This window comes from Salvia splendens, chromosome 13, assembly GCF_004379255.2.
Source record: "Salvia splendens isolate huo1 chromosome 13, SspV2, whole genome shotgun sequence".
NCBI classification, from domain to species: domain Eukaryota; kingdom Viridiplantae; phylum Streptophyta; class Magnoliopsida; order Lamiales; family Lamiaceae; genus Salvia; species Salvia splendens.
Window position 1 is genome coordinate 24,296,123 of NC_056044.1, and position 60,948 is coordinate 24,357,070.

Here is a 60,948-nt window from a genome sequence, read left to right on the forward strand (position 1 = left end):
TCAAAATTCTACTCCAAATCAGCAACGGACTCAGGAGCAACCGGAAACGTCAAGACAAGAACGCCCTGAAGTTCGTAGAGGAGTTGTGAATATGAGTGAGCAAGATCAGCGAATGCTTCGTGAAGAGACTCTTCGCCGCCGAGGTGCTAGAACTTCCCGGACTCAGGGAAGAGGCGGTAGGTCGATCAGAGCATCTCGTCCACCTACTTATTCTTCAACTGCTCGGAACGCCCGAACTCAGCCTCATGAGGATTTTTCGGATAGGTGGCTCAACTTTAGCAATCGTAGACAGTAGAATAGTCCTTTGTAATGGTGTAACGCATTCTCGTAGGGCAGCGGAATTGTATGCCCAACAAGACTTAGTAAATGAAATTTTTTCATTTCGCTTCTATCACTGCGTATTTACAGTTCAACGATTTTTTATTTCATTTATTGTACTCGTCCTCGGTCTTATGAAGTAAACTCTTCTTTGACCGGACTTAGTTAGTGTCCTTATTTGGCGAGTTTTATCGCTTGGATTGGACTTTCCCTAGTTAACCGGAGTGGTTTTCGGCTTATTGCAGTTCGTTTCAGACGAATTGCTTGTTTCTTAAGCTGAATTGTGGAATCTTGTATCTTCCTTAGAAGCTTGGACTCACAATTGTCTTTAATACATGATCTAAAAAAAAGGGGATCAGCCTTTAAGGAACAATATGCCTTTAAGGAACAATATACCTCAGTAACATTTATAAGAGACAAAACGCACATAGAGAGACAAATAAAAAGGACGAAAAAGATTTTAAACTTTTAAAAAACGACAAGTATAAAGAACAATAAAAATATGAAAGCACATAACCCTAGGACCGAACTAGACACAAGACTGACCGGACCTTGTCTCTTACAAATAGAACTTCTTGAGGTTGGAAATATGCCATGTTCGGGGTACTTGTTCTCCTGACATGTGAGTTAATTTATAAGACCCTTTTCCCAGGACTTCTGACACCCGATACGGACCTTCCCATGTGGGTTCAAGTTTGCCCAGCTTTTCTGCTCGGCTTACTTCATTGTTTCTCAATACGAGATCTCCCACTTGAAACTGCAGCTTTTTCACCCTTTGGTTATAATACCGGGTTACTTGCTCCTTGTACTTGGCTTCTTTTATGAAGGCCAATTCTCTTCTTTCTTCGGCAAGATCTAGTTCGGCTCTCAGTCCGTCGTCATTCAGTTCTGTTGAGAAATTAAGGGTTCGGGGGCTGGGTATGCCGATCTCAACCGGAATTACGGCTTCAGTGCCGTACACTAGACTGTACGGAGTTTCACCGTTGGAGGTTTTTGGTATAGTTCGGTAAGACCATAGGACTTGAGGAAGATTTTCTACCCATTGTCCTTTGGCTTGTTCTAACCGAGTTTTTAATCCTTTCACCAAAGTACGGTTTGTTACTTCCGTTTGTCCGTTTGCTTGTGGGTGAGAGACTGAAGTGAACCGCTGTTGAATATTTAACTCTTGGCACCAATTCTTGAATGTTTTGTCAGTAAACTGAGTCCCATTATCTGAAATGAGGATATGGGGTATGCCAAATCGGCAAACTATGTTCTTCCAGACAAAATCTAATGCCTTTGAGCTTGTTATCGTAGCTAATGGTTCAGCCTCCACCCACTTTGTGAAGTAATCCACGGCAACGATCAAGAATTTCATTTGCCGGGGAGCTTGTGGTAGTGGTCCTACTATGTCTATGCCCCATTGCATAAAAGGCCAAGGGCTTTGCATAGCACATAGATCAGTCTGCGGCGTCCTTGGGATATTTGCATGGATTTGGCATTTCGTACATTTCTTAACTAGCTGTACTGCTTCTTGTACCAAAGTTGGCCAATAATATCCCCATCTCAGAACTTTTTTAGCTAATGCTCTAGCTCCGATGTGGCTACCGCAAGATCCTTCATGAACTTCTCTAAGGATGTAATCCGTCTCTTCTGGTCCTACACATCGCAATAACGGTTGAAGGTAGGACTTTCTATATAGGACTCCTTCATGAAGTTCATACCGACGTGCTCGGCATGTGATTTTCCTTGCTTCTCTCTTATCCTCGGGCAGTTTTGTCCTTGATCTAGATACTTTAATATTGGCGTCATCCAGTTTGGTGAACTGGTTACTGAGTGTACTTCAGCTTCATCAATGCTTCTGTGCGGTAATTCCTCCACCTTTGAGCTCGGATATGAGGCCAACTTACTTAAAGTATCTGCTCGGCTATTTCCCGCTCTGGGAATGCGGATTATCCGAAAATAAGAGAAATTTCGGCTAATACTTTGCGCTTTGTCCAAGTATTTTTTCATCCTTTCACCACGGGCTTCACTTGTACCCAGCATGTGATTCACTATGACTTGTGAATCACAATGAATTTTGAGAGATTTGACAAGTAGACGTTGCGCTAACTGAAGTCCGGCAAGAAGGGCTTCGTATTCGGCTTCGTTATTAGTGGTTGGGAATAAGAACCGAAGTGAATAAGTTACTTCGTGTCCGTCGGGAGCGATAAGTAGAATACCAGCTCCACTTCCTGTCTTATTCGAAGCTCCATCTACGAATCCAATCCAACAGTCCGGCGGCTCTACTTCGGGTTTCTGGGGCTGTGTTAGTTCATCATTGGTAGGATTTTTCTGTTCGGCAATAATAGGGATTGCCTGATCGAACTTTGCCTCTACAAGAAAATCTGCCAAGGCTTGTCCCTTGATGGCTTTCCGAGGTAGATATTCTATTGAATGTTCTCCCAACTCTATGGCCCACTTGGCAATTCTGCCTGATGCTTCTGGCTTAGTCAAAACTTGCCGAAGTGGAAGATCGGTTAAGACGCATACTTTGTGAGCATAGAAATATGGCCGCAGTCTCCTTGCTGCATTTACTAATGCCAGAGCAATTTTTTCCAGAGGTTGATACCTTGTTTCGGGACCTCTTAATGCTCGGCTTGTAAAGTAGATAGGACGCTGTTTTAGGCCTTCTTCTCGTACAAGCACCGCGCTAATGGTTTGATCTGATGCTGCTAAATATAAGAATATCACTTCGGCATCTGTTGGAGCAGAGAGAGTAGGAAGTTCGGTTAAATAACTTTTGAGTTCGTCCAAAGCCTTTTTCTGTTCGGCTCCCCACTCAAACTTTGGTGCCTTCTTCAAAACATTGAAGAACGGCATTTGCTTTTCGGCTGCTTGGGAAAGGAATCTATTCAGTGCGGCTAGACATCCAGTTAGCCTTTGCACATCATGTATGGACTTCGGCATTGCCATGTTCTGAACAACTTGAACCTTTAGGGGATTTGCCTTGAGTCCTTCCTTTGAAACCCAACAACCCAGAAATTTTCCCGAATCTACCAAAAAGGTACATTTTTGGGGATTGAGTTTGAGGTTGGCTTTTTTGAGCACGTCGAGAGTGGATTTGAGATTGTTTTCGTACTCCGAAGTGCTTCTGCTTTTAACAACTATGTCGTCAACATATACTTCAACCTCTTTTCCGATCAGGTGCCGAAATAGCTTATCTACCATCCTTTGATATGTGGCTCCGGCATTCTTTAAACCAAATGGCATCTTTTTATAAGCAAAAATACCGAAGTCAGTAATGAAAGCCGTTTTTGAAGCATCATTCTCATCCATTAAAACTTGGTGGTATCCTTTATACAAATCAAGAAAACAGAAAATTTCGAAGCCTATCAGAGCTTCTACTTTTTTATCTATGTTGGGAAGGGGGTAACAATCTTTAGGACAGTGCTTATTTAGATCCGTAAAATCTATGCACATCCGCCATCCTCCTTTTTTCTTGATCATCACAGGATTGGCCACCCAAGAAGGATATTTTACTTCAAATAATACATCCGCTTTCAGTAATTGGCGGACTTCGTCATGGATGACTTGATTTCTTTCTGCCGCAAAGAGTCTTTGCTTCTGTTTTATAGGCCGGACTGAAGGATCAATATTTAACCGATGTGTAATTACCTCGGGAGACACTCCAGTCATGTCCAACGGAGACCACGCAAAGACATCTTTGTACTCTTTGAGGAGCTGGATGGTCTTTTCCCGGAGTAGAGGTGTTCCCGCGAAACCGATCTTGACCGTTCTGGATGGATCATCTTCGTATAACTGAACTTTCATCGAGTTCGGCTCCGGTGTGACTTCGTTCATTTCGCCTGCCTCTGACTCCGGCTGCTGTGATTGCTATGCTTGATGGTGCCGATCTGATTGTTCGGCACTTTTAAGCGCAATCTGCAAACATTCTTTTGCTCTCTTTTGATCACCTCGGATGACTGCTATCCCTCCTTTAGTGGGGATCATGATTGTGAGGTGATAAGTAAAACAAATGGCCCGAACTGTGTTGAGCCAGTCTCTTCCCAGTATAATGTTATACGGGGATCGAGCTTTTACCACAAAAAACTCGATCACCGTACTGGAGCTAGTAGGCGCTCTTCCTACCGTAATCGGAAGGCTGATAATACCTTCAGGGCGGGTGTCCTCCTGGGCGAAACTTTTCAGAGGAAGTGGGGCCGGACTGAGCCGAGCTGGATCCACTTCCAGTTTATCAAAACATTCTTTAAAAAGAATGCTAACCGACGCTCCTGTATCCACAAACACTCTGTGGATCAGTTTGTTTGCCACTCCAGCTTGAATGACAATAGCATCTTGATGAGGAGAAATGGCCGGGACGGGATCTGCATCTGAAAATGTAATTACTTCCTCCTTCTTCAGCCTTTTATGTGTTGGCTCCTCTCGATTGAAGCCTCTGCGCTCTGATTTTAGAGACGATTTAGTCTTCCCGGCTGGGAGAGCGTCAATAGTCTGGATTACTCCATCATATTGCGGCTCGTCATCGTCTTCGGGATCCTGTTGCCTTTTAGGATCCTGAGGAGCGCAGTTCGCACTTCTCTGTTTCTTATTCTTTTTCGGCGGCTTGCTTTGGTATTTTTTTAACGTCCCTGCTTTCACAAGAACATCAATATCTGCTGCCAAATTTCGGCACTCCTCGGTATCGTGACCGTGGTCTTGATGGAAGGAGCAATATTTATCCTGACTTCGGCGCGTGGCTGATTTCGTCATCGGCTTTGGTTTTTCGAACATATCAGAATGCAGTTCGAAAATTTCCGCTCTCGACTTGTTCAATGGTACGAACTGAGCGGGTGGTTTCTCAGGATTGAGACGTGGTCCCAATCTGTCTTGTACCGGTGCCCTTTGAATTCTTTCAAAAGGAGTTCGGCGAGGATGTCCCTGATCGCTATGATCGGGCTTCCTCTTGTCTCCTCTGGAAGAGCTGTCTAAAGACCGTTTTCGACGGTCTGCCTCATCAGCACGAGAAAACTGGTCCGCAACGTCCCACATCTCTTGAGCTGTTTGCGGACTGCATTCAACGAGCTTTCTGTAGAGAGCTCCTGGCAGAATTCCATTTTGGAATGCCGAAATGACAAGTAGATCATTGAGATCATCTACTTGTAGGCATTCCTTGTGGAATCTTGTCATGAAGTCGCTAATCTTTTCATCGCGACCTTGACGTATAGAAAGCAGCTGAGCCGAAGTGATTCGGGTTTCAGCTTTCTGGAAGAACCTCCTATGAAAAGCATCCATTAGATCTCTGTAAGATCTAATGCTGCCTTGAGGGAGGCTATCAAACCACCTTCTTGATCGGGCTTCCTCTTGTCTCCTCTGGAAGAGCTGTCTAAAGACCGTTTTCGACGGTCTGCCTCATCAGCACGAGAAAACTGGTCCGCAACGTCCCACATCTCTTGAGCTGTTTGCGGACTGCATTCAACGAGCTTTCTGTAGAGAGCTCCCGGCAGAATTCCATTTTGGAATGCCGAAATGACAAGTAGATCATTGAGATCATCTACTTGTAGGCATTCCTTGTGGAATCTTGTCATGAAGTCGCTAATCTTTTCATCGCGACCTTGACGTATAGAAAGCAGCTGAGCCGAAGTGATTCGGGTTTCAGCTTTCTGGAAGAACCTCCTATGAAAAGCATCCATTAGATCTCTGTAAGATCTAATGCTGCCTTGAGGGAGGCTATCAAACCACCTTCTTGCGTTCCCGATGAGCAGCTCGGGAAACAGCTTACACATATGAACCTCATTGAGACCTTGGTTCGCCATATTATACTGATAGCGTCCCAGGAAATCATGAGGATCCACTAACCCGTCATAAGTCACTGACGGAGTTCGGTAATTCTGTGGCAACGGAGTTCTGGTGATATCATCCGAAAATGGAGTCTTCAGCGCTCCATACATAGCGAATCCGACATCTCTACGGTATGGTGGAGATGGAGTTCTCCTGTGATTTCGGTAACAAGGAGGAGAAGGAACATATCGGTGGTGAGGATTCTTTCTCCTGGAAGATACGACACTACTGCGGTAGTGACTTTCATGTCTGGAGGGGGAGGGAGAATCCGCCGTTTTCTTCTCCGGCTTCTGGCTCTTTTGCAGGAATGTTAAGAACTCATCCTGCTTCTCAGCCAAGAACAACTTGACAGCCTCATTCAAATCGAGCTGCTGGGGAGGCTCGGTGCGATGACTTTTTGAGTGGTTTGTTCTTTCACCGTGAGAACTGGAGGCAGATTTCTCCCGAGGCTGTTTTCCAGACCTACGGGCTGGACTAGCTTCCTCACGTTCATCACGGACGGAAGTATGGGTATTATGTGATCTGGTACGCATTTTTTGGTGGAAGAGGATCAAAAACTCGCTTTTATCACAGTTTTGGTTTTCTGTTTTCCCACAGACGGCGCCAGTGATGATTTAGCGAATTTTTGATGGGAATAAATGCAAGTAATAAATGAAGATCACAACACTGAAAATTACGTGGTTCGATTTACTGAGGTAAATCTACGTCCACGGGAAGAATAGAGGGCAAATTTGTATTGCTTGATCTAGCTTACAGATTACAATACTGATTTGCTATATGAGATTCAGGATCTAGAGAACTTAACCCTGGTCTATCTGATCTAAGTTCTATTTATACATTCGAACTAAGATCGTGGTTTGCAGCCCTGGTAGGGGGGTTGATAACTGCTTAATACCACTAAATAGATCGTGGGTGTAATGGAGGTCGTGGAGATCCTGTATGGGTCCACTATCTCCTTGTTCGGTCGAATACTGAGACCGAACTGCTGAACTTTGCCGATCAGCTTTTGCCGATCTGAGAGTTGAGCTCGATTGGTCGGCTTTTACCGAGCTATAGGCTGTGACCGAACTCTTTGGTTGTGCCGAACTGATACTCTTTCTTAGGCTGTGACCGAATTCTTTGGTTGTGCCGAACTGATACTCTTTCTTGGGTTTTGGGCTGATGGGCCGTCACTGCTATTGGGCTCGCAATTATTGTTTAGTTGTTTAGTTCGTATCCCATCAATGAACATTAGGTTTGGTTTTAAATTATAATCCAGGTCTAGTCAAGTAGCTAAGGTCCTCTTAGAGCATCCACAATGGCGGCGAGCGGACCGGCTAGCCGATTCCCGGCCCTGGCCGGTCCGCTCGCCGAACCATTGCAGTCGGCGAGCGGCAAATCGGCCAGAAAAACGGCGAGCGCACGCCGATTTTTGGGCGTTGGCCGATCGGCTGGCCGCCATTGCAGGCTCCCGATCGTCCAGCGGATTTTTAATTTTTTATTATTTAATTTTCGAAACACTATATATACGCGATTTGGGGGGCTCAGATCCGGGCGGCGACGGCGACGGCCACGACGAGTGAGGCGGAGGCGGGGGATCGTGCGTGGAAGAGGGGTTTTTTTTAAAAAATTAATGTAATTTTTTTAATTAATGTACTTTTTAAAAATTTAAATGTTATTATTGAATTTTCCCGTACTTGTGCCGTAAATTTAATTCCGTATTTTGTGTGATTGGTAATTATTTATTTTTTATAATTTTATTTATTGTGACTAGCCTATTGATTGTCCTGATGATGTGGCAGAAGGAGTTTTTAAGTGTTGATGATGTGGCATGAGGAGTTGTGACTAGCGCTTGTTTAGAACCATGAGAGATGTTCTTGGAAATTGGAAGGAATAAACGTATTGCGATAATATGCACGACCTATTTAGGTGATACGTAAGCATATATCTACATATTTAGAAAATTAACTTTTCTTTTCACAAGTATGGGATCAGCTTTCATATTCAATTTCCCCGCCAAATATGACTTTGTCATTTTGTAAATAAAAAGGTGTTATATATGACTAATATAATATTGTATGGTTTTAATCAATGTACATTTAGGGAAAATCTTTTTACTGCGGCAACAAAAGTTTATGTCTGCCCTGACGTAGATGATTTGAATAACTTTTTTCTTTTCCACATTTATAAAAGAGCATGAAAATGATGGCCCAAATGTAACCTTAGAGCAATAGCAATAGGCGGCCTAGCCAACCGTCGATCCGAATAGTTCTGCTCAGCGGTTGGCTCGGCGCCTATTGCGCGCCGAGCGACCACCGAGCCTTTTTTTAAATTATTTCAACTTTATATATACGGTTCGTTGCACTTCATTTTATTCACACTACTGTTCTACCGTAGAGTAAAATTTTATACTCTAATCACTCTCTCTAGATAAAATGAATCACGATAGCGATTCCCCCAACACCGGCAAATCACTCCCCCGTGCGGGACGCAATTCCCCAGCGGGAACTATGGGGGCATGTGCAGCTGCAGCACCGGAGGAAGAGGAAATGTCGGCGGCAACACCGGAGAAGGAAACGCGGGCGGATGGGGAAACGCGGCTGACATGGGCGGCGGAGGCGTAGGCATGGGTGGCGGGGGCAACAACCAATTTGCGGGGGGGGGGGGGGGGGGTTTCCCGGCTACTTCGGCGGGTTCCCTTCCTTTGGCAGCGGCAATGTCGGAGGGGGTAGACCTGTAACACCGTTAGGGACAACGTCTATTGGCCCAACTTGAAGGGGTTGGCCGATCGAGCGGATTATCCCACTTCGCGGAGCAATGAGTCTTTCTTCGACAACGATTCTTTCTCGCTGGAGGAGTTAGGTCAATCTCTGTAAAGGAGAGACTGGAGAGGCTCCTTAGCCGGCGGGGAGGGGATGGTTGTTGCCGGCGAGTCGTCGCAGGCAGAGGGGAAGGGTGCGGAGGACAGGAGGACGATATACAGTCCGGAGGAGTGCACTGCTATTGCAAAGGCATGGGACTCTGTCGTAGATGATCCGGTTCGGTCGAATAATCAGACAACTGATGGGATGTGGAATCGCATCCAACTCAGCTACTAACAATTTAAGCCGGATGGCGTGAAGTTCCAAAAACCTTACGAACTCCGGAAGCAATGGGAACGGATAAAGGCCGTCGTGTCCAGATTCAGTGGCATCTACGACAACAACGTCCGCACGATAGCCAGCGGGGTGACCATGGACGACGTAAGGGTGTCCACTATAAGGTGGACACGCCCAATAGCCCCGCCCCAGTTTTTTGTCCATAGCCCCAATTTTTTGTCCATAGCCCCAAAATTCTATTTCCGCCACTATAGTGGACAACTCCAATAGCCCCAAAATTTTATAATCAATTTTCATTTTTAAATATTTTTTAGTTTCAATCAAGGGTAATTTAAATAATCGCAGTGTAAATAACTAGAATACGAGGTAATTAGGCCGAATATTCGTTGTATTGCATACCGGTAAAATTATACAACGAATAATGAAAATAAAATACAACAACAAAACTCCGGCACCGTCTACTCGGTGTCGGAGTCGGCTTCCTCGTCTTCCTCTTCTTCTTCTCCTCCTCCTCTCTCGCTGCTGCCGGCCGCGGTATCCCCAGGCGCATTATCAACCAACCCCAGTCGACTCTCAAGCCGATTGATGAGCCTCTTGTAGACGTTCTTGACGTACGGGTCAGTTTCCCCTGCGTATGACCTGCATACGTCTTGCAGTTGTTGCATCAACGTTACGTCTATGCTATTGGCCAATACCTCGTGGGGTTGCACCGTGGGCTGTGGGATTGGGGCAGACTGGGGGATGCGCGATCCGGACGCGGCCGCCGTTTGGCGGGAAGCACTTCTACCTCCTCTGGCTCTGCGGATAGAGGCCTGTTGTCCCATGGGCCGTCGTCGCCTAATGTGAGTCGCGGCTGGCTCTTCGACTTGCTCGTCGGACTACTCGAACTCATGCGAGCTGCTCCCACTGCTGTATTCCCCGGCAAGGTTGTGCCTTGTGCGCTTCGAGCCACCGGCTGTTTCCACCTCGTTCGCCACGATCGACCTGAATTTCGGACAATCCGCGAGGACAAGATACTCCTCCCACAAGGTGAACTTCGGCTGGCCCGTCTTGCGGTATTGGCCCTCCGACAAGGTCTTCACATCTTCTGCGCTTCTGCCACTCTCGGCGTGGCGAAGGTTGTTCTTGTATATGGACGCGAACAGCTTGGTAGCTCGCAGTATCCTACCGAACTTTTTTCGGATCTGTTCTGGGTCGCGCTTTTCGGCGCCGTCGGGCTTCAATTCCTCGTATGCCATCATGACGCGCCTCCAAAAGCTCCCCGACTCCTGATCGGTACCAACCACGGGGTCCGAAGTGATAGCATCCCACGCCTTCGCCACGGCAATGCTCTCGTCTTTGCTGTATGGCTTGCCGCGGCTGGACCCCTCGGGCTGATCCCCGCTGCCGCTGTGGCCACTGCCCTCGCTACTCGCAATGCCGGGGGAGCTGCCCGAGTGTCCACTGACGTTGCCGGTGCCACGACTGCCGCCTCCGCCCCTAGGGCCTCTGCCCCTACTGCCACCAGAGCCCCGGCTGCCGCCACCTCCTCGGGTCGGAACGGGTGTTTCCACCCGCGCTACCGGCGTATCTGGGATGCCGGTACTGAGCAGACCCAACATAGTATCAAATGCGTCTTGATCTGCTTCGGTGATTGGAGATTGGCTGGCTTGAAAAGGGGAACCCGGCCGCGCCAGGTGAAGCGCGTCTAGGTTGGGTCGGTAATCTCCAAAAGCGGAACGACTCAGATTCCGTTGTAAAGCGGGTGGCGTTGGTGAGGATCTCCACGACTGAGATGGTGGAAGGGGTGGACTCGATGCCCACGGTGGTGGTGATTGATTCCAACTCCAAGACTATGACGGAACCGCATATCCGCCAAATCCCGACGGCTGAGAAGCATATCCGGCAAAACCCGACGGCTGAGATGGATTGCTGTCATATCCCGATTCCTCAGTGTCGGGTGATTCGTCGTCTCCTCGGTGCGTTTTGTAGAGAGTGTTTTTGTAGAAAGTGGGTGTATGGATGTTGTGAAAATGGGAGTGGGGGAGGATGGAGAGTGGTATTTATATAGATATGAAAAACGAAAAAAAAAAAAATTTCAAACCATGCGGCTAATCGCAACTGCCGCGTCCTCGCCCCACCCTGCCGCGTCCTCGCCCCACTCGCGGCGAAGCCTCGTCCGCCGCCCTCCCCCCCACCAGCCGCGTCCACCCTCGCGGCGGATACCCCCTCCACTATAATAGCCGCGCCTACCGCCCCGCTTCCGCCCCGCTCGCGGCTATAGCCGCGTCCACCTTATAGTGGACGCTCTAAAAGAGTTTTCGTACCAACAGTTCCCCGAGCTCGGGCGATTCGCACGTTTTAAGTATTGGGAGGCCTATGTGGTCCTGGAGGATTCCCCCAAATTCCTGCAGGGGATGGCTACTGGCTTCCTGAAGCGGATGAGGCTCGGTGTCTCTGGCAACTACCGTAGCAGCGGCGGTTCCATCGACCCCGATGAGGTACCCCCAGTTCCCCGCCGTCGTCATCCAGTGGGCCAGAAAATGGCGATGCGGATGTCGAGAGGATCGGCCAGCGGGTCCGCGTTTGTCCAATCGAGAGCTCAAAATTCGGAGCTGACCGATGGCCAGAAGATCCAAGCAACGAAACACCTGTACGACGCGATGTTGCAGTGGAACGCGACAGCCAACCCCAAATTCAAGAGAGAGTTGTATCTCTTGATGAATCTGATGAAACACAACATGGGGATGCCAGTCGATGACGATGAACAGAGGGTGCTGGGGATGCCGTCATGGATGGTGGAGAAGACTCCGACGAGTGAGTTGGGCCGTGTGTTGAAGCTTGAAGAAGGAAGTTTTTTTTTTTATTGTAGTAGATGTTTTTTTTTATTGAAGTATGTCCGAACTTTCTCCATTTTTTAATCTAATTTTTAATTTTATATTTGTTAATTTGATAAATGGGAGGGCTAGGCTGCGCTAATATGGTTGGGCAGCGGAAAGGCTATGGCATTGCTTAGGATGTAACTGGGATGTGATAATATGGCACAAGAAATTTTAGGTTGGGCAGTCGTTGCTATTGCTATTAATGACAATCGCGCACTAACCTTTACTCCCTCCGTCCCCAAAGAATATGCACTTTGGGTTCGGCACAAGTTTTAATGTAAAATTGGTAAAGTAAGAGAGAGGTAGAGAGAAAAAGTAATTAAAGTATTGTTAGTAGAGAATGAGTCTCACCTTATTAGAGAGAAAAGACTTTCTAAAATTAGAAAGTGCATATTCTTGTGGGACGGACGAAAAATGAAAGAGTGCATATTCTTATGGGACGGAGGGAGTATTTGCTTTACAAATTCACTCTCAGTTCGTTCAATTCAAATAGTTTTGGCTTAGTTAGATTATTTTTTATGTATGATATAAATTAAGTTGTTAATCTTTATAGTAGTAAATTCAGCCACTCAGAAATTGATGGGAATCAAACAAATGAATTATTGTTCTACTCTCGCCGACCATGAAATATTGCCCAAGTTTAATTTGGTACGATTTTAAGAAATGTGAAGAAAAATGAGTTGAAAAAGTTAGTGTAATAAGAGTTTCACATTTATATACTATTAGTTTTATAATATAATGTGAGTGTAAAGAGTTAGTGGAGAGTGTGGACCATTTACCAAAAAAAAAATTAAAATGGACAACTTTTCATGGACAGACAAAAATGACAAAACTGGACAACATTTCACTGGCAGAGAGAGTAACTTCTAAGTTATGCAAAAACTTGTGTATTCAACAAACCTCACCAACTCAAATTAACAAAAAATTGAATAAGATTTATTTTTCATCAAATCAAATAAAAGTAAAATGTACGTACAAATTCCTCATGCCTTCAAAAAATAATGGCAATAATGTAAAATATATATTTAAAAGTCTTCAAGTCCTCATTTTAAAAGCCAAGTCATAAAAAATCCCTCCAGCAGTAATCCTCAAACACGGGCGCTATACATGAAATTAAGAAAATTTAACTCTATTTTCTTTTCATTTATTGGTCGTATATATAGAAGAATCATTAATATCCCATTTCTCAGAAAGGTATGAAGAGTTTTCCATATCATAAATACTTTTTTTAGATTTCGTGTAGACACACTTTGACATGTTATAATATTTAAAATATATGATTATTAGGATTTTGCAAGGAAAATTAGCTATAAGATAAAAGTTCATGACTTTTCCGATCCATCCATGTTTTAAGTTCACGAATAATATCAGTATTCAGCTAACTTTCTGATTTTAGGCTAGCTTTAGCTATATGGAGTATAATCTTTTTTATTTTTTTTGATTGAATAATCTAAACCCACAAATAGCGGTGAGCAATACAAGTTTCAATCCAACAGAAAACGAACAACGAGATCACCAAACAAGAGCATATTAGTTTGGACATTTCGAATAAAAAATACTTCCTCCGTCCCCCAAATATTGTCTCACTTTAACCCTGCATGGGTTTTAAAAAATGTAATGAAAAGTGAGTTGAAAAAGTTAGTGGAATGTGAGTCCTACTTTTATATATTAGTTTTGTAATAAAATGTGAGTAGGAATGACGTAGTGGAATATGGGGACTGCCAAAAATGGTAAAAAGCAAAATAAGATAAATTTTGTGGGACGGACAGAAAAATAGAAAAATGAGACAAACCTTCAGGGACGAAGGGAGTAAAAAGTTGCAAATTAAACAATACCTTAAATTTGCGCCCATCATGTATATGGATTATGGAGGGACAGGGACTTATTTTCCTGTCCTGTGAATGTTCAATATCTATTTGCTTTTTTAATATAGTAGTAAATGTTAGTATAAATCAAGTTACACAAAATATAACATTAAGGACATATTTTTATGTCCTTGAAAAATAGAATTTTATAATAACACGAGTTTTAATTCACCATTGCTAAGATAAAAGATATGAATTGTTTTTCATATAATTTTCAATTAACTACTTTGTACAATATTATTTTGCTTATCAGTTTGTTTATTAGTCTTTTCAATGATATGTATATGTGTACACGTGAAAAAATCCTAAAACGACTAATGTGAATGTGTTCTTCAATATTAATCACCCAATCGGTAGTCAATAAGTTTTGTCTGATTATGAGTTAATATTTTATTATACTCATACACAGACATATATTATTGAGGTGTTTCATTATTTTAGAATTTCTTCCATGATCCTTGATTAACTGTCGGGCAGGCCAAGTCTAAAGGCCATGCAGGAAACTTTGAAACCATGTTAGAATTACATGTGTATATTATTATTATTATTATTATTATTATTATTAAGTAGTATATGATTGGAAAATACCTAAAGAATAAAAAAAATGTGCCATGACTACCATCAGATTATTTTGCATGGTAGTGGGATATATATAGTAGAAGTTGAGATGCAGTCCAACGGCCCCCGCATGGTCCAAACTAGTACTACTACTCCCTCCGTTCCATAATAATAAAGGCGTTTCTTTAGGCACGAAGATTAAGAAAAATTGTGTTAAACGAGTGGAAGGCATCGAGAGGGGCGCGAATTCAGACCAAGTTATATTGAAGATAACCGAACCGATTGGATCAGTTAGCAAATGTCGTTGCCACTTGATCGATGCAAACTCGCTCTCACTCGTTTCCTACCAACGTAATTTATAAACTCCCAATTTTGCACTACTTTAACAGTAAAGCGGCAAGTTCGGGGTTGATCCCACAGAGAAGTTGGTGTATCAAGTGTGTGAATAGTGAACAGGGGTTGGCTGCTGCCACGCTTTAACTTGGGAGTTTTTAACTACTGATTTTACTCTAGGCAGAATTAAACTTGCTAACTTGATCAAGGTAACTTTAACTACTGGGTCAAGTGCATCGTAACGAAACTGAAACTAAAGCAGTACATGCGAGGATGAAAACGAAAACAACTTTGATTAAACTAGAACAGTACAACGTGAAATTTAAACTAAGCTAGCACTTCGGAAAATAAGAAAGCAAATAAACCGAGAAGATCCTCGGCGGGAAACTTAAGAATACGCCGACAGATAACGAGTATTCTGCAGCGCTTCTTTAATCGCCCTCTCTAACTAAGCAACACTTTATCTAAGCTAAGCTAAGCTAAGCTATCTAGAAAACTGGACTAAGCTAGAGAACTGAACTAAGCTAAACTAAGACGGAAAGTAAAGGATCGGATTCTTTTCATGTGGTGGCACCTCATCTATTTATAGGACCGACACGGCCTCCAGCTGGATAACGATCTTGGCAGGGAATATTCGCTCATGCTGAGAGTGAGCGACTCATTGATTGCTACGTGCTCTTCTTCTAGAATGACGACGCTTTTCAGCAACAAAATCGTGACTCAGCTCCGTCCTTGCGTCTCATATTTTAGCACGTGTCCCCTTCTAGAACGTTGTCCTTGATAACAGAATGTTGCGCGCCATCCAGCTCATAGCCTAGCGTGTTCTTCTTCTAGAAGCCAGCGGTCCCCTTTTAACTGCTTGATCTCCCCCCTTTGATCAACTCCCTCGAAATCTTTCGCCTATTGTACTTGCTTGATCAGTTTGGCCTTGTTGCCTTGGTCAAGCGGCATTCCTGCACATTTAACACTTGCTTTGCGCGATAAACTGAACAACTAGAGTACATTTTACCCTTAAACTGATGCATGAAATGAGCCTTATCAATGAGTTAAGTAAAAGGAGAATAAAGTGGAAAATGAAAAAGGTAGAGAGATGAATAGAGAAAAAAGTAAGAGATAGTAAAGTAGGTGTGAAAAAATGTGTTGACTTTTTACTAAATGGAGTACCAACTACCAAATCAAATTAGTTGCGTATAGTTATGGGTTTAGACAGAAAGATATAAGGCCACTCGCAACGTGTCCCGCAATGGCTCGTATCTCGTCCCGTCGAGACGAGACGGCGGCGAGATGCGTTGCAGCATCCCGTCTCGTCCCGGTCTCACCGAGACGCCCACGGATCGCGGGCTGTCTCGCCACGCGCTCGCGCGACGTGGCGGTCTCCGGCGCCATGCGTGAAGCCCACTCACTGGCCCACGAGTGGGCTTCGTCACGCTGACGCAATAAATCATTTTTAAAAAAAAATTCGAATTTAATAAAAATAAATAAATAAATAAAAATCGAAAACGGTAATATTACCGTTTTTCGACCGTTTTCATTTTTTTATATTTTTACTCTATAAATACTCGTATTTCATCCTCATTTCACACACAAATACACATCTATTCTTCCCAAATCATCTCCATTTCCTCTCCAATTTTCATCTAACCTCTCCAATTGTCATCACAAAATGTCCGGTGAAGGCAACTATGGCGGTGGCGGCTCCGGCGGGTTTGACATCAACGCGTTTGGCGACTGGGGGCATGTACAATGTCTTGGGTGGTTCCGGCTCCGGTTCGTCGATGCCGGGCACCCAGGGCTCGTCGACGCCGGCGGGGTACCCCCACCCCATTTTGATGTTGATGCATACGCTCGTCCCTCCGCCCCGAGGAGTTCGCAGGGATTATCCCAAATTCGGGAGGATTATCCGGATGAACCCACTCCGGAAGGAGGACGAGGCAGTGGAAGCTCCAGGGCGGTGGAGGAAGAGGCGGCCGAGGAAGAGGAGGATGTAGGCTGGCATCCGTACAGCCACAAGGACACGATGGTTGTGTACAACGTCTGGATCAGCGTTTTGTACGATACCATCGTCGGGAATCAACAAACCCGGAAGTGCTTCTAGGAAAAGGTCACCGAGGCCTACAACGAGATTAAGCCGAAGGGGTCCCGCCGCCGCACATTGAAGATGCTCCGCGCTCACTTTGATCGAGTCGACAGGGAGGTCAAAAAATTCTGCGGCATCTACAAGAATGAAGCTGCTCATTACCAAAGCGGAGCCACGGGAGCTGACATTCTGAGATCGGCTTTGCGAGTTTATTTCGAAGACACCGGCAAAGAATTTAGACATATCGATGTTTGGGAGGCCGTCAAAGACGAGGAAAGGTGGGCTGGCGGTGTCCGGTCCAGCTCGGGCTCGACCTCGAAGCGCACGAAGCACACGGCGGGTGGCCAATACTCGTCTAGTGGGGGCGGTTCGGGCAGCGCCGCACAAGAGGTTGCCTCGCAGGAGGTTGAGGGCACGACAGACGATGCCGGGGGTCCTCCCGTGGGCGCCGTCGGCCGCAAGGGACCAAGGCGGCGAAGGCGGCTAGAGGGAAGAGGGGCCGAGACAAATCAAGCCAGGCGGGCTCGGGCTCGAACACCCTATTGTCCATGTACTTGACCGCCACGATGGCGGACACTTCCCGCATGACGCCTCCACAATATCAAGCCCATCTTGCCGGAATTGAGTATATGGCAAGACAAATTGGTATTCCGCCTCCAGGTAACTTGAGTGCACCGCCACCGCCTTCGGGGGATGATTCGCCGGCGGAGTAGTTTTTTGTAATTTCTATAAAATTGTATTTAAAATTATGTAATTTTTATTTTTTTAGGATTTTAATTATGTGTTTTTTTTGAATTTTAAGTTGTATTTTTATTTTATGTTGTAATTTTATTTTATTTAATGAAATGTGTTTTTATTAATTGAATTTGTTGGAAATAAAAATAAAAAATGAAATTGAATGAATAGCAAGTTAAGAGATGGTTAAAAGACGGATAAGAGATGGAGGGTTGCATGTTCTGTCTCTTAATTAAGAAATGGAGTGAAAAGTACAGTGGAGCTCATAAATAGTTAAGAGATGAGACGGTTAAGAGACAGCGTTGCGGATGACCTAAAATTTGACCCAATGAATAACAGTGAAAATTCAGAAGACACGCAATAATAGAATAATTAATTAGACCGTGCTAATAAGTACTATTATTTCCGATTATTAAATAAGTATTGAATGGCATCCTGACAATTTTCAACTTAGTAATTGAAATGTGATGTCAATTTGATGTTGATACTAATTGAAGTTCAACTACGTAATTAAAATGAAACATGTCTGCAATATTTCGATTGATTCATTGTGTTGACTTCTATTAACAGATACGTCAAATTTTAGATAGTTGCTTATTGCGCAATTATATAATATGTATATAGGGTCATGTTAATGTCCTTTTCTATCATTAGATTTAAGTTCCAATTCGATTTGGATCATTGGATCTACGAGATGAACGACCCGGATTTGATTAGTAATTAAGCACCCCGTAGTTCATTATTTCGACTATTTCGTGCATTATGAGGGTGAATTAGTAATTTTATAGTATCAAATCTGGAGAAAACGAGGAGGCGCGAATTTAGCGGGATACACCCACTGAATTCCATCTACCGCCTCATTCTTCACAAACCGCATTTACTCCCCTTATCTCTCCACTATCCTTCTCAAATTCCATCCGACTAGCAAATCCCTAGCCGCCGCGGACATTGTTATCGGTGATTAAACCGTTTTTCAGTCGAATTCCATGCTTGTCGTCGGTTCCGAACATTACTCCAACGCGTTCTAAGCAGAGGTAGGGTTTTTCCGAATGTTATTGAACTGCTTCACTTTTCGAGTTTGAATAACCCTTTCTCCAATAATCGATAGGAACACAACACCCACACCACAATTAACCCGATTACCACCAATCGACCGGATTTGGTACTACAATCTAACTCCCTGTTGTTTGGTTGAATTCCTGCGCAGATCTTAAAATGCCGAAAAGAGGACGGCCCACCAATTCGCAGCAATCCCAGCAAGATTGGTGAGCTTTTGTGTTTCGCGTTCAACTGTAATTGCTTTGTATGTTTGGATTGTAATCCCACATGGTTTACCGTAATTTGCACAGTATTTTAATAATTTTTGTGAATTAATTTGTCCACTGTATCCATTATGCGTGTTGTTTTTGAATTTTTGTGCATAAAATCAGTCAATGTTGGCTTGTTCCAGCATTACTTGATATTAAATGTGCATTATTTGTCAAAGTGATTACATTATTTTAATATGTGAATGCAGTTTGCGCATATGCGATTTCAATTGGCATATAACGAATGCACTTTGTTTATATTCATTTAATCACATGGTCTATGCATTATTTTGGTATGTCAATGCATTATGTTTCCTGTATGAGTACATTGTTAATGTTGTTGCTTTGGTTTTAGATTGTGATTAAGTAAATTGAAAATGTGTTTGTTCATTACAAGACATGATCTCTTCATTATTTTTAAAATGTGCCTACATTATTTTAATATGTGAATGCATTATGGTCATTTCTGATGTAAATTGGTAGATAACAAATATGATTGCATTATTTGGATGGTTAAGTGGTTACATGTATATATATATCATGTATGCTGCAGCATGCTTGTCTTATGATTGCATTATTCCACTATGTGATTGCATTATTTGCTGATGTGATTTCATTATTTGAAAATGTGATTGCATTATGTTGGATCCTGTTGTAAATCTGTTTGTTCATTACTTGGTATAACATCTTCATTATTTGATTCTGTGATTGCATTATTTGGATGGTTAAGTGGTTACATGTATATATATCCAGCAAGAGGGTGAGCCTATAGTAAAAGAGGAAAGGTATTTAGTGTTACATTCTGTGTATTGAAACTGTACATCAATGCATTATGTACATATATGATTACATTATGAATGTTGTTAGCATGGTTATAGATTGTGAAAGAGTACATTGAAAATTTGTTTGTTCTGTACTTGTTAAAATCTCTTCATTATTTGCCATTGTGACTACATTTTTTTAACATGTGAATGAATTATGGTCATCTCTGTTTTAAATTGTCAGATAACAAATGTAATATTTATGCATTTATTAGTTCATATAATCTCTGCATTATGTTCATATGTGAATGCATTATTTTCTATATCATTTAATTATGTGTAATTCTGTGTTATACAGTAAAAGAGGAAAGGTATTTAGTGTAATATGTTGTGTATTAAAACTGTACACCAATGCATTATGTACCTATATGATAACATTATGAATGTTTTTAGTGTGGTTATAGATTGTGAAAGAGTAAATTGAAAATATGCTTGTTCATTACTTGTTAAAATCGCTTCATCATTTGCCAATGTGACTACATTATTGTAACATGTTAATGCATTACGGTCATTTCTGTTTTAAATTGTCAGATAACAAATGTAATATTTATACATTCATTATTTCATATAATATCTACGTTATGTTCATATTTGAATGCATTATTTTCCTAAATCCTTGAATTATGTGTAATTCTGAGTTATACATAAAAACCTGAAAGGTATTTAGTGTTACATTCTTTGTATTATAAGTACATATCAATGCATTATTTACCTATGTGATTACATTATGAATGTTGTTAGCATGGTTATAGATTGTGAAAGAGTAAATTGAAAATCTGCTTGTTCATTACTTGTTAAAATCTCTTCATTATTTGCGATTGTGACTACATTATTTGAAAATGTGAATGCATTATGGTCATTGTTGTTGTAAATTGTCAGATAACAAATGTAATATTTATACATTCATTAGTTCATATAATCTCTGCATTATGTTCATATGTGAATGCATTATTTTCCTATATCCTTGAATTATGTTTCTTTTTCATGATGCATGTTGCTGCTGCTTGACAGGGACTAAGCAACTGAGAATGAACATAGAGAAGGCGGTTGATGTTTTAATTTACTCTCCAAGGGTTTAGCAATCTCGTGGGCTAGGGTGTACTATGGAGTAAGTAACACAACCGTCGGCAAAGTCCACGAGTTCCAGTCATACCTCTAGGGTTTAGATATCATCAACGTTAGGGAGTAGTTATAACTAATAGACATTATGTAAAAATATTTATGTGTAATGTATTTTATTCACCCAGTAATGGACGATATGTGTCCTGTAATGGATATGTTTCAGAGACATTTTTGTTCTGATTTTATGAGTAGTTATAACTTATTAACATAATGTGGAAACATTTCAGTGTAATGGATTTTATTTACTCAGTAATGGACGATTTGTGTCCTATAATGTATATGTGTATGAGACGCTTTTGTTCTGATTTGTATCAGTAGTTTTACAAAATAAAATTGAATTCTTGTGGTGGTGCTATAACCTAGCCCCATGTGTTGCTAAACCCAAGGGGAATGATTCATACTCTCTTCCATTTGTGAAGGTTCCGTTTGTGAGTGGGTACTACAACCTAGCCCCATGGATTGCAAAACCCAAAGGGCAAGAATTCAATTTCCTTTCAACATTATTCTCTTCAATCTGTGCATTATTCAATTATCCGTGCACATTATTAGATACTTTTGGTACATTATTTGTCGTACCAAATCTTAAACGCATTAAAAAATAAAATTGAATTCTTGTGGTGGTGCTATAACCTAGCCCCATGGGTTGCTAAACCCAAGGGGAATGATTCATACTCTCTTCCCTTTGTGATGGTTCCGTTTGTGAGTGGGTACTACAACCTAGCCCCATAGATTGCTAAACCCAAAGGGCCTGAATTCAATTTCCTTTCAACATTATTCGATTCAATCTGTGCATTATTCAATGATCCGTGCGCATTATTAGATACTTTTGGTACATTATTTGTCGTACCAAATCTTAAACGCATTAAAAAATAAAATTGAATTCTTGTGGTGGTGCTATAACCTAGCCCCATGGGTTGCTAAACCCAAGGGGAATGATTCATACACTCTTCCCTTTGTGATGGTTCCGTTTGTGAGTGGGTACTACTACCTAGCCCCATAGATTGCTAAACCCAAAGGGCAAGAATTCAATTTCCTTTCAACATTATTCTATTAAATCTATGCATTATTCAATGATCCGTGCGCATTATTAGATACTTTTGGTACATTATTTGTCGTACCAAATCTTAAACGCATTAAAAAATAAAATTGAATTCTTGTGGTGGTGCTATAACCTAGCCCCATGGGTTGCTAAACCCAAGGGGAATGATTCATACTCTCTTCCCTTTGTGATGGTTCCGTTTGTGAGTGGGTACTACAACCTAGCGCCATAGATTGCTAAACCCAAAGGGCAAGAATTCAATTTCCTTTCAACATTATTCTCTTCAATCTGTGCATTATTCAATGATCCGTGCGCATTATTAGATACTTTTGGTACATTATTTGCTGCAATACAATGAAGAAATTAACTAAATTACTTTCTTATTGTTAAAAAAAATGAAACCAATCGAGGAATACTTCCAGAATTCGTGTTTAGGCGAGAAACTACACCACCATACGTGTTCAACGTAGAAAAGCGAGTCAAGTATGTGAGAGAAGAAAGAGAAATTACGAAGGAATACGAAATAAAAACAAACTAAAATACCTTCTTCCCTAATTGAAAACACCAAAACTTATGAAGAAAATCTATAGTAACTTCTCCAAATTAATGCAGACGAATTGAATTTGAGTTTTCTGATTTGCAGCAATGTAAACGGTGAAAATGGATGAGAGAAGAATTAAATATGGAAAATAAATTAGAAAATATACTTACCAAACTTAATGGAGAGAATTATGGAATTGAAATAACCGCTGCAACAAAACTCTCCCAACAATGCCCTTTTCGAATTAATTTAATAATATAAATAATGGAAACAAGCTTAAATTTCGACCATCAGATCGTGAAAATAGATGGTCGAGATTGAGAAGGAAATAGAACAAAAGATGGGAAAAGGATATGATCACATCCCTATCCCTATGTATATATAGTAAAAAGTACGATATGAAAAGTGCATTCGAACTTAATTTACATATGTACATACAAGTTTACAATGATGAAACACAATTGGTCGAATCAGCTTAAATTGTGTATATTTATTATATAGGGATATTAGAGTACTTAAAATCATAAAACTTGGCCAAAACTTAATATTTTTCACTATAAATTTGGTCTCAAATACAATTAGTTTAGAAGTGAATTTCCCATTAGTATTTTCCTCAATTGATGGAAAATTCACTACAAGAGATAAATTAAATAAATTCATTACTTTTGGAACCAAATATAAAATTTGAAGGAAATACTAAATAAGACCAAAGTGTGTGATTTTAGGTACAATTAACTTTATTGAGCCTCCTATTTAAAATATTTTCTGCACGCTTAATATTATTTGGAAAATGATATAATCACTTAGGATTTGATATCCTATGATAAAACACATAAAATATTTTATTGCACACATTTCACATAATACAAAAATTAAATATGAAATGAATACTGTTTAAAACAAGAAATTTAGTGTAAATAAAAAAATTTTACAAAAAAAAGTTATTAGTCCATAATATCGAACTTTATTCTAATTTGATATTCTCTCAGTCTATTAAAAATGAAACGTTTTCTTTCTGTGATGTCAGATTAAAAATGACACATTGACTAAAATGAAAATAACATCACCTCAATTTTTTCCTCTTTCTTACTTTTTATTAGTTCTCCATTAACTTTGAAAACAACATTATATAAAATCTCGTGTCGAACAACAAATGTTTTGTATTTAATGGGATGAAAAGTATTTTCTATGAACTTAAATTTTGGTCACAAAAATCATGAACTTATCCCTTAGTGAATTTTCCTTGAGGAAAAAACTAATTACATGGAAAAAATCCACTACAAAGTTTATGTTTATGATTTTTGCAACCAAATTTTAAGTTCACGAACAAATACCATAATTCAGTCAAATTTTATAATTTAGAGACCAATATCCTTTGTATATATATAAAATTCTAAAAAATATACCACCCACTGACCCATGTATACACAATCCCAAGTCAAAGAATAATGGGAAATTTAAACTAGATTAAAACTATTGTGTTCCCTTTTCCTTTAATGTGCTCCAAAATTTCTACAGTTATGAATAATGAAATATAATTCTAGGATCCCTTCTCTGTATTGACCAAGTTGGGATCTAATTGTGTTCAGACTTCGGAGGATTTTTTTGAAACTAGGATATTATAAATGTATCGGTTCATATTAAAATAAAACCTTATGTATAATAAAATTTATGATTTATTTTACTTGTCTGTTGGAATCAAGCTTTTATATAATATAGTCAGTAGACAATCGTAATACTAAGTTGATTATATATCGTAACTAATGAAGAAGAATGAATTTTGAGGTGATCAGCTATTAAAGGTAATTAATAACGAAATTAGATGAAAAATGATACTACGAATTATTTTGAAAAGGTTAAAATGGTTTAAATGATTTATTTTGAATAGCAACAAAAAACAAATTGTTGAAAATATAACTGTAGAATGAGAGAACTTCAAAAAGGAAATGATTTACTCTTTGTCTACACGCACGCGTCTTATTGCGTCTATCCTTTTCTTTTAACAATTTTGAATTATATCTATGAAAGTTCATCTAAGTTTCGTATAATCCCATCCAAATTAATTAACCTTAAACAATACCATGGATAAACTCATCTCAGCAAACAAAATCTTATCACTAATGCCTTAATAGTAATATTATAATTTAATGATTTCGATATTAACGAACTTTTAAGTGCAGTTAAATATGAAATTTCATGCAAGTACGTAGAGGTGAGCAAAATAATTGAAAACCGAATATCCGATCCGAACTAAACCAAAATTTAAAATTAGATTTTTTTTTATAGTTTTTTGGTTCGGATAAAAAAACTGAAAAATGATTTTCTTTTTAATTTATAAAATAATATCTATTTTTGTGTATTTATATTTATAAATGTAATTTAGATTTTATAAAGATTGTACTAATTTTTTGAATATGTTAATCTGTTTTTATAGCTTGAATTTTAATTTTTCAGGTTTGGTTTTTTACATAATTCGGTTCTGTTCTCGTTTTCACAAAATTTTAGTTCGATTCAATTTAATAAAAGAACAGAACCAAAAACCAAATATTCACAGTATGTAACCAACTAATGTGCATTTTCAGATATAAATTACTACATGACAAAGTCACATCTTGACTTTGGTTTACAGAATTGAAACCAGCCATTCAACTGTAGCCCACATACGACGACGTATACATTTCATGTTTTCGTTGGTTTTTTCTTTCTATCGGTATTTTATTGTTGATGATATATGGATTATGGAGTAGTATTTTAATGTTTGACATCCAAATTTCTAATTCCTATTTTTATATTTAGAATTAATTAGAATAGTTGCAACTGTGAGACTCGATCTCTACGGCTAGGAAGGAGGATAGTTGTCATATCCTGAGTCTCCGGTGCCGGGGAATCACTATCTCCACCGTATATGTTGAGACAACAAAAATATAGAGAGTTGAAAAAAGGGTGTAGATGTGTGTGAGGTGAAAAGAATGAAAAATAGTGTATTTATAAAAAAAACCGGAAAAAAAAAATCGCCAACGGCCGCCGCGGCTCACGGGGGGTCGTGCAATAGGGCGCCGCGGCCCAGGACCCACCGCCCCGTCCTCGCCGAGCGCTCGGCACGCCCCTTCCCTCCCCCCACCGCCTCGGCTCCCCGCGTCCTCAGCAATAGAGAGCCGCGGCCCCACCGAGGACACGGCTGCCTCCCTATCGTGGACAATCTAATGTGCCTTGTTTAATTTTAGCTTTCTTGGTCTTCTAGCTTACTATAATTTAACATAGTTTGAGCATTTTGCTTATTATATAAAGAAATATTACTACAAAAATTATTACATAATTTAAAATCCCAAGTAAATAAATTGCTACCAAAACTATATGTTATTGTCATTGTGGCACGAGACAAGAACTAAAGTATGAACATGGAAATTTTATCTCTTAAACCAAATGAAAGGAAAACATTTCAACGGCACTTGTACATATTGAGATGTGCACATTGGTACTTGACAAATAAGCAGCATCTTTAAGCTAATTTATAATTTAGACGCAATTTGTGACACGTGATTTATTTAAGACTCCATGCACCTTATAATTTGTTATACATTTATCACCCTCAATGTTTTCCAATAATTGGAGAATGATGTGGCAGATTTTGTTTAGTTAGCCACATGTCTCATATATAGGTGAAGCATTTGTCCACATAATTAAATGAAACATGAAACATGACACATTATTATTCGGTGGTCGAAAATTATTAAAATGACGAATTTATTATAAATCATGACACCAATGATCTATCTATTTAAAATAATTCAAAGACCGTATTAATAAATTGCAAATTGGCTAAAGATGTTTTGTTATTTGACAAATGACAACTAACCCTTGACTTATATTCTTGTGACAAATTTTTGTTCCGTTCTAAAAAATTTCTCGGAGTATAATTTTCTATATAGTTCCACATTCGAATTAGTATCAATCGATGGAGTGCAACGTCACAATTAACGACTCTCCCATCTCTTTCTTTGCATCTCTATCAATTTTATCTTGTACGGAATATAAATTTTAGCACCGCACGCTTATTATGTCTATATACATAAATTATGTGATGCTAGTACATATAATATTGTTGAAACTCAAAATCAATTGCGGTGGATACCACACAGCATATTAATTAACTTAAGTAAAGTTTTATAATTATTAAATAAGTACTAATATTTATCATGGGTTTTTGTGATTTTTGTTTTAATCAAATCTTAATAAAATGGGATTTCAACGCGAAACTCTTACTTGGCATCCAATGCATACAAGTTAAATGGGATTTCTATATATATTTCTAAACTCTTGGATTATATGTTCCTTAAATCAGTACAAGTGAAAATTTTGAATTTAAACTCTCAATTAATTTCGACAGACTAATTTCAACCTGAAAATTTTGAATTTAAACTCTCAATTAATTTCGACAGACTAATTTCAACCTAAATAAGTAATGAATTGTTTGTTACAACTAGTTTATGTGTAAATGTACTAAACATATATTTTAGGATTTTTTGTTTTAAAAATGAATTTTTACATTAATTTACTTCATATAGGCATATATTATAAAGATTTATAATGAAACCCATTCAAATTAATTTGAGCAGCCATAGAATCAATATAAATATCGAGTGTGATGCGCATACGTAAAAAAGTTGAATTCCTCTCGTATCCTATTATTCAGTAGCATTTTTACATATATACTGTATACATTGATGGTATATAGAGACATCCGAATTCAATCTAGAAGTAGAAAGCATGTGTTGAGGATTTGCTTATTTCTTTATTTATATCATTTATTCTTTAATTCAAATTCAACATGTTGCGATTTTCTTTTAAAAAGTTATTTTATGAATTCGACGAATGTTTCAACCCTACATTTTCTCTACCTAGTAAGGCAGTTGGCATTATTTTGTTGATTAATTCGGGGGCTTTATCGCCACATATTATCTAAGGATTTTTTCAATGCTATCGAGCTGAATATCAATATTTAAGTAAAAAAATAAATTTACAAGCTAGTATCTTCTGCTAATACCATCATAATATTATAAGATAACTTTTGAGAAGTTTATAAGTATTTTTAAAAAATTTGTAAGATCAATCAAACACTCTCAAAATGGTGTTCGGGATGCGTATGTCGCCACCTAAGTTTTGTGATAAATTATATAATTAATTAATAGTCTTCCTTTTCGTTTAAATGAATAATCATCTTAATCTAATTTCGTAAATATTAACCTAATTATTTGGAATGCAGACACCACGAGGGCTTGGTTCAATAACATAGCTAGACGTATTTTGTTGAAGAGTAAGTTTAACTAATCATCAATTTATAAAGTAATAAATTAAAATACAAGTAATACTTTATTATGGAAATTTTATTGGAGAGTGGAAATTAAGACTCCATACTGGTAACGTTGTTGGCGATTTCACCTACAAGTTGCAATTAACAACTAGTAGTAATTCAATTTGTTTTCAATCAACTACCAATTTTAGTCTCTAAAATTCAATTTGTTTTCAATCAACTACCAATTTTAGTCTCTAATACCGTCTGTTGATTAAGGAGGATAATTTCGAGAGAAAGAGGCCGCGAGTCCTTGTCATATTAGGTGGATTACTTATAAGTTCTAATTTGTTTGATCAACTCATCTACTATATATTACTCCATAAATCAAGGGATTGAAATAATCTAACAAATCATAAGGATCCAGATCCAAGACAACCAAGTACACATTCATTGCATTATTTGTTGATTATATGGGCTGATTTGTTGGTGGACTATTATTGTTGGACCTGGGATTTATTTTGGCCCAGGTAATGGTGCGGGCTTGTGTTTGCCCTAGCCCAAACCCCGGATGATATACCCCCTTCTCTCCTCTGTGCCGTTTCACTTCATTCTGACTCTCTCATTTTCTCTCTCACTCTCTCTCGCGCGTCTGTTTGAGTTTCCCTTGGTTTTCTTCTCTGATGATGATTCTCTGGTGTTTCACTACGATTTATCACGGATATTTGAGTGACTAAACGTGTGTGTGGGTGAGGATAAGCAACTGATTCGGTTGCTTGAGTTCCAAAGAAGTTAGGGTTTCTTGTTGAGAGGTTTTATGTGTGAGTAGTTCCGAGAGTGGATAGATCTGGTATAGTGGAGTGGTTTGGGGTTGTAATACGTGGTGTGTGAAGAGTTTCACGGTTGGATTCAACGTTGCTCCCTTGGATCGTGGTTTTGGTGAATAGATCTGTACTATTAGCGGGTGGCTGAGCCATAGCTACAAGATCTATGCGATTCCTTTGATTTCTCTCTTTTACCTACATTATTTGTTGAGATCCGAGAGGATCTTCTATTGTGTTACTAACTAGGGTTTCTAGTGTGAAGGGTTCTCGGTGGTTCTTGGAGCTTCGGGTCCAGGAGTGTTGTGGTCCGAGATAGTTAACTATATCTGTTGTAACAGCTAGACCTTACTTGTATAAAATCAGTTGCGAAGGTGATAGTTTGACTGAGCTATCTTATACAAGACCAAAGAGGTCTCGGTAATTAGTGAATTCGGGTAGTCTGATCCCTACAGTGGTATCAGAGCCACGGGGGGGACTACACCGGCACGCCGAGTCGCTTAAAGGAGTTGGGCAAGTGGAACCCTCCCTCGAGTGGGGGTTTGCTCTGGTAAATTGGCTGAAACTTTCTGGATTTCTGTTTTCTGTATAGTGCCAAATATAGGATTGGGATTTTGTTGTTGGTAGACAGTCTTGGCAAGACTTAGGGTTTTACCTATGTTTTTTCTCTGTGATTTGCTTGCTTCCGTGGTTTCTTGGTGCTCTCTAATCTCTGATCTCCGATCTCCTTTCACCTGACCACCAAGCATATTATACTACCTAAGTGACCCCCTGCGCCCTCCAGAAGTGAGTGATTGCGAACTGGGATAGCCTTAGCCAGTGTTGCTCGTGACAGTCTGGGATTTGAGGTCTGACCTGTGTGTTTTGTATGTTTTTTGGGTGAAATCTGTGAAAAACTTGTTGGCTGTCTGTGTGGGTTTGTTTCTGTGTTGGCTGATTGCAAGAGTGTGTGTTTTTTCCCTTGCTCTCTGTGTTGTTTTTATTTTTTTTTTAAAATGGCCCAACCTGTTAGCCTGGTTCCTTTTAATGGCAAAAATGATTTTGTGATTTGGAAACAGAAACTGAAATGTGTTCTAATTCAACAAAGGTTTTCAAATCTGTTGATGGTTCTGTGCCTGATGATACTCCACAACATAAACTGTCACGACCGCCCTTTAGGGTTAATAAATACGGGCGATCGTGATTAAAAGAATTTAATAAACAGACGAAAAAGATTAGGGTTTCAACACAAGTTGGACCAACTATTAATATCCAATTAAATAACCAAGAGTTTAATATTATCCAACAAGAAATTCGGAATATCCATTATCCTAACAATTAAAGTTGTCGGCCCAAATAAAACATGAATAAACGAAAAGTCACAGCGGAAACGACCAAGAGAAAGAGTGACGTCATGTGTGAAGACACAACGACACCCAAGGTTCAAAAACAACCATAATATCTTAAATTCACTTGCTCAACACCACCACATCCTCGTCGCCGCTCAACCTGCACATAGGAAAAACACATGCTGGGCTGAGTATTATAAGAATATTCAGTGGCTCATGCCGAAAACATTTTTCAATAAAGAGTAATTTATCATGCCATTCACAAATAACCGTCGGGGTTTAGCTTTAGAAATGCCCGAGGCACTCAAAATCATTTACATTTCAAACATCGACTGATCAGTCATTTTCCCATAGACGTTTACCATATCTGCCAATACATGACTTGGAATGTGGCCACAAACCAAGCCACTAGACCGGTCAGCCCGTACGCTAGCATATTTTCGATTATTCGGCGGCCGCTTGTGCCCATAATTCCTCCGTTGTCTCCTCGTACTTTCCTCCAAAATATAGAAATTAATTCCCAATATTTATTTAAGCTCGTAATTAAATCCCCGCAATTATTTCTCTTCAAATTAATTATTTCCGACATAAGATAAAATTATTCCCTCTTCGAATTATACCGGAGATTAATTAAATATTCGTCACGATTAATTATCGGGCCAAAACTTAATTCTTTCCCCACCTTATGTCTTCAATTTAATTAATACTCCTACTAAAAGAAGGCCCAAACTTTAAATAGATCACCCAAATTAATTTATTAAGTCCAATTCCATTAAAAACAAAAGGCTCAAGATCATCATCCCATTTTAACTTAGAAAGCCCAATATCAAAATCTCACATCCTCACTCTCGGTTCTCTCTCTTCTCTCTCCCTCTTCTTCTTTATCTCCCGTCGACAAAATGGATAGATCCGTCGGCTTCTCTGGCTTCTCATCCACCGCCGCCGGCCGCTGCTCGCCGGGAGGGCTGCTGTCACTGCACAGAGCCGCACTGCCGTTGCCGTCGGCTGCTGTTCGCCGCTGCTCCGTCGGTCTGGAGGAGGTTCTCGGCGCGGCTGATTCGTCCACCGCCACTCACTGTTCGGTAGCCTCCGAAACGATACCGCGCAGCCCCGAAACCAACCTGAAACGTTCCGCAACTAACCCAAACTGCCTCGATTCCACATTAAAGGTACGATTTTGACTTATTTACGTCGGGTTCTTAATTCGGTCGCTTCGGTTATCCGATTAGAGATGGATTTCAAATTTCATGATATGTAGAAAAATTAAGCAATTGCAGAGGGGAGTTGATGCTGGGTACGTGATATATGGATGCAGAATGCGATAATTCATGTTTCAAATCTGGGTAGGAAATTACCTCTGTGAATTGAATTTGGGTTGTGAAGTTCACAAAGCTAAAAAGGCAGGTTCTTGAAGCTGAAAGGATTTCGATTTCTGTTGATAGCGATCTGGTGTTAGATTCCAAAGTAGGAGCAATTTAGATACAAATCGATAGGAAATAGTTTACCTTGAGTAGAAGTTGAACAATGGTTCTTGCTTTCTTGCTTACAGAGACGATAGGTGAGGAAAAAGAAGTAACTGGTTAAGGATTTAATATAGGGGAAAGGGGGTTGAGATACGGGAGAGATTTGTGGGAGAGAGGGGAACGGTTTCAACGTGGGATTAGGGAGATAAATTTTGAATTCTTCCTCCTTTTTTATTAAACGTGATTTGGCTGAAATTAGATTTGTTTTTGGTGTTTTATTTGCAGATTACGGAAGAGGAATATCTTTTCACGGAGGAGGAAAATCTACGCAGAATCTTTAATTAAAATTGGAATCAAAGATATTTTATTTTAGTTAGTTTAGTTTAATTCACAGCCCATTGTATTTTATTTTAAATTGTGCAGTACACAATTTATTTATCACGGATTGGACTTTCATACTATTTATTTAATTTATCGGATCCAAGACGGAATTGAGTCCAATACATATTCCTCAAGGAAAGAGAAATATTTAAATTCGCATTGTATTTTATTTCATAATTTCTAGCTCTCATAACCATTAATCAATTATTCAAAAACCCTTAATTTCACCCTACATTCAATTATTCAAGTAGCCACGTCACATATTCAACAAAGTTGACCCAGTCACAATTCCAACAATTCTACTCGATAATTAATTTGTGGACCTCGCAATATCAATAGCATCAAATACATGTACTTTAGGGTTAAAAAATTAGGGTTCTAAAAGTGGGGCGTTACATAAATTGGATGAAATGAATGAGTTGGCTAAAGCTACTATTATTCTCAATTTGTCTGACTCTGTGATTAGGAAGGTCAATCACATTGAATCTGCTTCTGAAATGTGGAAACACCTTGATACCTTATATACCGAAACTTCTATGTCTTCAAGGATGTATCTGCTTGAAAAACTTTTCAAATTTAAGCTTGATTTGTCAAAAGATATTGATGACAATGTGGATAGATTTCAAAAGCTTGTTCAAGATATAAAGAGATCAGGTGATAAAACTATTGATGAATATACAAGTATTGCTTTGATGAATGCCATACCTGATTCTTATAGTGATGTGAAAGCTGTCATTAAATATGATAGAGACACTGCTCCTCTGGATTTGATTATTAGTTCCCTAAAATCTAAAGAAATGGAACTGAGGGAAATGGCCTCTGACAAAAATGCTTTAAATAGGGCTTTAAATGTTAGAGGAAGATCTAAATCAAGAGGGGGGAATGAATCAAATGGTGGGTTTAGTTCCAAGAAGAAATTCAGATCTAGGTCTGGTAGTAAAGACCCCAGATTTGTTAAGAAATGCTATAATTGTGGAGAAGCTGGGCATTTTAAAAGAGATTCCAATAAGCCTAAAAAGAATAAGCCTCCTAATAACAATGGAAACTCTCAGATTGAAAATGTTGCTAATATTGCAAAGTTTGATGCTGAAAATGAATCTGTGTTCATGCTGCATGATATGGTGTACATAAATGCTTCCCTTATGTGTCCTTTTACATCATATGATTGGTTGTGTGATTCTGGCTGTACATATCATGTTAGCCCCTTCAAGGAAGTGTTCACTGAGATAAACATGTAACCAATACTTATGTGTCAATGGCTGATTACAAGAATGTGAAATTCTTGGTATTGGCACAGTTTGTTTGAAATTTGAGAATGGCTAGGTGTTGAATTTGAAGGATGTGAGATATGTTCCAGAATTATGCTATAATTTGATGTCATGCACTGCTTTAGAAAACTCTGGCATGGGTGGAAAATGGGGGGAAGGGTGCATAAAATCTGTAAAGGTTCCATGTGTTTGTTCAAGGCCAAAAGAAAATGTGGTTTGTATGTCTGTACTGATGTGCCTCTTACTTGTGAAAAAGCATGTGCCAATGTTGTGAAATCTGATAAATTGATGTTATGGCATAATAGGCTAGGTCACATGAGTGAAAATGGGCTGAATATTCTGAAAAAGCATGATATCTTGTCTGAATATGATGTTCATGGTGATTTGCCTTTCTGTGACACATGTGTGCTAGGTAAACAACATAGAGTTACTTTTCCTACTCTAGTGCCTGCAAATATTAGTAGAAATATTTTGGAATACATGCATATGGATGTGTGGGGCCCTACCTCTGTGTCTTCCCACTCTAGGTCTGTGTATTTCTTGTCTATAATTGATGATTTTTCAAGGAAAGTCTGGTGTTTTCTTATGAAACATAAGTATGATGTTTTTGGAAAACTTGTTACTTGGAAAAACTTTATTGAAACTCAGACTGGGAAAAGGATCAAGGCTATTAGAACTGATAATGGTTTGGAGTTTTGTAATAAACAAATGGATGATATGTGTGCTGGTTTTGGTATTAAGAGACATAAAACTGTGCCTTATACCCCACAACAAAATGGGGTTGCTGAAAGAATGAATATGACTTTACTTGATAAAGTGAGATGCATGTTAGCTAAATCTGGTTTGTCCAAAAAGTTTTGGGGTGAAGCTTTGATGACTGCTACTTATCTTGTGAATAGATCTCCTTCTGTGCATTTGTTTGGACAGTGTTTTGAGTATGTGTTTACTGGAAAATCCCTTAACCTTTCTCATCTGAGGGTGTTTGGTTGTTCTGCTTTTGTGCACACTAAAACTGATAAACTTGAACCTAGATCTAGAAAATGTGTGTTTTTGGGATATCCTGAAGGTGTGAAAGGGTATAAAGTATGGTTGAGAGATGAGTCTGGGTTTAGAGTCATCATTAGCAGGGATGTTGTGTTTAATGAAACTGAGTTCCCCTGCTTGAAATTGACTGAAAACCCTGCTCCACATAGTGTGGACAATGACCCTCTCACTGAGGTGGAGTCCACAGACAAGCCCTGATGTGGAGCATCCACAGGATGTTCCAAGTGAGGTGGAGCAGCCATTTTGGAACTCTACACCAATCTATGCACCTAATGAAGCACCTAATGAGGAAAATCTGCAAGATAATGTTGTTATTAATGTGCCCTTGCCTGACAATGTGGATAATGCTGATGATATGCATGCTAGTCCTGTTAGAGTGAATGCTCCCTTGCCTCCCCAGAATGTGTTAAATAGTCTCTTAGGGGTTCAAAATGCTATTGATGCTCCCAACTTGAATGATTATGTGTTATCTAGAGATAGGACTAGAAGACAGAATATTCAAAAACCTGCTAGATATGATGGCTATGTAGGGTTGATTGCTTTGATCAATTTGACTTTTAATGTGCATGAATCTGATGGGGATGAGCCTCAATCTTATAAGCAGGCTACTAAATCTAAGTTCTGGAAATGAATGGCATAAAGCCATGATGGAGGAAATGGATTCACTAAAAATCAATTTTACTTGGATACTTGTACTCCTGCCTCTTGGTGCTTCTGTGGTAGATTGCAGGTGACTTTATAAGCTAAAATCTGAGGTGGATGGGTTGAGATACAAGGCCAGATTAGTGGCCAAGAGTTTTACTCAACAAGAGGGGGTAGATTACACTGAAATATTTGCTCCTATTGTTAAATTTACTACTGTGAGATTAATGCTTACATTGTGTGCTCATTTTGATTGGAAATTGAAACAAATGGATGTCAAAACTGCTTTCTTGCATGGTGATATGGATAAACCAATTTATATGAAACAACCTGAAGGCTTTGTTGATCCTAAGTTTCCTAATCATGTGTGTTTGCTTAAAAAGGCTTTGTATGGTCTGAAACGGTCCCCTAGACAGTGGAACATTAAGTTCAATACTTGTATGCATAAGATGAGCTTTGTTAGAAGTACTTTTGATGCTTGCTTGTATGTGAAGAACCTTGACATTGTGTCTGTCTTCCTTTTGTTATATGTGGATGATATGTTGATCATGGGTCCCTGTTTGAAAACCATAACTGTTGTGCAAACTGCCTTGAGTGAGAATTTTGACATGAAAGACTAAGGTTAGGGGATGCCCAGAAAATATTAGGGATTAATATTTTCAGAAATAGAAAAGAGTGTAAGCTTGTCCGGCGTCGGAAACGAGGGTGGCTCCGGCGGATATGACTCGAACGCGTTTGGCGATTTGGGGGGCATGTACAATGTCTTCGGTGGTTTCGGTTCTGGTTTGTCGACGCCGACGGTGTACCAACCACCCTATTTTGATGTGAATGCATACTCTCGTCCCTCCGCCCCAAGGTATTCGCAGGGATTATCCCAAATTAGGGAGGATTATCCGAATGAACCCAATCCGGAAGGAGGACGAGGCGGTGGAAGCTCCAGGTGTCGCGCATTTGACGCCGTGGAGGAAGAGGAGGAGGCGGCCGAGGAGGAGGAGGATATAGGTTGTCATCCATACAGCCGGGCAGACATGGTGACTCTGTTCAACGCTTGGGTCAGCGTCTCGTACGATCCCATCGTCGGGAATCAACAAACCAGCAAGTGTTTTTGGGAAAAGGTCACTGCCGCCTACAACAAGAACAAGCCAGCTCGGTCCCGCCGCCATACCCTGAAGATGCTCCGCAGTCATTTTGACCGCGTCGACAGAGATGTCAAAAAATTTTACGGCATCTACAAGAATGAAGCAACTCAATACCAAAGCGGAGCCAGTGGAGCCGACATTATGAGAGTGGCTTTGCGAGTCTTCTTTGACAAAAAATGGCAAAGAATTCAAACATGTCGATGTTTGGGAGGCCGTAAAAGACGTTGAAAGGTGGGCCGACGGTGTCCAGTCCAGCCAGGGCTCGAGCTCGAAGTGCACGAAGCACACGGCGGGTGGCCAATACTCGTCTAGTGAGAGCGGGTCAGGCAGAGCCTCACAAGAGGTTGAGGGCACGGCCACCGATGCAGGGGGCTCCTCCCGTGGGCGCCGTCGGCCGCAAGGGACCAAGACGGCGAAAGTGGCTAGAGGGAGAAGGGGCCGAGGCGAATCAAGCCAGGCGGGCTCGGGCTCGGGCTCGAACACCCTATTGTCCATGTACTTGACCGCCACGACGGCGGACACTTCCCACATGACGCCTCCACAATATCAAGCCCATCTCACCAGAATTGAGTATATAGCAAGACAAATTGGTATTCCGCCTCCAGATAGCTTGAGTGCACCGCCACCGCCTTCGGGGGATGATTCGCCGGCGGAGTAGTTTTTATAATTTCTATAAAATTATATTTTAAATTATGTCTTTTTTTTTATTTATTTTGCCACGAATTTAATTATGTATTTTTTTTTCAGGATTTTAAGTTGTGATTTTATTTTATTTAATGAAGTGTGTTTTATTAATTGAATTTGTTGGAAATAAAAATAAAAAATGAAATTGAATGAATAGTTAAGGGATGAGATGGTTAAGAGACGGATAAGAGATGGAGGGTTGCAGGTGTTGTCTCTTAGTTAAGAGAAGGAGTGAAAAGTACAGTGGGGCCCATGAATAGTTAAGAGATGAGACGGTTAAAAGACGGATAAGAGACAACGTTGTGGATGGCCTAAGCAAGTAAACTTGGTTATTTGGTGTTGTGGGGACTGCCTTGTAGGCAATGATGATTTTAAACCTTAGCTAATAGTGCAATTGGTTTCCCAAAATAATGTCCAAGGTGGAGTATGTTGATTATATGGGCTGATTTGTTGGTGGACTATTATTGTTGGACCTGGGATTTATTTTGGCCCAGGTAATGGTGCGGGCTTGTGTTTGCCCTAGCCCAAACCCTGGATGATATACCCCCTTCTCTCCTCTGTGTCGTTTCACTTCATTCTGACTCTCTAATTTTCTCTCTCTCTCTCACGTCTGTTTGAGTTTTCCTTGGTTTTCTTCTCTGATGATGATTCTCTGGTGTTTCACTACGATTTATCACAGATATTTGAGTGACTAAACGTGTGTGTGGGTGAGGATAAACAACTGGTTCGGTTGCTTGAGTTCCAGAGAAGTTAGGGTTTCTTGTTGAGAGGTTTTTTGTGTGAGTAGTTCCGAGAATGGATAGATCCGGTATAGTGGAATGGTTTGGGGTTGCAATACGTGGTGTGTGAAGAGTTTCACGGTTGGATTCAACGTTGCTCCCTTGGATCGTGGTTTTGGTGAATAGATCTGTACTATTAGCGGGTGGCTGAGCCATAGCTACAAGATCTATGCGATTCCTTTGATTTCTCTCTTTTACCTACATTATTAATGATGATGTAGGTTTGATTGCAGCTTGCGTGGGATAATGACATACGGATTATTGAAGTCTCAGAGTGATAATCTCATATAGAGGGAATGAAAGTTGCATTAGTCTGAATAAAAATAATATTTGGGGTATATGTGAGAAGAATTTATTGACGTGTACCGCGAATGTGATATGTATATTGGTGCTACGAACCTTTAGAATATATAAACTATATTACATATTTAAGGATTGCGAACACAGATGACCGCATAGCGCAGTGGATTAGCGCGTCTGACTTCGGATCAGAAGGTCGTGGGTTCGACTCCCACTGTGGTCGTTTTTTTATTTCCCTTTTATTATAGTAATGGGCCGATTTGTGATTTTACAATTTTAGTTTTGGGCCACGGTGTGGACTCCCTCTATATTTTAACCCCAAATTTTATTTTTATTTCAATAGTGATTGGTTTTATTTTTTATTTTTTTGTTTTTTTTCAGACTTGATTTTAGAGGTTCAAATATTAAAAATTGGTTAGTTAGATCGCATTATTATTGCTTATCTCTAAAAGGAAGATACATAATAATCAAAGTGTTGCTTGTTCCAACTTGTAATGTGATCACATATTCACATTATAGTAACTTATTAACCCTTATTTTATTCTATGCGACAATACTGCTGTACCTGTACATATCATATCTCCCGTGTGGATGTTGATATAATCAACCAATACCCTTGAATACGACCTTTGTTTTACAAACTCCACTTATATACCTACACATAGAATCAATGTTTTAAAAACCGGACCGGACCGGCCGGTTCGACCGGTTCAACCGCGAACCGGTAGGCAGTCCGGTCCGGTTCACCCCTAAAAACCACTAGCACATTGAACCGCCGCGAACCGGTGGAACCGGCCGGTCGGACCGGTCCAACCGCGAACCGGAAACCGGTTTTTCAATTTTTCAAATTTTTTTTTTTAAATTTTGTTCAATTTTTCAAAAAATTTTTTTTTTAAAATTTGTTGTTGCTAAGACTTGAACACATGACCTCATCTCTAAATATCAACTTCTTTACCACTCCACCACATGATCATTTTGAAATATTATGAACATTAATTATCCTTATACATTAAATCTGAAATTCTTTTTCCACCAAAACTAATAATTCATATTAGTTTTGTATTCTTTTAAGATAATTCATTTTAATTTTATATTCTTTTAAGATAATTCATTTTAATTCTATATTCTTTTAAGAAATTGTTAATTATAATATATTTCTTATATTTTAATTATATTTTTACAATCACTATATTTTACAATATAGGAGTTTATAATTATACATAGACTTTAATACTAGTTTTTAATATTGTGTATTATAGTTTATTATTGTATTCAAATTTAACGTCATTAAATATTCTAATATACTAATATAAGACTTGTTTTCTATAATAATACAATTAAAAGTATAATACTATAATATTTATTGATAAAACATGTAATTAAATTTTATTATTTATAACTAAATAAATAAATATATATGTATAAACAGTATTACGGTTCAACCAATGGTTCGACCAGTGAACCGGTTGAACCAGTGAACCAGTAACGACACCGGTTCGCTGGCCGGTCCGGTTTTTAAAATATTGCATAGAATAGATTAAAGAGGTGCGCTTCTCATTAATAAATGTTCTACATATTTATTTATCATCAATTTTACATCTCGTCACATCACGCCTGCTCTTTCTATCCCATTAAATATATCACGTTTTCTTTTTTTATTTATTCCATTAAAAATGAAACATTTCTTAAAATAGAAACAATACTCTTCCTACTTTTTTAACTCTTTTACTTTACTCTCTCTTCATTAAACAACACTATATAAAATTTCGTGTCGAAACCCAAATGTTTCATATTTATTGGGACGAAGGGAGTATTTATTTGTAAATATCTTCCCCTATTATTACGATAGAATGCTATCGCCTAACGGTTGCTCAAGAATATTATTTCATCAATTGTATGAGATCGCCTTTTTTATGAATTTCATTGCAATGATGTATAAGATGCTGTAACATATAAGGTGACTAAATATACAATTTTACTACTATATGCACATCATGTATAATTTACTAATCCTTTTTACCATGAAATTACACTCACACCAACTAGCAATAATTAATCCTGACCATAAAATCACACCCACACCAAATAACTAGCAATAATATTATATGGATCTCCATATGGATCATATCCAATCATACCTCTATTTCTAATTCAGTGAAAGTTTATTCACCTTAGTTAATGAAGATTACGTACATAATAATAATTTTCTGAAAACATATTAATTACTCCAATATACCCAACTTGTTAAGTTATGAGTAAACTTCTTAATAAACATGATGATAATACATATTGAGAATTTGAAATAAATTAAAATTCAGATCCGGATCAAATGAGATCAAAGATCCGGACCCATATCCATAAAAGGGTAGGCCCAAATAGGAAAGAAGTGAGCCCACTGGTTTTAACCGTAAAATCAAATGTTTCTCTCTCTCTCTCTGTCTCTGTCTCTGTCTCTAAACAGTCGCATACAAATCTGAATCAGTATAACACTACTCCATCTTCAAATCTCCAAAATTCAACACACCTGAAATGAGATGCCCCCATCCCACCCGCCACATTTTCTTCACTTCAACTATCTCAATCTAACGCTATAAACACCCCCCCCCCCAATTTGATCCAATTCCTCACAATTTCGCCAGCAATGAAGCAATTGCACAAGCAATCCACCAGCTTCCGCAAAGACGAAGAGATGCCCTTCTCCCAAACCCCTCCCTACTCCCCCAAATCCCTCAAGCACCCGCGATCTCTACCCAGATCGCTCAATTACATACTCAAGGAGCAGCGCCTCCTCTTCATCCTCGTCGGAATTCTGATCGGCTCCACCTTCTTCATCTTCCAGCCCTCCTTCTCGGCCCTCTCCCCGCCCGATCCGCGCGGAAGAATTGCAGCTGGAGAACGCGATTCCGTGGTCGGATACCGCGATCGCGCCGATTTCTCCAATAATTATGCGAATCATGCCGCTGGTGGTAATTATAATAAGTTCGCGAATGGGGTGGGCAGAGTGCCGGTGGGGATTGGGAGTAAGAGGAAGAGGATTGTCGTCACCGGTGGCGCCGGTTTCGTCGGGAGTCATTTGGTGGATAAGCTAGTCGCCAGAGGTGATGATGTGATCGTCATTGATAATTTCTTTACGGGCAGGAAGGAGAATGTGGTTCATTTGTTTGGGAATCCGAGGTTTGAGCTCATTAGGCATGATGTTGTCGAGCCGATTTTGCTGGAGGTGGATCAGATCTACCATTTGGCGTGCCCTGCATCGCCGGTGCATTATAAGTATAACCCTGTCAAGACCATCATATCCTCTCACTGTGTTTTCGGATACTAAATTATAGATCTTTGAGTTTAATGGCTGCTTAGACCATTGATTACTGTGAAAATTATGTGCGGTTGTGCGTTTTCATGCATTTGTTTGTTCGATTTGTTTTGAATTGATGAGTTGAGCTTTCTATTTTTTTAAATAGCATGGTTTTAGTTTGATTGAATAGATTGTGTTCGGAATTGGTTGAGATCCTTGACATGTGATTACAAGACAAATGTCATGGGTACCCTTAATATGTTGGGTCTTGCAAAGAGGATAGGTGCGAGGTTTCTGCTCACTAGCACAAGTGAGGTTTATGGTGATCCTCTTGAGCATCCACAGAAGGAGACATATTGGGGACATGTGAACCCAATTGGTTAGTGACGATTCTTGTTTCTCGTCAATCATTGCTTTTTTGGTTGCATTGATCTGATTTGATGATTAATCAGGTGTGAGGAGTTGCTATGATGAAGGGAAACGGACCGCTGAAACCTTAGCTATGGACTATCACAGAGGTGCTGGTGTTGAGGTAATATGCATGATGATATGTTCAATTTGTTTGACACTAATATGTTGCTTTTTATGATGTCTGTTGTTACCATATTCCTCATTAGTCATTAGTCATCATTAATTTTGTTAGGTACATAGGATTGGGATTATTGTTTCCAAATCACATGGCTACTAGGACATATCTATAGATAAAAGCAGTTATTATGAGAGTTTAGAGATTGAGAATGAGCTCAATCCGGAAGGGAATTCTTTTTCTTTAATACTTTCGTCTTTTTACAAGTGTTCTATATGGAGAGACATTTCTTGGATGTGTCTTGGCAACAACCATGATTCTTCTAAGTATTCCATGTAAAGGTTTGAATTTTCCAGATTTGGCATTGTGCAATTCTGTCTAATATTTTTTATGTTGTTACAGGTGCGCATTGCACGTATTTTTAATACATATGGGCCTCGGATGTGTCTGGATGATGGCCGTGTTGTCAGCAACTTTGTTTCACAGGTTTGTCTAGATAAACACTGTTCTGAGTGGTTGTCAGAAAGAGTGTACATATAAATATTGTTAGTTGGAATTAATTTTTATCCGACTTACCATTAGAAGCTCTTTTTGGCGGAAAAACGTATGAATATAAAACACTGTAGTCCAAACATAATACATTAGAAGTTACTTTTGGCGGAAAACATATAAGAATGATAGATAGTGTGGAGAGCAAAATATGTCTTTATCCTTTCAATGTTGATGGCAGATTCTTATGGCCATAGCTGTCTTATTCAGGCTATACGGAAACAACCAATGACAGTCTATGGGGATGGGAAGCAAACAAGAAGCTTCCAATTTGTATCAGACTTGGTATGTAATTTCTCTACTTGGCACCACCCTAACTGATTGGTCTTGCAGGATATATAGCTAGTCAAAAAAATTTCAAGTTATGTAGCGCATTAGATTAGATTGGTTCAGTCATATCCGGAAATTCTAGTGGTTGCTAGTTGATAGAAAATCTTAAATCATATTTAAAGGTAGATACGTTCTTTTATGAGTTTAAAGCTAGAGATCGTAAGGTACTGATTTGTTTATTCTCCTGTCCATTATTAACACATACAGTTCTTTTCTATTCTATGAAAAAACCTCTAGCAATCCAGTCGGACAAATATACAGCAATATATTGAATTTTGTTTTAAAGAGCCTGAACTATCATCAAGATGGTTTCATAATGTGGCAAGGAAGATTATGGAGATGAATGTAAACCATGTATATGCTCAGTGTGCTGTAAAACTCAGATCCATGTATATATGATGTATGCATCCATTTTTGAATGGCAGGTTGATGGATTGGTGGCTTTGATGGAAGGTGAGCATGTAGGTCCATTCAATTTGGGTAATCCAGGAGAGTTTACCATGTTAGAGCTAGCTGAGGTTTGTCTTTATTCTCTATAGATACATTTCTTTATATTTTATGCAAGTTTAGACTTCTGCAAAGTTGAGTTATTTGTGAAATCTTTACAGGTTGTGAAAGAAACCATCGATCCTAGTGCATCCATTGAATTCAGACCAAACACTGCTGATGATCCGCACAAGAGGAAGCCAGATATAAGCAAGGCAAAGGATCTTCTTAACTGGGAGCCCAAAGTATCATTACGAGATGGATTGCCTCGAATGGTTGATGATTTTAGAAACCGCATCTTGAATGAGGATGAAGGAAAGGGAAACAAGTGAGAATGGTATGGTGTACAGAACTGAACCACACTGTGTTGATATTTACATCGATTTTCCACTGAGCAACTCCATATTTAGCAATATATCACGTTTTCCATTACTTATTTCTCAATTTTGAAAGTTCTTGTAATATCTACTGGAATTTTGAGTACCCCCGTTGCTTACCTCTCATTTATGTGGTGTAAATGACTTCTATACACTGATTATATAGGATATATTCTTTTGCAATAGTCTGTCTCTCTCTCTCTCTCTCTCTCTCTCTCTCTCTCTCTCTCTCTGCATAGCAAAGAACAATTTAGGATCTGTGAGAGTGAACTGAGCAACTGTTTTTCCAGTGGCCAATGCGAATACATGACTTCTGTATGAAAAAACTTTATGCAACTCTTTATGACATATCAATGGACCTGTAATGAAGATTCTCATGAACATAAAGAGGATGTCTGGTATTATGTTTGAACTATTAGTCAAACTACTTGTATGATGGTTTGATTTTATAATATCACTTATAATACTATAATTGGGGAAAATCTATACCCTCTTTTAAAAGTTGTGGCTAAGCATTGCTTTAGATTGAGAGAATAGGTTCATCAGAGATGTCGAAGGCGTAAATTTCATGAACTTTGCAAGTATAGATTATGCACCCGAAACAAATAGTGAAGAAACATTGGTTCTAGATTAGAATAATAATCTCTCTTTCCCACTTGCATTTTAAAAATTAGAAACTACAATCTCTCTAATTTATATCTCTCTCATTTTATCCACTCTTTGATGACATAATAAATAACACTACATAAAATCTTGCGTTGAAAAAAGAAATAATTTATTTTGATTGAGACAGTGTGAGTATTTTGTATGTTTAACGCATAACTATGAACAAATTTGTGAAATTTGAATTAAGGTGGAAACATCAAACATGGAAAGTAAAAAATATAGAGAGAGATAAGAAGAGGGGGCAGTGTGTCGTTGAGCCGTTGCTTTTGTCCGTTTATCCAATTGATGCTGCTGTATTTTTCACCTTCACTAATTGCATTTGTCAGTCTCTTCTGTTCAGTTTTGAATTCAGTGAAAAATAAAAACAAAAAGGGTCCATTGATTTGATGAATAGCATAAGATGTACATTATCTACTTTGTTTGTTTTAATTACTTGCATCTATCTTTTTTTCATCAAAATTTCAACGTCGGTTAGAATAATGTACTATACAAATACACACATATGTATTGAATTCAAATTACATTCCAAATTCCAATCAATAAATATTATTCAGAAAAATAATACTAGGGCTAAATAGAAGATTCCTCTCTCTCAATCTCACTACTCTCTAGAGAGAAAAAAAGAAAGATGAAGGGAGTAGACATCACAAGCTGCAACATCAATATGCCTAAGCATGGAGCCCAACTCCACCGCCTCTCCTTCCACCACCACCCTCCTAGGCGGCGGCAGAATCCTCGACCGTCACAAGTCACAACCCAATCAATCATCAAAGATGCCAAAAGAGCTCCCAGAAAGACCAAGAATCTCAAAACCCCTCCAAATGAAAACGAAAACGACACCCCCTCCCTCTCAAAGCTCGATTCCGCCGCCGCCGCCGCCGTGAAGAGGAGCCCGGAGACTTCCTCTCTCCTCCTGGCTCCACCAAGTATTTGTTGGGAGAGAAAGTGAGCTACAATCCATCAAATCTCTCCATTGAGGAAACCTCAAATAAGGACTCTACTCTTTCTCATTCTCCACAACAGGTTTATTTTAATATTTTATTTTGTTTCATTTAAAAATCATTTAGAAATAATATCAATATGCATTGTTTGTCCGCAGGTTGTTGTGGATGTGCTGAGAGTGTCTTTGCACTGCAGAGGATGTGTCAAAAAACTCAGGAAATCTCTCTAAGATGGAAGGTATTTTTTTTACCATTGTGGATGCTCTCAATATGTCGCTATGCATAGCAAAAGTAGTACTAAACAATTTCAATAAATGGAGTGTGTAGGTAGTTTGTTATGCATAGCGACATATTGAGGGCATCCATAATGGGGCGCCCGAAGGCGCGCCCGATGCGTGCCATCGTCCTCGGGCGCGCCATCGGGCTCCAATATGGGTGCCCGGACGATGGCAGACCCTACGCCCACGCCCTAAGCTTCAAACGCGGACGATAGGCCATCGTCCGCGCCATCGGGCACCATTGTGGGCTCCGCGGACGATGGCACGCGTTTTTAATTTTTTTTTTCCGAATTTTATCTATTTAAACCTCGTTTCTCATTCACTTGTTCATGAACATCTCGCCTCTCTCATTTCTCTCATCTCTCACATTTCTACCTCTCTCAAATACCAAAATGAACCACGACGACGACACTAGTTCCTCGGAGGAAGGTAGTCCGACCTCGGATGCCTTAGATGCAGCCATTGAAGAGGCCGCGGAATGCTTAGTCGAATTGCAGCGCGAGGCGGCGGCGGCGGCCAAGCAGATCCGTAGGCATATTCGACGTCGGACGGTTGTCCGACCCGACCACGCGGCAGCTCACCAACGTCTGGTTGTAGACTATTTTGCCGAGCAACCACGGTGGGGCCCGACTGTTTTCCGCCGCCAGTTTAGAATGTCGCGTTATCTTTTTCTCAGCATTGTCCAGACGTTGGAGTCACGTGATGAATACATGACGTATCGGGAAGATGGCGTCGGCAGACCCGGACTTACACCGTTGCAAAAGTGCACGGCTGCACTCCGTCAGTTGGCCTACGACACCACGGCGGACATTTTCGACGAGTACCTCCACGTCGCGGAGACAACAGGCCTGGAGTGCCTGAAGAGATTATGTAGGGGAGTTGTGGAGGCCTACGACGACACATATTTGCGCAAGCCGACTGCAATTGATTGCTAGGGCCTGATGAAGATGCACGAGAAGGCGCACGACTTTCCTGGGATGCTAGGGAGCATCGACTATATGCACTGGGAGTGGAAGAATTGTCCGACGGCGTGGAGATGCCAATTCACTAGTGGATACAAGGGCAACCACCCGACGATGATCCTCGAAGCCGTCGCTGACCATCGGCTCTGGATCTGGCATGCTTACTTTGGCGTAGCCGGGTCGAACAACGACCCTCAACTCATCCACCCTCTTCACCGAGCAATGCAATGGCAATGGCCCGGCCATCGAGTTCACTGCCAACAGGCGTCAATACCACATGGGGTATTACTTGGCCGATGGCATATATCCACGGTGGCCTATTTTTCTGAAGACGATCAACTGCCCAATGGGTGAGAAGAGGGTATTTGGGCAAAAGCAGGAGGCGGCGCGGAAGAATGTCGAGCGGGCATTTGGTGTGCTCCAAACACGGTGGGCAATAGTGAAAGGGTCGGCTCGTCTCTGGTTCAAGGAAGTCATCGCCGATGTCATGTATGCGTGCATAATCATGCACAACATGATAGTCGAGAATGAAGGTGGGAGCATCACCGACTGGAACGATGATGAATGTGCATCTAGCTCCTCCAGCACGGCAACCGCGCCCCTACTAGAGGATTACCGATGGGCTTCAATGAGGTTCTATCTAGACATGCCTCAATGCGCAACCAACAAGACCATGCTCAGCTAATGAACGACATGATTGAAGAAGTGTGGGTCCGTAACCGCCGTCGTTGAGTTTGCGTATTTTTTTAATTCGTATTGTAATGTATTAATTTTTATAAATGAAATGAAGTTTTTTCCCAATTTTTGTAGTTATTTAAATATTTAAATAAAAGAAAATGCTTAGGGCACGCCTTAGGGCGTCCCTTAGGGCGCCCCACTGCAGGTGGAAGGATAGAAGGATAAAAAGGATGACGTGACTGTCCATAGGGCGCGCCTAAGGGCGCCCCATTGCTAATGCTCTGAAATAAAGGTTGATGGGTTAAGTGTAATAAATTTCTCAACAAACATTTATTTTGTATTCCCCACATTATGCAAGTTGTTAAAAATAACAGAGACAGATAGCTGCACCGATAATTGCACGATCGATAGACAAATTTTGACAAGACTATAGTTGTTATAAGTAGTGAATTCTTTTTTACTGAAAATACACACATTTGGCTAGTCCAAGCAGCTCTATATAGATTACCCAAAATACTTAGGCTTTTAAATTATTTTCACCATTAGTTATCAATTTTATAAAGAGGATACATCATTCTTAAAACTTTATATTGCATTAGTATGAAATAAGGCTCGTTCCCTTATCATAATTTTTATTTTCAAAACAAATTTACCGAAATAGTAACATTAATCATGTGAAAATTTTCAGGAGTAAAATCTTTTGACATAGATTTTCTGGCGAAGAAGGTGACGGTGACCGGAAATGTGATGGCGTCGGATGTTCTTGCGAGCATATCTAAGGTCAAGAATGCGCAATTACGGCCTCCTTAGATTGCGTCTTCCAATCCAACGTCGGAATTAATCAAGAGCGATGATAGCAACATAGATGCTCCATAAATATAATTTCAAGCAGTTTTATATACATGTAGTAGCTTCAAACTGGTCTTTTATCTTCGTATTTCACTGCCCGAAACCACATGTCAAACAAAATATATACGGCGAGATAAATGTACATCAGACCATCCGCAATGTTGTCTCTTATCAAGTCTCTTAACCGTCTCATCTCTTAACTATTCATGGGTCTCACTGTACTTTTCACTTCATCTCTTAACTAAGAGACAGAGCCTACAGCCCTCTATCTCTTATCCGTCTCTTAACCATCTCATCTCTTAACTATTCATTCAATTTCATTTTTTATTTTTATTTCCAACAAATTCAATTAATAAAAACATACTTCATTAAATAAAATAAAAATTACAACTTAAAATCCTAAAAAAAACATAATTAAATTCGTGGCAAAATAAATAAAAAAAGACATAATTTAAAATATAATTTTATAGAAATTATAAAAACTACTCCGCCGGCGAATCATCCCCCAGAGGCGGTGGAGGCGGAATACCAAGTTGTCCCGCCAGATACACAATGCCGGCATGATGGGCTTGAAATTGGGCAGACCTCATGTAGGAAGTGTCTGCCATCGTGGCGGTGAAGTACATGGACATTAAGGAGGAGGGCGGCCCTTGGGAGCCCGCCTGGCTTGATTCGCCCCGGCCCCTCCTCCCTCTAGCCGCCTTGGTCCCTTGCAGCCGACGGCGCCCACGGGAGGACCCCCTGCATCGGTCGTCGTGCCCTCAACCTCTTGCGAGGCAACCTCTTGAGCGGCGCTGCCTGAACCGCCCCCACTAGACGAGTATTGGCCACCTGCCGTGTGCTTCGTGCGCTTCGAGGTCGAGCCCGTGCTGGACTGGACACCGCCGGCCCACCTTGTCTCGTCTTTGACGATCTCCCAAACATCGACATGTTTGAATTCTTTGTCGGTGTCGTCGAAATAGACTCGCAAAGCCGATCTCAGAATGTCGGCTCTCGTGGCTCCGCTTTAGTAATGGGCCGCTTCAGTCTTGAAGATGCCGCAGAATTTTTTGACCTCTCTATCGACTCGGTCAAAGTGAGCGCGGAGCATCTTCAATGTGCGGTGGCGGGACCCCTTCGGCTTAATCTCGTTGTAGGCCTCGGTGACCTTTTCCCAGAAGCACTTCCGGTTTGTTGATTCCCGACGATGGGATCGTACGAGACGCTGATCCAGGCGTTGTACACAACCATCGTGTCCTTGTGGCTGTACGGATGCCGGCCTACATCCTCCTCCTCCTCGGCCGCCTCCACCTCTTCCTCCACGGCGTCGAATGCCCTGGAGCTTCCACCGCCTCGTCCTCCTTCCGGAGTGGGTTCATCCGGATAATCCTCCCTAATTTGGGATAATCCCTGCGAATACCTCGGGGCAGAGGGACGAGCGTATGCATCCACATCAAAATGGGGTGGTTGGTACCCCGCCGGCGTCGACGAACCGGAACCCGAACCACCCAATACATTGTACATGTCCCTTCAGTCGCCAAACGCGTTGATGTCAAACCCACCGGAGCCGCCACCGCCAGAGTTTCCGTCGCCGGACATTTTGTGCTGAAAATTGGAGAGGTTAGATGAACATTGGAGATGATTTGGGAAGAATAGATGTGTGTTTGTGTGTGTAATGAGGATGAAATAGGGGTATTTATAGAGTAAAAAAAAAAAAAAAAAAAAAAACGGTCAAAAAAGGTAATATTACCATTTTTTAATTTAAATTTTTATTTATTTTTATTAAATTCGAATTTAAAAAAATGATTTATTGCGTTAGCGTGACGAAGCCCATTCACTGGCCGGCGAGTGGGCGTCATGCGTGGCGAGACGGCTCGCCATCCGTCTCGGTGGGACGGGCGTCTCGGCGGGATGGTGACGAGACGGGACGCTGCAACGCGTCCCGTGTTCGTCTCGTCTCGGAGGGACGAGATAAGAGACACCCGCGGGATACGTTGCGGGTGCTCTCACTGTTTAGCTTGGAGAATTTGAATTGTGGAGAAGTTACAATACCTTTTCATTTATTGAATTTTTACTATTTTTAATTAGAATTTGAAATGTACTATATCTTAGTTTATGGTACATTGTTTCTTTGTAATCGCGGAGGATTAATTTTTGGAGACACAACCTCTGACGGAGGAAATGGACTAAGCCTCAACTAAAATAGTGACCGGAGCACTAAATATTTATCTCACAATCAGATCATTAAATATATTAGTGGTCCGGTCACTAAAATATTTATCCCAAATTCCCTCGTCGTAACAACACTTGGGTTAAGAAAGAGTTCTGTTCGTCCGTTCGCGAATATGAGTCTCATTTCTTTCTGCCACGGGTTTTAAGAAATGTTAAGAAAAGTAGGTGGAAGAAAGTTAGTGAAATATGAGTCTCACTTGTGTATATTAGTTTTAAATGATATGTGAGTGGAATGAATTAGTGGAATGTGATCAGGCATCTTTACCATTTATAGTAATTATGAACCGAGACACCTATTCGCGGACGAATCAAAATTAAAAAATAGGACTTCTATTCGCGGACGGAGAGAGTACCTCTTTATTAAGCACTCAAATACTTAATGAATTCATTATGTGGTCGTTCGATTGGCCCAATAAACCCCAAGACTTTGTCTAACTCAAGTTTTATCAGTTGTTCGGTTTCCAAGATGTAAATCAGATTCAGTCAAGCCCGAGTTGTAGCTCACCTCCCCAGTACTATTTTCACTTTAATAATTATATACTAGTATGATTTATCTAGATAATTGATATGTTTTATTTCTTTAATTAGTCAATTAATTAATATTGATTCTTAATTTATAAATTTTTTTATTACTATTTCACTTGATTTGATTTGATTGTATAATTAATCATTATATACTTATTAAATTATTCAGTTATTTAATTATTAATTGAAATTAATTCATAATTTATTATATCAAATTAATCTAAATTAATATTCCTAATTTTGTTATTAATTTTACTAACTAAACTAGGGGTGAGCAAAAAAACCGAAAACCGAATATCCGAACCGAACCAAACCGAAATTTTGAAATTCGGTTCGGTTTTTTCAGTTTTTCGGTTCGGTTCGGTTTTAAAAATAAAAAAATTTCGGTTTTTCGGTTCGGTTCGGTTTGGGCGAAGAAAAAAACCAAAAAACCGAATTATATATATATTCTATTAATTTAATATATTATATTATATATAATATATATATTCTTTTAATATATTCTACTATATAATATATATTATATGTATTATTAATTTTATATTATATATAAATATTCTATTAGTATATATAAAATAAAATACACATATATAAATACATATTTATATTATATTTATTTTTTTCAGGTTTTTCGGTTTTGTTCCGGTTTTTTGGTTTTTTAAGTTCGGTTTTCGGTTTTTCGGTTTTGGTTTTTTGGTTTTTCGGTTTTTCGGGTTCAGTTCGGTTTGGATTTTGAACTAAATTCGGTTTTTCGGTTTTAGTTCGGTTTTGGCAAAAAACTGAACCGAAACCCGAATGCACACCCCTAAACTAAACATCTAACTAAATTTATCTTTGATACTCCCTCGTGATTAAATGTCTCATATTTGACCGGCACGAGTTTTAAGAAATTGTTTGACTTTATGTAGTAAAGTGGATAAAAAAGTTAGTGGAATGCGAGGTCTGCTTTTATATATTGATTTTATAATAAAATGTGAGTGGAATGAGTTAGTGTATGATCCACTTACCAGATATAGTAAAAGTGAAATGAGACATTTATTAGCGGATGGACGAAAAAAGGGAAAATGAGACATTTAATGGCGGACGTACGGAGGGAGTATAATCTTAGCAACCAAACAACAATATACATTCAATACTAATTTAGTCTAAAGATAAAGCCCATCTTTCTTTATCCCATATTGAATCTCAATATTATTTTATCCATCAAACCGAACGACATGCTTATGCATCATCATGCTAGCTAGGCCATGACTCAAGCTCACAGATACATACGTCTTTTTTTTTTCTTATACGGTGTCAAAAAAATAATAATATATGTTCAATGCAAGCAAAACGAGTTCATAATCTATGTTTATGGCTTATATGAGCAAACTCGTACAACCAGTTTATTATTGGAGACAAGGAAACCAGCAATGAAACTATTGGCAAACCCAAAATTCAAACAACATTTTAGGTAGAGCTATAGGTCAGTTTTAACACACATCTTGACCAATTTAAGTAGAGCTATATTTCGACCTATTCTAGACCAAGAAGCAGAGAGAATATTGGTAGGTGTTGCATACTTCATTAAAAGATTTAATATCAATAAAAGAAGCTATATTCATAGATGATCATATGGAACAAGATCGTATTTATATTATAAATATGAAATGAAAAAATAAATCGTCCAAGCCCATGCCAAAGATGGTGACTAGGTTAGATAATATCATGAAATAGTTTATTTTCTTAGTATTATTATATTTTCATTTTTCTAGTTCTTAAAGAAAAGGCTTTAGTTACTTTAAACAAATTGATTACTATTATTTAGTTTTACTAGGTTTTTAATGTTTGTCTAGTTTTATTACGTATTATCGAGGTCAAGTCGAAGATGAAAAATTGGGCGATGAAAGATAAGAAAATAGAGCGGCCCAAAATCAATACCATTAAATTATGAATTTGGGTCTAATTAGTGGTATTGAACGGCCCAATTCGTAATCTATAATAAAAACGTCATCTTCCACCTCCAAACCTAGCGCCGCCGTATCTCTGCCCAGGTTATCCCTCTCTCGCTCTTCCCTACAATATCATGCGCTTCATGTTTTATAATCTTACATTATTAGATTGGTTTAATTTTCAGGTTAGTTTTTGCAAGGTAGCAGATCGGAATGGCTCCAGCTAAAGGTTTGCGTATCTTCTTTTAATTTTGGAATTTCTTCTTGGTTTTGTTTTTCAAGTTTGGCATTCAGCTATTGTATTCTACTGATTCAAGCGCATATTTGAATGGAAACCATAATTCGTTGTTTATCTTTCTTCTCACTATAGATTATACAGCTTCCGATGCTACCATAACCTAAATTAGTTTCAATTTTTTTTAAAAAAAATGTAAATTTTAAAATGAGAAATCAAAATAATGCTGTTGTTTGCTAAGGTATTGAATAATTTGATACCGGCAATATTAGTTGTTGTTGAATGCTGTTTGATATGTATCCATAAGATTTTTGCACTATCTACAACATGTCATATTTGTGAAAAGCTCTTGATTATGGTCACTGACTTATTTGAAACATAGCTTTAATAGTTTTATTCTTTTCAATTCTAACCTAAGCAACTTCTGATTTACTATATTTTGTGATTGATATGTTGTAATTTTTTCACACCTAATCATATTTGTTATCATAATTCTAGGAAAAAAGTTATGTGAAAAGTTTTCATCATCTTTGTTTTCCACTTTTTGCAGCTGATGCTTCTAAGAAATCTGATGCTAAGGCCCAGGCCTTGAAGGCTGCTAAGGCAGTAAAATCATCCGGCACCTTCAAGAAGAAGGCCAAGAAGATCCGCACAAAAGTTACTTTCTATCGACCAAAAACATTGACAAAGGAGAGAAATCCAAAATATCCGAAAATTAGTGCAGCCCCTCGCAATAAACTCGATCATTACCAGATACTTAAATATCCGTTAACCACGGAAAGCGCGATGAAGAAGATCGAAGACAACAATACTTTGGTCTTCATTGTCGACATCCGTGCCGACAAGAAGAAGATCAAGGCTGCTGTCAAGAAGATGTACGATATTCAGACTAAGAAGGTTAACACCCTTATCAGGTATACCATTTCCCCTCTATTTTGGTTACTAGCTGTAAATGTTTACATCTTATTGGCAACAAGCTTTGTTCTATATGATGCATGTAGCCTTATCTGATGTGCAACTGTGGGCGGACATTTAGATCGAATAATTGAATGTCCATCTTTACATGACTTTTTAAAAATATTTGATGTTTTGAAGTAATTATTGCTGCAATTAGTTTGTGAATCAAGTTTCTGCCAGTGTTAATGATTTCATCAGTCTAATACAAAAAGATTACTGATATGAATGATGGAGATAAAATATGACATGGTTGAACTTCATTTTGCATTTCATCATTCCACACTTTATACCAGTTGAATCTTAAAGCTTACTCTTTTCAGGCCCGATGGTACCAAGAAGGCATACGTGAGGCTGACCCCAGACTATGATGCTTTGGATGTTGCTAACAAAATTGGAATCATCTAAGTTGGCCTCCGCATTGTAGTTCTTTGTTTTGTTTGTTATTTGACTTGACACACCCTGTTTGTAAACTCGGATGAGCAAACCGCAATATATGTTTTAGCTACAGCTGTAGGATTGTTAAACCTTCTCTAAAGTTCAGATTTTGTTTTCATTGACTGCTTGCATGGAAAATGCGTTTATGTTGAGTTTTGCAGTCTATCCTCATGAATATGTTCGCAATGGCCATGCATTGTTGAAGTTGCACTGTTTTAAAGTCTCAAAGCGGTGCATAGCTGTGCTTCTAATTGTTATGCTTGTTAAGAAAAAAAAATCAAATTAGTTACTGCTCAAAACTGTAAACTATTAAGGAACCTTAAGTATCGAACAATATGTTATGGCCACAAAGATGGAATTGAAACTAAGATGCAGTGTGTTAGAGCTCTCTGTATCATTGGAAACTTTAAATTTGTCTTGAAATGGATACTTAGAAGAAAAGTTGGTATTATGTTTAAATTTTAGTACTACTGGATAAGACATGTAGCTTTTTTTTCTATCAGTTCAATGATCATGCACTTTTAATACAATTATTAGGTAAGAAAGGATCCACCTTAAAAAGGGGATGAGGTATGCACCTAAACTAAATCTAGGCCGAAAGTAGATCAAGATTATTTGCATTTATTAATCCTAAAAATGGTGAAATTCATGAATATATTTATGTTAAGATTAGAGAGTTATTGGTAGGAATCCTTCATTGTCGAAGAGAAGACTTTGAAAATGTTGAATGATAAAGTTTAAGAAGAAAGCTTTACTTACTTCTGACTATACAGCTGCATTCCATAATCCATTTGTCTGATATAATTTGTTTGGTAAATTTGATTCATTAAATTTGTCATCATTTTAAAATTTTAATGAATGCTAGTCCTAAACCAAGCAAAACCTTTTACATTTATTATGATAAAAATATAAGAATAAATGTCAAAACTGGTCATGAACATATGATCATTTTACACAAGAGTTAGACACAAGTTTCTTTCACACTTTTAAGTACTTATGTTTCTATGTTGTTTATTAAAATCGTTTTCTTTTTTCATGGAAATAGTAACACCACTATTTTGTAAATTGATTATTATTATTATTATCAGTGATTGGACCGGCAATATTGCTATTAGGGATGTCAATCGGGCCGACCCGTCGGATTTCGGGCCAACCCTACTCGGGTTGCGGGTTAATCGGGTGGGGGCTAATCGGGTTGTGATTCCTTTCGGGTTATAAAAGTTCAACCCTAGCCCTAAAAGCTCGGGTTTCGGGCTAGCCCAGCGGGTTGATCGGGTTGCTACCGATAATATTAACATGCGATCAATCCAATAAATAATGATTAAAATTACTAATATTCATACAATGCAAAACATTTAATTATGATATACTTGAGATATATGCTTAAACTCAATCATAAACATGATCAAATACTAATATTTGAGATATTTCGTGGAATTTAATGCATGTTTTAGAAATTTAAATATTTTTTAGTGAATTTGAAGTTTTTAATTTATTTATCAATTATTATATTAATAAAAATTCAATATATAATTTGTATATTTAATATAAAATTAAAAGTTATTTTTTTAGTTAAAATTAATCAATGAAATGTCGAATTAGGAGTAAAAAATAGAATAATAGAAATTTAATTGGATTTTCGGGCCAGCCCATCGGGTTTTCGGGTCTGGCCCAAACGGGTTGCGGGCAAATCGGGTTTTGATTTTATCTGGCTATAAATTTCCAGCCCTAACCCTATAAATTTGGCGAGCTATTCGGGCCAGCCCACGGGTTACGGGCTACATTGACATCCCTAATTGCTAGATTCTAGTGTTTTGTTAGTCAAACCAAATATTAAACTCAGTGTTTATCCATTGATTACAATTATTGAAAGGTTGATGCTTAGAGCACCCACAACCGTGCTCTTGCCAGCGAGCACTGTTGTGGGCCCGACCCCACTTTTTCTGTCTGCTCTCTGACAAGAGCACAACACCCACAGTTGTGCTCTTCCGCAAGGACGAGTACAATTCAATTTAAAATTCAATTAAACAAAACATTTCCATAATATTAAAATTCATTAAAAATAACCTAAATAATATTACAAATGACAAATAAAATAAAAACGACATAATTAAAATCTTAAAAATGTAAAATTACATAATTAAAATACTAAAAATAAAAAAACCACTACTCGTTGCCGAATTTCGCCCACATGTGTTTGATTAGGTCTTCTTGTAGCTCAATGTGGGTTCGGGTATCGCGCATTGTGTGCCTTGTCTCGATCCTCTGGCGTCTTATGCACACCTCGGCGTGGGGGAGACCTCGCGATTGAGCTTCCGGCTTCATCCTCGTCGTAGAAGCTAGCCGCCCTCGGTCCTTCGTCGGCTATGATCATGTTGTGTAAGATAATACACGTGTACATGATGTCGGCGATATTATTCACGTACCAGATCCGAGCCGGGGCCTTCACAATGTTGAATCGGGCTTGAAGGACCCCCCAAAGGCTCTTTCGACGTCTTTCCGCGCGGACTCTTGACGCTGCGCAAAAAGAACCCGTCTCGGGTCGTGCGGGTTGCTGAGCGTCTTCACGAAAGTCGACCACCTTGGGTAGATACCATTGGCGAGATAGTAACCCATGTGGTATGCATTTCCGTTGATGGTGAAGTCGATCGTCGGTGCTACACCATTCATCACATCATTGAAGAGTGGTGAAGAATAGAGCACGTTCAAGTCGTTGTTGGATCCGGCAACGCCGAAATATGCATGTCAAATCCATAGGCGGTAGTCGGCGACCGTCTCAAGGATAAGTGTTGGGCCGCCGCCTTTGTGACCGCTTAGGTTTTGCCCCCTCCAAGCAGTCGGGCAATTCTTCCACCTCCAATGCATGCAGTCAATGCTGCCAAGCATTCCGGGAAAGCCATGGACTGATTCGTGAAGACGAAGCAACCATTAGCAATCATCGGTGGTGGGTACCCGAAGGAATTCATCACCAAAAGATGAACGAACGCCCTCGCAAATTTTTTTAGACAAAGGATTCCAGTGGACTCACCGATATGCAAATACTCGTCGAAGAGGTCGGCCATTTGCCCAGTAGCGAGTTGTCGGATGGCACACGTACACTTCTGCAACGGCGTGATACTTTGACGACCGGCTGCATCTGGACCTGTTTGGAAGAATTCAACATGTGCGGACAATGTGTTGACAATTCGAATAAACAAGCGCTTTGACATGCGAAAACGGCGCCTGAAGTAATCTGCCGGAAACCGCGGCTGGTCGGCAAAGTAGTCGGCAACGAGCCTTTCGTGGGCTCCCTCCCGGTCACGATGGATGTAGCGGCGAGTTGATCTAGTTCGTTGAGGAGGATGAGCGGGGGTATTCGCCGCGACATATGCTTCGTAAGCGGCACGATGTTGTTCGTAGTATTCTTGTTCTTCGCGCTCCGCTTCCGCCATAAGATGGGTGAAATCCATTTGAGGTTTTGAGTGAGAGATGAATGTGTAGATAGTATGTATGAGAATTATGAATAAGAGATGATTTGATATGATAAGTGGATGATGAATGAGTGTATTTATAGATGATTTGGGGAAAAATATTAAAAAAATAAAAAAAAATTCAGAAAAACGGGCAAAAAAGCTGCCATATTTTTGGGATTTGGAAAATATATTTTTTTTATTTTTTATCTATTTTTAAAATTAAATACCGAATTAAAAAAACAAATATTCAAGGGCAACGACATAGCGGTTGCCCAATCGCGTGCCGCCACGTCAGCTGCTCACTGGCACGGACGTGCTCGATGCATCGAGCAGCGCCATGCCAGCGGCACGAGCACAGCGGCGGCGGAGCTCGTCCTTGCCAGCGGTACGGACGGACGGACGACGTCCGTCCACCGTTGCAGATGCTCTTAAGAAGATTTTTGGGCTCATTCAAGCTTAAATTATTAACTCTAGATTTAGTTATACTTGCACAATCCCAACAAACAATGTCCTAGGGATATCTAGATATACTCTTATAGGAATAAATAATATCGACATTGCCCTCAGAACTTTTGTAGTTATATTCTAATTTATTCAACAAAGTGATGGATCCATCAAAGATCTTGATATAATGAGATCTGAAAATCGTACATACAATTTTTATTTTTAAAGATGGTGCCATACGTTAATTACTCCTTTCATCACATAAAGTATATTTTTTTTGAGCACATGTTATAAGAAATATTGTTGTTTGTATAGTAAGCGGTGAAATAGTTGATTTTAGTTATTGGTTATGTTATGACCGGATAAATGATCTCACTCTAAGTATATAATTGTGTAAAATAATTGTAAGTAAATTGTGATAGTATGGATCTTGTTTTACCACATAAAATTACATAAATATAAATTTTTTTTCTAAACGGCTATATGTAAATTACCTTACATGAGACGAAGCACAATAAATAAAAAAAATAAACCACGAATTTTCCAAAAAAATCAACTTTGGCTGATTTGCAACCACAAGTGACATCTTCGTTAATTCCATAATTCGATCTATTTATTAGGTAAACTTTGGTTTCAACCTTTAAAATTGTTGAAAAAACAGATATGTGAGTGGTTCTTATTTCCTTGACTTTTTAATAATCAGCGAACTCAAAATAAAGTCAACACCACATCGATTAAATTTCAATAAAGTTGAAAGTTTTAACCGTATTCATAGGTATAAATTATAGTATCATTATTAAATACTTTAAATAATATTTTAGGCCGTCCTTTCATTCTCACAAGTTCTATATTTTTTTTCCTTTTACAAACATTTTTTATTTTGATATATTCATATACAAAATGGCATCTTTTTAATTCTATTTTTTTCCAGATAATTAGTTTTATAATACTTTGATGTTAACATATTTTTTGTTATTGTTGAATTTTAGATTAGTCATTAGTTTGTTTCAAAGGATATGAGCAAATATTAGTATTTCCCTGTCCATCGAAATTCTTTGATGTGAGAAGCTAGATGATAAGAGCATAGTATCAAATTTTAATCTAAGTAAAGATTTGATATCAAATTACAATCTCATTTTTACAAAACTTTATTATTAAGCGTATACAACAAATTTTTTTAAATAAAATGGATTCCACCTTTTCACAATCAATCAAATATTTGTCATCGAAGAGAAATCACTCTTTGCTATCTGTGGCTTTGTGGTGTAACAAACGACCACAAGATTAATTAAAATCACAAATTCGAATTGCAGATCACGTGAAACGACAAAGAAAATAAACTTTTTGTTAATATTTATGAAACATACAAAATTATCTCAAACTATTCACATACATGAAATAGCACTTATAATAAAAAAAATAGATTTAAAAAGTTATCCTCAGACAAAAAATAATTTAAATACGTAATTAGTCTAACTGGAAGGAGAAAACTATGTAAAATCCAATAATATTTTAAATACGTAATTATAGGCCTGTAAATTCGGGTACCCAAACCCGAAAATTCGGGTACCCGAACGCGAAATCTCAAAAATATCATACCCAATACCCGACGCGTATGTGAATTCGAGTACCCTAATACCCGGTGCGGGTACCCGAACCTAACTAATCGGGTACCATAAACCCGCGGACTAAATTTGCAGGCCTACGTAATTAGTCTCTTTCATCAATTATATATTTTTTTCTACTCTCCGATATATGGAGCTTTTGACCACGCTATATAAAAAATTGTACTCCTACAAACTTTTGTTGCTTAAACTTCATTATTGTTTGAAGAGTGAACTACAAAAATGGTCCATGAACTATGGGTTTATCTCGTTCATAGTCCCTGGACTTTAAAAATATCGCTAGACATCCTTGGACTAAGGGTTTATCTAAAATTTGGTCCTTTTGCCTTTTTTTGATACGAAAATACCCTTTTGAGTATTTTGACAATTTGGTCTTTTTACACTTTTAACATTTTAAATCTGATATTATTTCCGTGATGTACTAAATATGATATTCTTTCAAAATTATCATTCTTTTTCTCTTTTGTCATCCTTCACTTTGTTTCTTTATTTCAATATTAGATTTAATTTTATAAAATTAAATTTTAAATTTCAATTTTTAAATATCAATAAATTTTTATTAATTATTAAAATTATTAAATAATAAAAATTAATAGTTTTAATCAATATTTGATAGTGTCTAATATTTAATCAATAAGGTATGAGGACGCCTTAGTTTTAATCAATATTTAATAGTTTTAATCATAAATAGATCATATAACACGATTTATTCTGAAATAAATATGCATCTAATGTAAGACTAATATAATTTTTGTTTATTAATTTGAAACAATCAAAATTAACTAGAAATTTTCAACAAAAATACTACTATATAAAAATTTTAGTAGCACTATCAAATTTTTAGTAAACTTCATAATATTTAATCAGAAACTATTATAACAACCGAACGGAGGCTAAATAGAATAGCTCTTATTTTTCCATTATGATTGTACTTCTTCAATTCAACTGAATATTATATTAAATAACAAAAATTAATAGTTTTAATCAATATTTATAGTGTCCATAAATTAATAATTTTAATTAAAAAATATATTGATATTTAAAAATCAAAATTTAAAATTTAATTTTATAAAATGAAATCTAATATTGAAATAAAGAAACAAAGTGAAGGATGGCAAAATGGAATAAGAATGATAATTTTAAAATAATATCAGATTTAGTATATCACTGAAATAATATCAGATTTAAAATGTTAAAAGTGTAAAAAGATCAAATTGCCCAAATGCTTAAAATGGTATTTTCGTATCAAAAAACGACAAAATGACCAAATTTGAGATAAACTCTTAGTCCAGAGATATCTAGCGATATTTTTAAAGTACAGAGACTATGGGCGAGATAAACTCGTAATCCAGAGACCATTTTTGGAGTTCACCATTATTTCTTTTGTTCTTTTATTTATGTCTTTCGATAACAGGTAGTATCATTTGTTTATTTATTCCCCTGCTTTTGGTTGTGACGTTATAATTTAATGATACAAGTACCTTTTGGTTTTCAATTGAAATTAGAAATCAGGTTAAATTTTATTTTTTTCACATTCTATTTATTTAATTTCGTTTGATCAATCAAATGGAATAAAAGAATTGAATCGTATGCACATAGCACGTGCA

The 60,948-nt window shown here is 38.8% G+C and overlaps 2 protein-coding genes, 3 long non-coding RNA genes and 1 other non-coding gene across 6 annotated transcripts; 5 read left to right on the forward strand and 1 right to left on the reverse strand.

The window, feature by feature from the left end:
• Positions 1 to 18,282: 18,282 nt before the first annotated feature.
• LOC121761714 lies at positions 18,283 to 20,943 on the forward strand. The gene is made up of 3 exons (XR_006042081.1): positions 18,283 to 18,657; positions 18,831 to 18,888; positions 20,763 to 20,943. It is a non-coding gene; the product is annotated as an uncharacterized LOC121761714 (long non-coding RNA).
• Positions 20,944 to 29,832: 8,889 nt separating this feature from the next.
• On the reverse strand, positions 29,833 to 31,539 carry LOC121761696. The gene is made up of 3 exons (XR_006042073.1): positions 31,398 to 31,539; positions 31,248 to 31,324; positions 29,833 to 30,052 (listed from the first exon to the last, which is right to left on the reverse strand). It is a non-coding gene; the product is annotated as an uncharacterized LOC121761696 (long non-coding RNA).
• A 6,202-nt stretch (positions 31,540 to 37,741) lies between these two features.
• TRNAR-UCG lies at positions 37,742 to 37,815 on the forward strand. Its single transcript has one exon. It is a non-coding gene; the product is annotated as a tRNA-Arg (tRNA).
• Positions 37,816 to 40,042: 2,227 nt separating this feature from the next.
• LOC121762595 (UDP-glucuronic acid decarboxylase 1-like) lies at positions 40,043 to 43,335 on the forward strand. Its single transcript, XM_042158533.1, has 7 exons — positions 40,043 to 40,884; positions 41,116 to 41,263; positions 41,337 to 41,416; positions 41,813 to 41,896; positions 42,170 to 42,244; positions 42,715 to 42,807; positions 42,898 to 43,335. Exons 1-7 carry the CDS (start codon positions 40,234 to 40,236, stop codon positions 43,105 to 43,107), a joined length of 1,341 nt encoding a protein of 446 aa, XP_042014467.1. The 5' UTR covers positions 40,043 to 40,233; the 3' UTR covers positions 43,108 to 43,335.
• A 3,431-nt stretch (positions 43,336 to 46,766) lies between these two features.
• Positions 46,767 to 47,726, forward strand: LOC121760013. The gene is made up of 2 exons (XR_006041808.1): positions 46,767 to 46,969; positions 47,366 to 47,726. It is a non-coding gene; the product is annotated as an uncharacterized LOC121760013 (long non-coding RNA).
• Positions 47,727 to 52,187: 4,461 nt separating this feature from the next.
• Positions 52,188 to 53,938, forward strand: LOC121761321 (60S ribosomal protein L23a-1). Its single transcript, XM_042156972.1, has 4 exons — positions 52,188 to 52,295; positions 52,379 to 52,422; positions 52,979 to 53,342; positions 53,706 to 53,938. The coding sequence occupies exons 2-4, from the start codon at positions 52,407 to 52,409 to the stop codon at positions 53,788 to 53,790; spliced, it is 465 nt and encodes a 154-aa protein (XP_042012906.1). The 5' UTR covers positions 52,188 to 52,295; positions 52,379 to 52,406; the 3' UTR covers positions 53,791 to 53,938.
• The last annotated feature ends 7,010 nt before the right edge of the window (positions 53,939 to 60,948 follow it).

Coding starts and splice junctions, on each gene's coding strand:
- LOC121762595 (XM_042158533.1), top strand. CDS start 40,234: ATGAAGCAATTGCACAAGCAATCCACCAGCTTCCGCAAAGACGAAGAG. Junction 41,897..42,169: donor TCAGCAACTTTGTTTCACAG/GTTTGTCTAGAT, acceptor TGTCTTATTCAG/GCTATACGGAAACAACCAAT. Junction 42,245..42,714: donor TCCAATTTGTATCAGACTTG/GTATGTAATTTC, acceptor TTTGAATGGCAG/GTTGATGGATTGGTGGCTTT.
- LOC121761321 (XM_042156972.1), top strand. Junction 53,343..53,705: donor AAGGTTAACACCCTTATCAG/GTATACCATTTC, acceptor TACTCTTTTCAG/GCCCGATGGTACCAAGAAGG.